Raw genomic sequence first — 72,089 nt, 5'->3', positions numbered from 1 at the left:
TCAAGAAGATGAATAGAAAGTAGCGTATGTGCATCGACTTCATCGATCTAAACAAGACCTGTCCTAAGGACAGCTATCCACTGTCTCAGATCGATCAGCTAGTAGATGCAACTTCTGGATATGAGCTCCTCAACTTCATGGATACATTCTCTGATTATAATTAGATTCGGATGGTACCTGAAGATGAGGAGAAAATAGCCTTTGTAATTGACTATGGGCTCTTTTGTTATAGGGTGATGTCCTTTGACTTGAAAAAGGATGCACAGGGATTTCATGCATGCATTTCAAAAATTTTTTAGCAGAAGAATATTAGATTAAATTATTTAATCTATAAATACATGCATAAGATCTGATCTTAAAACTCCAACAAACGAATTGATGACATGAATTTATATGTATAAAAATATAAATTTAAAATGACAAGCATGTGAACCAAAAACAGTATTTAGTAATAGATCTAATCTACCACTTCTAGGATTCCGAACCCAATACCTAAGCATAGGTAGTCAAACTCCATAATCGAGAATATAGATTTAGAAGTTTTCTCTGGTAGCTCACAATCATACAAATATCCGACCTCTACGGATGGTCCACACGAAGCCTCTCGAACTGATCAGCCCTCTACAAGAGTGCTAGCTCGCACAGTTGGCTTCTGATGGCAGATTTGACTTGATCTCCTTCTTCAATTACCTCAGACCTTTCTGATATTGAATATAGATCAGAGGAAGATGTTGGATGGTAGAGAAAAATCAGATGAAGACTTTCTTTTCTTTAATTTTTTCCTCATCCAAAAATTTAGAACAGTTCTAGGTCTCTCACCCGAGAGGAGAACGGTCTCCTCTTTTGTTCATGCTAAAAAAGAATGAAATCCATCCAAAGCTCACATCCTAAAGAAGGATTTTTGCTCCACTTTCTCTCTGATATCTCACAGTAAAAAGCTCTCTTAATTTGGTGCACCAAAATATAATTTTTTTATGATTGTCGCATAAACCAGATAAGACAAGATAAGGGCTGGAGTTTATTGCAATTCAAACCATTTTAAATTTTAATCTAACTCTAACTTTTTTCTCAACCTTATCTAACTTAAAGAGGGACTTACCAAAGAAAATTGGACATAAAAATCAATTGGTAAGACTTCTTTTTCTCATACACAATAGGCACCTTCAAAAACTACCGATGTGTGGAAGGATATGGATAAGGTTTTAAGTTGAAATTCAAATCAATTTGAATTCAAATCAAAATCAACCAATTACTATCCTTAATGGGTGATAAAAGAAGAGTTATTTTCTAGTTTTCTCATGTATAAACTAATTTTATACGATGAGTAAAGATATGAGACAATTTAGGTGGTGCAAGAGAAAGAGTCCTATTCATCTGGGACTCTTGGGTTTAACTAATTGGATTTCTTTCAAACCCAATTCAATTAGACCCAAATAAAATATGATGAATCTAATCTAATTAGGATCCTATAAATTGAATAAAATTTGATCAAATCAATAAATTAATTAAGCTATAGATCCAATCAAATTAGGATCATTTCTTTCTTACCGATTAGGTCATCTTGTAACCTAATCAGACCTGATCTAATTGAATCCAATTCAATCAAACTTGATCCAGACTTTAATACTCAATTAAATTGAGCTAATTAGTGATCTAATCCCTAATTAATCCTTCATTAATGATAGAGTCCAAGTATAGTGGGACTCTTCTCTAGAGTCCCCATCTAGTGGGACTCTTTAGCAGAGTCTCCATCCAGTGGGACTCTTCACCAGAGTCTCCATCCACTGACACTCTTCAAATTAACCATGTAATCAAAGAGAAACTTCTAATGTGTGTGACCCCATAGGTTTGAACCTAAGCCAGTAGCACTGGAACTGATTTCTGTACTAATCGGAGTAATTATTTAGCAATGGTATTCGATGTTCGGATAGGCCGAATGTATGCAAAGCAACAGTCAAGAACTTATTTGGATATAGTTATCGTATAATTTATCCCTTTGACTTTTGATGCTAGGATGACTTAGAGTTTAAACTGTCAACTCTTAATAGTACATCCATTGTGTGTCTCAACCTGATAAATTCTGTGACTCCTCACAAGAATTGCCCTGACCAAGGTCTTACTAAATTGAATCACAAAGCATTCTCTTCAATCTCTTAGAGTAGTCAATTCTATCTTGACTGACGCACCGACTTCACAAGTACTTGACTATGCCTAGAAACCTTCCAATCTTGAATTAGAAATTCAGGTAGTCCGGCACCAAAGCATAGTATGCAAGTCACTGTGGTGATCTTAGATCGAAGGGATACTTATACCCATATCTTTTTGGAAGGACTCTTAATAGCAGAGTGCTCCGAGGATGGTCACGTTTAGTGAAATGTACTCTTATATTTCACCTGCATGCCATACCAGCATTTCAATGCTCCTTGGTTAAGAGGCCAACTAACCTATATGGCACACAACGACCTACACTTGATATATCTATCATCCTAGTAATAGTATATCATTTGGTCACGAATTTTTTTAAGGACTAAATGATAAATCCTTCTTTATCGATTTAAAATAGTCCTAAGGACTTTCATCATAATACAGAAGTTCGATGTAGAAGATGTACAAGTTTATAATAAAAATTATCAAATAAATATTTTATTAATTAATTCATATACAATTCATCAAATAGCACAACTGTCAATAGGCTGATGATTAACTTTGGAACATATTTTTCAACATTTTAAAGATTAGCTCGACAATATGGAGGCATATGTAGATAACATGCTGGTCAAGAGCCAAGTTGTTCCAAACCATATTGCTAATCTTCAGAAGACTTTCAACACCCTCCATCGATTCCAAATAAGTTAAATCCAGCGAAGTGTGCCTTTGGAGTTACCATCGGTAAATTTCTCAGATTCATGATCTCGTAAAGAGATATCGAGATAAATCTCGAGAAGATTAGAGCAATTCTTGAGATGACTCCATCAAGAACTGTCGAAGAGGTGCAGTGTCTCACTGGTAGGATCACTTTGCTCAACCACTTGATCTCCAGAATGGCCGACAGATGTCTCCCATTTGTTTAGACCTTCAAGCAGTCGAAAGACTTCCAATGGACTATTGAATGCCAAAAAGTATTTGAGGAGTTGAAGCAGTACCTCAACTCTCCACCATTGCTCATGAAGCCTCAATCTAGTGATGAGCTATTACTATATCTCACCGTTTCTTCGATGGTGATTAGTCCAGTTCTTGTTCATGAAGAAAGACAAATTCAGAAGCCCATATATTACACCAGCAAAATCCTTCATGATGTCGAGACTAGATATTCAAAGCTGAAAAAATTGATTTTCGCACTGATCATCACGGTGAGGAAGCTCAGGCCCTATTTTCAAGCTCACATCATAGTACTGCTAATTGATCAGCTGATTAAGGCCATTCTCCACCATCCGAATACCTCAGGATGGATTGTAAAGTGGATCCTTGAACTTGCTGAGTTGGATGTGCAGTACCATTCGAGGCCTTCCATCAAAGTCCAAGTACTAACAGACTTCATCCTGAAATGCACCATTCCGAATGGACAAAGCTCACAAGATGGAGAAGGCTCAAAAGCTAGGAAAAGCTTGAGAAGTGAGGAGGCAGATGCAGAATCTGACCCTGAGGAGCTATGAACACTGCTTGTCGACGGTGCATCAAATGCATCAGAAGTAGGGGCCGGACTCATCTTAACCGGTCCTAAAGGAGATATGGTAGGATATGCTTTGTGCTTCGAGTTTCCGACTACTAAAAATAAGACAGAATATGAAGCTCTGATTGCTAGTTTCAGGGTTGCAAGAGAGGCAGGAGCTCAACATCTGAAGGTCTTCAGCGACTCCCAACTAATTGTGGGGCATATCAAGGGTGGATACAAGGCCAGAGAGAAAATTATGAAGAAATATCCTCAGAAAGTAAAGAATTTGATCTTATCCTTTTTGAGTTTTGACATTTAGCAGGTTTCTAAAGCAAAAAACACCAGGGCAAATGTATTATCAAACTTAGCAACCTTGTTGCTCGTCGATTTAGAAAAAGGGACATATTTCGAGTTATTAAAGATCTCGAGCTTCAAGGAGTCTCTCATTGTCCAGTAGGTTGACAAAGAATTCTGTTGGATTGATCCTCTGCTGAAGTATTTAAAGTCGGATGAGTTGCCATCTGATCGAAAAAAACTCAGAAGATAAGGAAGCAGGCCGCTCGCTATGTCCTATATGACGACAAACTGTATAAGCGATCATTCTTCCTACCTCTACTGAAGTACTTACGCCCATCCGAGGCTAATTATGCACTGTGGGAGGTCCATGAAAGAATCTGTGGAAGTTACTTAGGGGTAGATTCCTATCTTACAAGATTCTTCGGCAGGGCTACTACTGGCCCACAATGCAATAATATGCAGGCTCCTTTGTCAGGAACTGCGATAGGTGCCAAAGAAATTCTAATATTCAATATCAGTCGGTGACACTTTTGACTCCCATCAGGCCCCTTGATCATTTGCTCAATAGAGAATGGACATCCTTGGCCCTTTTTCTCTTACATCAAGTCAATATAAATTTTTTCTAGTGGCTATCAACTATTTTACCAAATGGATCAAAGTTGAGCCTCTAGCCCGCATAATCGAAGCGAGAGAAAGATTTCATCTGAAAATCCATCATTTGCTGCTATTGTCTCTCCAAAGTACTGATTATAGATAATGGCAGACAATTCAGTGGTGCTCGACTCCATAAATTCTACAGAGAACATGGAATAGAGCATCGCTTCATCTCGGTAGACCACACACAGGCCAATGGAGAGGTGAAGGTAACCAACAGGACTCTCCTATGGGACTTAAAGGTCAGGTTAAACCTGATAGGGGGGTCCTGAGTAGATGAGCTTCATCATGTGCTGTGGGCTTATCGGACCACTCAGAGGATCCCAACTAGCGAGACTCCCTTCAATCTGGTATTTGGGACTGAAGCAATCATTCCTATAGTGTTCGGACTCCCTTTCCTCAAAGTCGAGGAATACAATGAAGACATCAATTAGGTGCGGCTCCGAGCCAACCTCGACTTGATCAAAAAAAGTGGGGAGCGTGCCAACGTTAGAATGGCTGCTTATCGCCAGAGGATGGCTAGGTACTAGAATGCTCGGGTCAAAGCCAAGGAGTTTCAAACTGGCGATCTGGTACTATGACAAGCTGAAGTTTTGTAGCCCACTGAGCAGAAGAAATTATCACCTAACTGAGAAGGCCTTTATCAAGTGAATGAGGTGGTACGCCTTGAGATCTATCGACTGAAGCAACTCCTTGGGACTCCATTTTTTAGGCCATGGAATTCGACGTACCTATGTATGTATTATCAATAATATTATAACTGTTAGGATTTGATACCTCAAGATTCTATCCACACTGATCCACAGCAAGGTCCACGATGACAAACGGAGTCCAATGAGCCCAAGATCAGCCTAAATGGAGTCCGGATGAAGAAGTTACAATTGAAGAAAGTCTGCATGGAGATCAGAGCGATGGAGGCCGGCGGTGGCTGGTCAACGGAGCGAGCACGCATGGCAGTGCACAGGCCGACCGTGAGTGCACGGCCCAAGCCCAGGCGAGCGCGCATAGGCACGGCCCGCATGGGACTCTTATACGGTCCACATGTGGTGCATGGACCGACGATCCATGGGGGCCATGGTGGACTAAATGGACATTTCTCGCCCTGAATCGACAATGTTTTGGAGTTGTTTCTCACAGTCCATGATACTATTTCTTGGATCGATGCACGATCGATGGTTGAGGATGATTTTGATCATGATTGGATGGTTATCAGTGGTTATAGGGAGATCAGTGGGCATGTAGCGTGCGATGAGGCACGATCGAATGGCCCAGGGATGAGCCAATCAAGATCTAATGGTTCAGAGGCATGTTCGGATGATAATCGAAGTGCATATCCGATCAGGGCTCGAATTTAGTTATTTAAAAGGACATGTGGCAGCGAACTGAAGGCAGCACGGCATGGTGTGTTTGGCCAAAGACCCAGAGCAGTAGCAGATCGAGAGGAGCCGATAGAGAGTAGAGGTAGGGATGCTTCAGACAGACTGTCAGACAACAAATAGCAGTCGCTTCAAGAGTTTAGGGGGTCTTCCTAGAGAGAGCTTTTGTGAGGGAGAGCTTCTTATGAGAGAGAGATTGGGTATACGAGGATTGAGGGCGTGATTTTTTTTTGTAATTTTTTTTTCATAGTAAGACTTGCATGCCCCATGGAGGTGAGCCTTTTAGCTGATCCACATATTTGATTGTATTTCTGTTTTGTTTCTTCTTTTTTCCTACTGCGATGTGTGGTATCGAAAAGATCTTGTGGAGGTGGTGTCCTGACCAAACATCCCAACAAGTGGGATCAGAATGAGGCAGTACGAAGATGCAGATTACGATGGTGGTGAGCAAGATTGAAGATGGAGAAGATAGGCTCAATCAAAGTGGAGATCAATCGGTTAGATGGGAAGAGTAATTTCTCCTTATGGCAGGTGAGGGTGAAAGACATGCTCATCCAGTAAGGATTGATCGATGCTCTTTTGTACAAGGAGAAGCCGACTATCATGGAGATGCAGGATTGGAGGCGACTCTAGATACAGGCAGTGAGTACAATCTATTTGTACCTAGCCAATGAGGTGGTGATCTATGTGCTTGATGAGATTTTTTCGAAAGTACTGTGGTCGAAGCTCGAAGAGTTATATATGGCGAAGTCTCTCACCAACACTCTCTTCCTCTGGAGGCAATTCTACCAACTACAGATGACTGAGGGACAGAGCATGTAGGAGCATCTCAGTTACTTCCAGAAGATCCTTACCGACCTCCTTAGTGTAGGCATGAAAGTTGAAGAGAAGATCAGGGCGCTGGTCTTACTAGCATCACTTTTCTCTTCGTATGAGTTCTTGGTGACTGCTTTTCTAGTAGAGAAGAGCACCATCAAGATGGACGAGGTCATCACAGTGATTCTTTGAAATGAGATTCTCAGAAGGGAGAATCCAGCTTCGAACTTAGGTGGCAGCTCAGCTTTGACGGTTTCTGAAAAAGCAGGAAGTGGTAGACGGAGCGATAGGAGATTGCGATAAGGGCGGCCCAAGTTCAGGATGAGGGACTTGAGCAAGAACTGATGTTATTGGTGTGATAAGTTGGAGTATCTAGCCAGAGATTACCCTCAACTCAGAGATCGGACAAGGGTTACTGCAGCGACAGCCAGTAGTGAGTCAGAGGATGATGTTCTAGAGAATCTGATGAAGTATCTACTTCTTTTCAGTAGTAGATTTTAGATTCTGCATGCACCTATCATGTATGCTCTAGAGAGGAGCAGTTTGACCCTCTGAAGAGTAGTGAGGGTGTTGTTTATCTACCGGATGGATCGAACTATGTGATCAAAAGCATCGAAACGATCAGCTAGAGGACACATGATGGTGCAGTGAGAAGATTGAGGTAGGTCCGATACATACCCAATTTCAAGTGGAATCTTATCTCACTGAACAAACTGAATTCGAGAGGCTACAAGACGGTAGCTGATGCAAAAATCCTGAAGGTGTTGCATGACGATAGAATTATTTTAGAGAAAAAGAAGAGGATGAGAGGATATTACTACCTGATGGGGAGCACAGTGTAAGATGGAGCTTCAAAAATCAAGAGGAGTCCAAAGCGAGATGGAGCTTCAGGTGGAGGTGTATCGGGCACGAGATATGAGATTCGGGAGGATGAGAGATGATATCGTAGGGTGAGATTCCTATTGCCACAGAATGATCCTCTGAGCAGGTCTCAGATCACAAGGAACACAGTATACGATGGAGATGAGATCGAGTGGCCTAGCTCGACTCCCATATTTGTCTATCCATGATCAGCAGGTGATTGCCCCAGGGCATGGGGGTGAGGAGATTCAAAAATTTTCAAAGTTAGAAGTAGGTCGAATATCGAGTCGAGATAAAGATTGTTAGAATTTTATACCTCAAGATTCGATCCACACTGAGCCCACAGTAAGATCCGCGATGACAAACGAAATCCAATGAGCGTAAGATCAGTCTAAACAGAGTTCAAATGAAAAAGTTACGGTCGAAGAAAGTCTGCACGGAGATTGGAGTGGTGGAGGCCGGTGGATGGCTGGTGGAGCAAGCACGCACAGCAGCACACGGGCCGACCGTGAGTGCGCGGCCCAGCATGCGGATGTACGGGTGCATGCGGTGCACGGCCCAGGCTCAGGTGGGCGTGCGCACGGGCGCGGCCCAGGCCTAGGCAAGTATGCGCAGGCACAGCCCGTGCGGGACTCTCATGCGGTCCACACGCAGTGCAAGGACCGACGGTCCATGAGGACTGCGATGGATCGAACAGGTGTTCTCACCCGCTTCTCGCGGTCCATCATGACTGGCGGCATTTTGGAGCCATTTCTCATGATCTATGGTACTATTTTATGGACCAGTACATGATCGGATGATTGCAGATGATTTCGATTGCAATCGAATGATTATTGATGGTTCTAGAAAGATCAGCATGCATGTAGCATGCGATGAGGTGCGATCGAATGGCCCAGAAATGAGTCGATCAAGGTCTAGCAATTTAGAGATGTGTTCGGGTGATAATCGAAGTGTATATCCGATCAGAGCTCGGATTCAGTTCTTTAAAAGGGCCTATGGCAGCAAACAGAGGGTAGCACGGCATGGTATGTTCGATCGAGGACCTAGAATAGTAGCAGATCGAGAGAAGCCGACAGAAACTAGAGATAGAGATGCTTCAGGTAGACTATCAGGCAGCAGACAGCGGTCGCTTCAGAGATTCAGAGGGTCTTCCTAGAGAGAGAGCTTCTTATGAGGGAGAGATTGGGTGTACGATAGATGAGGGTGTGATTTTCTCTTGTAATTTTCTGTTCTTCATAGTGAAGCTTGCATGCCCCATGGAGATGAGCCTTTTGGCTGATTCACGTATTTGATTATGTTTCTATTTTATTTCTTCTTTCTTCCTGCTGCGACGCATGGTATCAAAAAGATCCTATGGAGGTGGTATCCTGGCCATACATCCCCAACAGTAACATCATGTTGTTATATATACATATGGGCTTTTACATTCATCAACTCTTGCTTGTGCATAGAAGCGACATGAAAAGCTGAAACTCTCATCCGACAGGTTTTACAAGAGTTTTTCTAATCGAAACCAACTTTCTAAGGATTCCTTCAGTTAAAATCATATTTAATGAATGAAGACTAACCTAAAAGGGCCTTCGGAGGGCTAACCAAAAAGACCCTCAGCCTATAATAACCGATCTTTGATCGGCTTTGATGTAATCAGACTTTGATCGGTCTATAACTAACAATGAGTAGAGCAAAGATGCCGCTCATACAATGAGCAGAGCAAAGATGTCGCTCGCATGAAGGGCGGAGCAAAGATGTAGCTCATCATCATCCTTGGATAATGGCCTACGATCGGCCCTGGCTCAACGGCCTTTGATTGGCCTAACTATCATCGAGGTTCTTTTGTTTAGAACCTAAGTTTTTTTTTATCAAAACTGTATTGGCTATGGTTCCTTTAGTCAGAATCAGCCTTACTGAGGCTCGTTTGCTCAGAACTAAGGTTCCTTCAATCGAAACTATTTCTATTGAAGTTCCTTTACTCAGAATAGTTTTATTCCCTACGATCTCATGAGAAAACTCAGTCTCCTAAATTGGAGCGGATTCAGCTAAATTCCTAAGGTCGAAATTGAGTCAGATCAAGGTAATTCCAAGTTTTCTAGGTCAGAACTGGCCTCCACGTGCTAAATGAAAATGTGCAAGAATGAATAAAAAAAATATAGATACTATGAAAGTAACTTCTTTTCGTTCATTCAAATATTTACAAGAAAGAAGATGGTGCCTGAAGCGCCACCTTACAAAAAAAAAAGAGAAGAGAGCAAAGTAAAATAGAAGCAAGGATGAGGAGGATCAGTCCTCATCCGACAAGGAGGTCCCCACCTCCTCATCACTATTTTTGAGCTGGAGGTCATGAAGTTCTAGGTATGGCATTATCTGCAATAGGCGGGCCTTACAATCCTTGAAACTGAGTATAAAGATGGTAGTAGCAATGTCAATAACCTCCTTCTCAAACTTCATGGAGGTCCAAAACTCCTAAATATAGCATGCACGGACATCGCGAGGAATCTGCTAAAACTAAGGGGTACGTTCACCACCAGAAGATGGTGGGGATCGAGAGGTGGAGGGCACCCTGCGAGAGGAGGATGAACAAGCACGCCTAGCCCTCTTTCAGACCGCTCTCGCAAAGGCGTTCCGTTCTTTCACTCTAGTCTTGATTGCTGCCAAAGTTGGTGTTATGGCGACAGAGAAGAGAAGAAGTTTTTGCAAAGGGGAGAAAGATGAAAGGTAGAGTTCAACTAGCCTTTGGCCCTTATTTATAGGTGCCAGTGCCCACATCAACCATCAATCAATAGCTTGAAAGAATACAGTTATCCATCGGGTAATAAATGGCATGTTTTCCCACTACCAGAAATAAATCCAAGCGATGCTTTGTGAAGTAGGGCATGACTACGTGGCTTACTCTTGCTAGCCCTATATTCTTTTCCAAGCATTATTCCATCGAAAGAGTCAATAGCTATCATTCTCCATGATAGCTCACATTAAAAAGAGTAAAGCGAAGATGCCTCTCAAACAATTGCCTCAGATTGGCATATGTGAGAAATTACCTCAGATCGGCATGTGCAAATAATTGCCTCAGATCAGCATGTATGAATAATTACCTTATATCGGTATGCGAATAAAAATGCACAATCATAGATAAAAAGATAGAAGGTACAAAGCAAAATAAATTTCATTCATCCTTTTGAAATTTTTTACAATGACCTCCAAAGGTCTGAGTACAAAAGAAAAATAAAAAGCCTAAGAGGTAGCACTTAGATCGGAGGCACATGTTGCAGGTGCATCGGTTGCAGTGGGATCTCAAACTTTGTCCAAAAAATTTAGATTTAATCCTAGATACTTGGCAGTGACCCTATCCCAGACCGATTGCTTTCCGACGTCATAGGCATCAGCAGAAAATTCAACCTTCTCATCTTGATACACCGTTGATGCTTAGAAGTTCGTAACAGTCATTGAAGCGGCCTCAGTTGTCTTCTTCTTCGCTGCCTCGATCACAGCTTTATTCTTCTCTGAGAGCTTTTTGAGCTCCTTTATTCTCGCTGCCTATGCTTTTTGGATGTCTAGCAGTCGAGAATTTTTCTCGACTGCTCCTTTTAAGGCTGCTTTAGAATCCTCAGCTCTTCTAATGATAGCATCGGCCCTCATAGAGGCTTCTCCAGCCTCCCTCTCAGCCTTGTCTCTAGTCACCTTAAGCATTTCGACATCAGCCTTGTACTTCCTTGCCTCTGTCGAAAGTTCGAGAGAGCTCTCTATGTACCCATTTAGATAATGGACGAGCTGTCAAAAAAAATCTCTTATCAGCAAGCATGACAAGCATATATTTGAAGTAAATAAGGCTATAGGAGCGTCAGCTTACCCGGATGAAGGTCTTCACAGCTGCTTTCCTCACTTCCCTACATGGCTCGGCCTGCAGCTTGCTTGCATTAGTTAGGAGGAGCATCCCAACGAATAGCTCATGCGCCAGCTTGTAATCTCCTAAAGCTGAAGCCTCGAGCTTCAGTCCAACTGGTGCAGTCCCGGAAGCCGTAGTTGCCTTTGCTGGCACCTCTTCTGGAGAAGAGTCGACGACTTGAGGGGTCGGTTGGCTCCGAATTACTTCTTCTGATTGGCTCGAAATTGCCTCTTCAGGGACTTGGTCTGTTTGGCTTCTTCGATCTCCATCAGAAGCTGAGGCAGTAGACGAACGAGATTGAACCCTCATGATTCTAAAGTCGCTGGAGTGAGGAGGTTCAGGTCCCTCCGACCCAAGAGCCCACAACATAGGAAGACTCTTAAGGCGGATGCTCTGACCGCCCATAGGCTTAGCTGTCCTCTTTCGATGGATTTTCTTTTCCAACTTCTTCGGCAGGCTCGGCTCCATCTCTGCAGCCAAGATAATCAGGTTAATGTAAAGCACAAATTATGGAACATAAGACTTTGAGATAGGAGATCCGTATGCACCTTAAGGAGCGGCTTGACTAATACCGACATTGAATAAGATCTACTTTGATAAAAGCTCTTTCAGCTTCGGGAACTTAAAGTTGCGCAAGGTCTCTAGCTCCAGCCTTAGGCACTGATCCAATGCAGACTCCTTTAGCGTAGCTTCCTGAGAGTTGCCCCATGCGACAAATCTACAATCTTCACCGAACGTCTTGGAGATGAATATGAAGTGCTCCTTCCAACTATAGACAATGGAAGAGCATCCCAAATCAATGGACGAATGTCTTTCCTCTTTCGAGATGACACATACCACCACCCTCACACTCCAAGATGCCTCTTGAGATTGAAGAAGAAACAAAAAAGTACGATACTGGGATCAATCCTAGCTAATATGCACACTGCAGTAAAACTGCATATATGCCGTCATGAATTTGGGACTACCGAATATGGCGATATCTTAAGGTATTGGAAGAGAGCAACAAAAAAGGGGTGGAGAGGAAGCCTCAGCCCAGCCTGAAAGCACTCCTCATAGGTTGATCCAGCCTAGGGGAGGTTGGCAAATCCGATCATTTGGCTATGGAATCTCCAGTTGAAATGCAGAAGGAATCTGAAACTGCTCGTGAAGCAATACCACATCCCTCTTCATCATCTTAGACTGAAATTCCAACGAGATGAAATCGGAGTCCTTAGAAGCCATTCCCCTTTTGCAAGAAAAGAAGAAAACTATAGATGCAAAAGAGGAGAAGAACCTACGATGAAAGAAAGTAGGAGTAAAGGAAGAAAAAGACAATCAAAAACCCTAAAAGCCTGTCTCATCTGGGGTTTAAATAATCCCTACTTTAAAAGATCTCTTGACGATCCTCTTTCTCATAGCATTAATGATCGGAGGCATGGCAGATGAGGTTTTAACATGTGCTTGACACGTGGTGGTCACCAGTCGAGTACAGTGCCTGCCATCGAAATGGTAGTTAATGTGAGCGATAGAAAAATCATGCTCTATGCCACTTTCGAAGAGACATGCACGGATGTGTGGAGGTACTTGCCACATGGATGCAGGTTGAATTTCAATTCCTTCTAGAACCTACACAATAGATACAAGTCATTATAGCTTGGACTATAGCTCAGATTGTGGTTCAGATTATGCCTTATGGTTCGAATCATGATTAAATTTTTAGTATAGATCAGAATTCAACCGACATGGCTTGGAATATGATTTACACTCATTCATTCGAGCACTATGAATGGTAATGACACAAAAATGAACTTTATTCATTTGCGCCAAAATGATTATATGGTTCAGGTTATAAAAAGAAAAAATACATTATTGCCTCAGAGCATCATCAAGGCGCCTAGATTTGAAGTGACTTTTCTTCATGCCAGCAGCCTCTTCTGTTTGAGTGGCTGCATCAACTTTGCTCGGTTCGACAAGATGCTGGGATGCTCTTGCGAATTTTCCTATACTCTCCGAGATCACAGCCTTCAGACTTTTATCCGAGAGACTAGGTTGCAGAAGTTCAATGCTGGTAGCAGGGAGGTGCGTTCGAGTCATTATTTTGCACCTCTCGAAGCCAGTAGAGAACGCAAATTTGCAGGCCTCATTTATAATGTTGGTTCCTTTTTTTGCCAGTCGATCTATTCTTATCTGAGCCTTTTTAGTCAGAAGCTCCTGATCCATAAGTCGGTGATAGAGGAGATCCATGCTCTCTCTTTTATCCTTCACCTTCTTCTTCAGGTGCTCCACTTTCGATAGAGCCTCCTGAAGTTCGGCCTAAGGTGCAGGCAGCTCCAGGGTCACTTTAATCCCCTTGAATGCAGAATCTTCGTCCCTCTGAGGCATCCTTTCTCTGCGGCTCGCTCTATCTTCCTCAGGCGCTCTACATCATCGAGGGCTTGATGTCAATCTCTTTCAGCCCTAGACCTTTGCCTCTCAAGGTCTTTAATCCTCTCTTTAGCTTTTTTAATCTCATCATCATGATGATCGATTGTTTCTTGGGCTTCTCGAAGGGCCTCTTCAAAAGAGTTGAGCTCTTTGGTCAGCTCGGCATCAGTCTTCTCTTCCTGCACTAAAAGATATTTCAGCTAGTCAATTTTCTCCTTTCGCTGCTGTAAAGTCTAGCATTGAAGCGTTAGAGGTGGAGTTGACAAAGTTAGTCGGATAATGCCCAACCTATACAAAGTTTATACCAAACCATAAGATACTGCAAATTACCAGAGATCAAGAGAAAAGACCCGAAAAATCCTTATCTGGACAAGAGATCTGAGGGCACCCATCATCCACTGTTGAGCACTCTGCTCGCCCAGGAACTACTTCTCAATAGGAGAAAAAAAGTTTCTCAGAAACTCCATCGCGGATTCAAGATTCTCCTTTGTGGATGGAGCGGAAGGCGCCGGTTGTGAGGGACCTACTTAGGAAATGGCCGGGGGAAGACACGGGATAAGGATCGTCTGCTCCAAAGGATTCCCGACTTCTATCACCATCACCAGAACCTTTTCTGGATGATCGACCGTCTCCATTGCCTGCATGCCCTCCACCAAAGTCTCCTTCGTTAAGACCTCCTCTGTTGGAGCTCCCACTACGGCCTTCGATGGTTGAGCTATAGATTCAATGATTAAAGGGAGATTTTCATCCTCCACAGCTGCGGGAGTTGGCTCAGTGGCTGAAACTTTGATATTGCTACTCACTGGAGCTGGAGGACCCGTAGATGGAACTTTGGCCTGCCTTTTTCAGACTGACACTAATTTGAGCTTCTTCACGAGCTCTGGATTCATCTTGCCCCAAAAGTCGCAGCAAAAGTCCGGAGTGGAAAGGCTTTACGATCGTCTTCTCTGTACACCCGAAAATTAGATTTAAAAGAGGACAAAGGTGAAGACAAAAAGCCACCGTCAGAGAAATTAAATGCTTGAGAAAACTGCCAGCTGTGTGGTCCCATCAATCGTGATCATTTGTGACAATAGCACCGAGCTGACGTCATCAACCTTAAATGTTGGGACATGTGAAGGCATGAAAATGCACATTTCCAGATCCAAGGTACAACTTTCAGAGTACTCCTTTCATCTGATTCTCAGACTCAGGAGTAAGGGATAGTATTATGGTGGTATCATGGATATCTTGAATTTGTTGTACTACCATTGATGCCTCAGATCACTGAGCTATCTTTGTGGTTGCCAATCCAAATACCGAGCTAAGGTATATAAAGCAGACCCATTTTTATCCAATCAGTTATGCGGCCTATCTGGCACGTGAGCCCCTCCGTTGCCTTGACCCATCAGTTTCCTAGCATGTGCAGCAGCTGTCTATCCTGTGGACAAGCTCGGACGTTACTAACTCTCCATGATCTCACGAGAGCAGATAGTTTGCAGGAGCAGATAAAGATTAGAATATCTCACTCATTAACAGTATGTCCAATAACCCGATAACCCCGAAACTGCATGTTCTCACGGTTATCCAACCACATCTTCTATAAATGACAAAAGTTCCGAGGACCCAAGTAAGTAGTCCCTCTCATAGAACTTGTTGTTGCTCTCTTTGTTCTCTGAAATTTGACTTGAGCATTAGAAGGTCCTCATTGAAGTGAAAACGTCCAGTTTGGACTTGTTTTACATGTCACTCAAGCACCACCGCATAAGGCCAGTTGCCCATCTTTCGACCTCAATAAAAACAAGCAACAATAGTTATTATATATGGATTGCACAAAAAGAAATATTTTTGATAATGATGTTGGGGTTCTTAATGATTATCTTTTTTTTACTAAAATATAGTTATAGTTTTGTTCTCCCACATCCCTTATCATGGTAATGAGATGTCTCAGTTGTTAGTCAAGTATGCCTTATTTCTGAATGTTTATAAAGCTTAAACTGAGCAAATCTTATCTTATCTTTGTGATATCATATCTTCAAACTACGTGGATTTATTCTTTCGTGACTCAAATGAAATTCTCTTCTGAGCAGAAAACTCCATCCTTATAATCTTAAAATAATAGCATTTTTGTGTGGACCATAACCTACCTAAGTAGTTATAAGAACTATTAGAGAAGTTAAAAACTAACGGTTAGAAAAATATAAATCATTAAGAGAAAAATAAACTATTTGAAGATTTAGCATGTTCGTTCCTTTAATTTTCTCCTCGTGGACTGGATGACCAATCCTATACTCACTGTCTTGATGTTGTTGTCATCTGTTAAATTGTGGTCTCTATTTAAATTATAATTAAAAAAATGTACCCAAGATTAAGTAGTTGAGATGGCCGAGTTGGTCTAAGGCGCCAGATTAAGGTTCTGGTCCGAAAGGGCGTGGGTTCAAATCCCACTCTCAACAACAATTAACGTTTAAACTTTAAAATTATTTTTCTCCTTTATAATTTTTCTAAAGAAAGTTTTTTTTTTTTTTTTTCTAGCATTAAATGGTATTTAAGATATCTTGAGCTTAATCCTCACGTCTAACATCAAAATATAATATTCAAAATATATCTTGTGATATCTTTTCAAAAACTAAATTATAGTTCCCCCAAAACATTTTTATATCAACATTGAAAAAGTGTTCAAAATGAATTTTGAGTCCAATCCTCAAGCCTTAACACTTTTTGCTTTTCTTTTCCGGTCAAACAAAAAAATATGTAGGAGCAAACAAATTAATAGAATAAGAACATCTAAAACCTGGGGGAAACGTAAGTTCAATAAAAAAAGTTCCACCATCAATGAATATATTTTGTAGATATACCTTTTCAAATTGATTATTTTAAACTAATATATATTTCATAAAAATGATTGTTACACTAGTAGTTAAAGGCATTTGGGTTTAATTTGGGATGAAATATCATGTGCTTGATTTTTTTAATTTTCCTTTTGGACAAACACAAAATGCTATTTAGAAGCTAAAAATGTGCTAATTTTCTCGCTAGCATTGTCCATCGATAGTCCATTAAGAGTAGGAATTAGTGTACCATCTTAAGTTTCGATTGTATGATAACTTACTCCTATCATGTAGCTTACTAAGGAGAAAAAGCAATAATTAACCAAATTCCTATATAACCTGTAAGGTCCATTTTAGATCTATTTAAGCTAATTTTGGTTACAATGGCAATATTCTTCTAATTATTAAATACTAGATCTCTATATGTGCCATATGCTTGAGTAAAAGTTATGGATGATTGTGATTAAAGACAGAAGGCATTGGTTGAGATGGGATGAATAATTGTTATTAATGAAAGAAAATAGTCTTGCACAACTATGATTGCAAAGAAGAATGCCAATTAAGATGGAATGATGGACTTCAACTCTAAGACAGTAGTAAGAATTGACTGAGATAGAATTGGAAGTTGAGTTTAAGAGTGTAGGGGATGGCAATGGTGGAATCCAAATAATAAGATCACAACTTACTAATGAACTAGTAAATTGAATCAAACTACCTACGATCAAGATATATAAGAATATAGAGAAAGAAGAAAATCAAAGAGAGCTACAAGCACAACAACACAACACAAAAAATTATATGGTTCACCTACTACCGAGCTATGTCCATGGGCATAGAGAAGATCAAAATCCACAATCAATTTGGAAGATTACAAAAGTTTAGAAAGAGATTACCACTCTATAATAATGGGCTTACTACTTTTCAATGAAAAATCCTCTTCTTATTACACCTCCTAAACACCCTTTCGATCCTGTGAAGCCCACTTCAAAATGCTTTAGGAACCCTTCCAATTAACCTTGAAAGCTTGGACAAGCAAGAAGAACAAAAGAACTCACCACCACCAAAAATCTTTCCTTACTTCTTTTCTCTACTCTAAGAAAAGAAAATACTCAAGAGAAGACCTCATCTCAGTCAATACAATAGAATCTCTCTTTTACTAACCCACCTTAGCCCAAGTAGCTAATACATCAAGTAAGTCCAATAAGTTAATTGGTGAATTTGATATCACCAAATCCAACAATTTCCACCTTGATAGCAAAGTCACCATTCTCCATATCTCTATGCCAATCATGTGCCTCTATGCTCCTTTCATCTTGAAGCCCAAAGAAAATAGATTCTATTTTAATTTCTCTACTCACATCGGGTTCGTAAGCATATCGGCTACATTCTTATGAGTGCCTACCTTCAGCATTCTCATCTTATCATCTTCAATGACCTTTCAGATGTCATAGAATACACATCAATATATTTGATCTTTTTGTGATAAATCGGATTCTTTACCAAACATATAACACTCATACTATCACATAGCAATATCATGGGAACCATCTTTATAGTAAGCTCTTTCATCAAGTCTTGAAGTTACAAACGCTTCCTTGCTTCCGTTAGTGCATGTACTCAGCCTCTATATTCGGCAAAGCAACCGTCACTTGGAGCTTAGACATCCAACTAATTGGATCATTCTCATTTTGAAATACATAATCCATTGTCAATTTTCTCTTATCAAGATCACCAATAAAATTTGCATCCACATAACCTTGTATTGAACTTGAGCTCTTGCTATAAGTAATTGTATAATCACTAGTCCCTCTTAAGTAATGAAGTACCCACTTTACTGCCTCCCAATATATCTTCTCGGGATTTGCCATAAATCAGCTAAGAACGCCAACCGCATAAGTAATATTCAACCTCGTGCACACCATAGCAAACATTAAGCTATCTACTACAATAGCATAAGGAACTCGATCTATCCATTTTTTTTCATCCTCTATCTTAGGATATTGCTCCAAAGACAACTTAAACTAAGATGCAAATGATGTCCTCACCTTTTCTTTGCTCATACTAAACTTTTCAAATAACTTCTCCACAAATCTCTTTTGTAAAAATGATAACGTGCCATTTTGCCTATCCTGCCAAACCTGCATACCAAGAATTTGACATGCCAGTCTGAGGTCTTTCACTTCAAAGGCTTGGCCCAAATCTTTCTTGAGCTCATTAATCATTGTCCTTTCTTTGCATGCTATAAGCATATCATCTACATACAATACCAATACTAGAAAGTTACCATCTTTGAAGAACTTCAAGTAGACATAATGATCATACTTCTTTAGAATTTTTGGCTTAACATGAATGTATCAAATTTCTGACACCATTGCCTTGATGCTTGTTTAAGCCTATATAACAACTTCTTGAGCTTACATACAAGATTCTCCTTATCCTTTTCTATGAAATATTAAGGTTGATGCATATAAACCTTTTCCTCTAGATCACCATACAAGAATGCCGTCTTCACATCTAATTTCTCATGTTCCAAGTCATTAATAGCAACAAGACTAAGAAGAAGCTGCATAGAATCCAACTTAACAATGGGAACAAACACATCAAGGAAATCCATATCTTCTTTGGTGCAAATCTTTTGGCAACCAACCTTGCTTTGTACCTTTGGATCATCCCATCAATTCCTCTCTTTATTTTCATAAACCCACTTACAATCAATCGCTTTCTGACCCTTTGGTAAATCCATCAAATCTCATATTTGATTTTTATGAAGTGCCATCATTCCCTTTTCCATAGCCCTTTTCCCATGGTTTGTATCGATAGCATTAACGGCCTCTTGAAATGTACATGGCTCTTCCTTCATGATTAGTGCTCGAAGTGTACTTGAATCTATAAAGTCCTTTAAATATGTAGATATGCATTGCTCTCTTGTTGAATACTGAGACATATCATATGCTTTTTCACCTTCATAAGAACTCTCCTCCTCATCAGAACCTTACTCAACTGACTCTTCATCTCATCAAACTCAACCGGTGCATTCTCTAATTCAACATTTTCATTTAGTGCATAACTTGAAAATGGAAGTTCAAAACCTTGAGTCTGATGCCTGATTTCTTCCTTCCTTTTACTTTATTTTTTCATACCTCTTCTTAACATATTTGATTCATCAAAGTGTACATCACATATTGTGATAATTTTGCAGGCCACTGGATCCCATAATTGGAATCCTTTCACATCTTTTGTATAGCCAACAAAGATTGTTGCTCCTTGAATTGATTTTGATAATTATAAAGTATTTGAGGGAGTTACTAATGATTTTGGCTTGGAAAAAGATTTATTGTATTTCAGGGGCAAAATTATAATTTTATCAAGTTCTAATTCGAAAGCCTCAAGAGCAAGAGTAGAAGATTTGTAATCTATTGGAGGCAATTTCAATATTTTTGGATGTGTATTTTGAAAGAAAATCATGTTTATAATTTTGAGTCGACCCCATGAGTCGACTCATAGTAAAAGGAGTTGAACGACACGCTGAATTCTTTAGCTGGCACACCCAATTGAGTCGACCCCATGAGTCGACCCCTATGTATGAGTCGACCTCTGTTGCTGTGCAAGCCAAAGATACAGAACTGTCAATTTCTGTTCTGCGCCACATGAGTCGTCCCCATGAGTCGACCCCTGTGCATGAGTCGACCCTATGAGTCGATCCATGCGACGAAAAAATTATGCAACGGCTAGTTTTTAGCTCGTTTTGGCTGCATTTAATGCCCATTTAATGTGCTTCAATGGCTCTATTTCAGCTTAGATTACTCTCCACCATTATTTGAAGTTATAAAAGGTACTTAAAGGAGGGAATCAATAAGAGATTTTTTTTTTGAAAAAGTTCTTCAAACATTCATTTTCGATCCCAAGCAAGAGCCCTCTTAAAAGTTCAAGAAGCTTTTATTTCTAGATCACCAACCCCTCAAGAGCTCATTCAAGTCTTCAACCACCTTGAGAGAAATCAGAAGAGCTTCGTTCTTATTGTGTAAAATATATTTAAAACTTTATTTGCTCATTAAAGGAGCTACATCTATTTTTCTATGTGATTAACTGCTATACTCTATTTTGAGTTGATATTTTATTTTGGAATGATTCCAAAACGTAGAAAGGTTGATCCGAACCTTGAATCGGATTGTATTGGGTTGGCTTGTATCCGAAAAATAAGTGTTCTAGCTTGGAATAGCTAGAGTCGGAGGTTCCGACATTGTATTCGGGTTGAATACGGTTTAGTGGATTTGAATTTTTAAGTAAGAGTTTGGAGAGTGGATATAGGTGCAAGATTGGCACCGAACCACTATAAATCTTTTTGTTTGTGTTGTGCTTACTTGCTCTCCTTTTAAATTTTTTTATCTTCTTGTATTCTTGCATCCAACTTCTACACCTTATACAAATTTCACTCTCTACATTTATCCTGCTCATTGTTAAATAATCCTCATAGTTGTAAGTTAATTTTTAAATTTTTAAAAATCCAATTCACCCCCCTCTTGGGTTGCATAGCTGGACAACAAGTGGTATCAGAGCTCGATGCTCTAGTCCTACTTTAATTTAACCATCAAAGAGCTAAAGATCTATAGCAACTCAAGTTGGCACTTCACTAGCCGAGGGGCAGTCCACAAACCGACCTTCACTTTTCAATGGATCAAATTATACCTATTGAAAAGTTCGGATGAAAATTTTTATTCAAGCACTTGACTGTGATATATGGAGTATCATAGTTAATGGATCACATACACCTACTAAAATAATTGATGGTGTGGAATCAACCAAACTCGAAAAAGAATGGGATGAGATTGATAAGAAAATAGCTCAACTAAATGCTAAAGCCATGAATATTTTGTATTGTACTCTAGATGCTAATAAATTTAATCGTATTTCAATATGCATGTCAGCTAAGAAAATATGAGATAGATTAGAAGTAACTCATGAAGGAACTAATCAAGTGAAGGAATCAAAAATCAACATGCTTGTGCAAAAATATGAACTTTTTAAAATGAAGCATGATGAATCAATAACTAAGATGTTTACTTATTTTACTGATATTATTAATGGTCTAAAAAGTCTTGGTAAGTCTTATTCTAACAGTGATCTCATAAGAAAGATTCTTAGGTCTTTACCAGGAACTTGGGAGGCCAAAGTGACCGTAATCTAAGAAGCCAAAGATCTGAATATCTTACCCTTGGAGGAGCTTCTAGGATCACTGATGACTTACGAGCTAAGCATGAAACAACACCAAGAAGAAGATATCAAAAAGAAGAGGATAATCGTCCTCAAATCCACTGCTTAACCTGATGAAGAATCCGATGATACAGAAAATGAAGAGCAGGATGAAGAAATGGCCCTCGTTACTAGAAGGTTTAAAAAGTTCTTGAAGAAAAAAAGACAAAGAATGAGGAAGAGGCAACCTACAAAAGAAAAATATAGCAAAGAGAAGGATAAAGAGCAATCCCTTATTTGTTATGAATGCAAAAAATCAGAACACTTTAAGTCTGAATGCCCACAACTGAAGAAGGGTCCCAAGAAGTACAAGAAGAAGGCCATGATGGCTACATGGAGCGGAAGTGATGAGTCAAGTTTCGAAGAAAAAGACTCAAATGAACAAGCCAACTTGTGCCTTATGGCACATAAAAATGAGGTAAATACGGAAACCCCTATTGACTTTACCTTTGAAGAACTTCGTGAAGCGTTTTATGATCTAATTGATGAACTAAAGAAGCTAGGGATAAAGAACAAAGAATTAAAATAAAAAAATTAATTTTTACTAAAAAAAATGAGAATATTTCAAATAAAAAATCAATCCTGTCTCAAAAAAATCCGAACTTAAAAATTGAGATTGCCAAGTTAAAACCAATGGTTGAGAAGTTCACTTTAAGTTCAAATAAGCTTCACATGATACTTGACAATCAAAAGGCTATTTATGATAAAGACGGTCTTAGATATAACCATTTAAAGAAACAAAAATTTTTGAAAAATATCTTTGTAAACTCATCATACAACAAGTTTTCAAATATAACTTGCTTTAAATGTGGTAAAGTAGGACACAAATCCTATTCATATTTTTTCAACAAATCTAAAAATTTTAATGTAAAGAAAATATGGGTTCCAAAAGGAACTATTATGATTAACCAAAAAGGACCCAAAAAAACTTGGGTACCTAAAGTCAAAACTTGATTCTTGTGTACAGGTGTGTCTTGCATCCCAAGGAGCAAATCAGAGATGGTATCTTGATAGCGAGTGCTCAAGACACATGACTGGTGATGAATCCTAATTTATCACACTTGATGCTAAAAATGGAGGGATGGTCACCTTTGGAGACAATGGCAAAGAAAAGATCATTGGTATAGGTAACATTGGTATCACTTCCTCCAAGTATATTGAAAATATTTTATTAGTAGATGGTTTAAAACATAATTTATTAAGCATCAGTCAATTTTGTGATAAAGGATACAAAGTCATTTTTGAATCTTCAGTTTGCATAGTAACTAATCCTATTAATGAAGGCATTAAGTTTGTTGGGTATAGACATGGTAATGTTTATATGGTAGATTTGAATGATCTTTTCAAAATAAACATGTAATGCCTAGTAGCCTTGAATGCGAAGATTAATGAGACTAGTTGGCTTTGGCATCGTAGGCTTGCACATATTAGCATGCATTCACTTTCAAAACTTATTAAAAAGGAATTGGTTATCGATTTACCCAAATTGAATTTTAAAAAAGATAGAATTTGTGATGCATGCCAAATGGGTAAACAAACACGAGTCTCATTCAAATCTAAAAATATTGTTTCAACTTCTAGGCCATTAAAACTATTGCACATGGATTTATTTAGATCCACTAGAACTACTAGTCTAAGTGGAAAACGATATGGTTTTATAATTATTGATGATTTCTCTCGTTTTACATGGGTCTTCTTTTTGGTACATAAGGATGAAACTTTTCATGTTTTCTCAAAATTTTATCGAAAAGTCACAAATGAAAAAGATTTTTCAATTCAAAATATTTGAAGTGATCATGGAACCGAATTTGAAAATCAAGATTTTGAAAAATTTTGTGATGAAAAAGGTATTGACCACAACTTTTCAGCACCTAGGACACCCCAACAAAATGGGGTAGTAAAAAAAAATAGAACTCTTAAAGAAATGGCCCGTACCATACTATGTGAAAGCAACCTTCCAAGATATTTTTAGACGGAAGCAATTAACACGGTATATTACATATTAAACCATACTTTAATTAGACCAATTTTAAAGAAAACTCCTTATGAGCTTTGGAAAGAAAGAAAATCAAATATTGCATATTTTCATATTTTTGGTTGTCAATGTTTTGTTTTGAATAATGGTAAAGAAAAACTAAGAAAATTTGATGCAAAATCCGATGAAGCGATTTTTCTTGGTTACTTCTCTTCTAGCAAAGCTTTTAGAGTTTTCAACAAAAAAACTTTAATAGTAGAGGAGTCAATACATGTTGTTTTTGATGAAACTAACGATCTTCCTTCAAGAAAGAATGAAGGTATTGATGATGCAGATCCTCTTATAGAAGGGATGAAGGAGATCACTCTAAATGACTCAACCATTCAAGATGATGAAGAACATGAAGACAAACAGGATGAGGAAGGTGAAGAACAATAAGAACAACCTCTAGGTACAAATGATCTACCTAAAAAATGGAGGTATGATCACAATCACCCCAAGAAACTAATCATTGGTGATCCTACACATAGTGTAAGTACTAGCTCTTCACTTAGAGATGCATTCAATCATTTTGCTTTTGTCTCTCATCTTGAACCTAAAACCATAGATGAAGCTGAAAAAGATTATAATTGGATAAATATAATGCAAGAAGAACTTAATCAATTTGAAAGAAATAATGTATGGACTTTAGTTTCAAGATCTAAAAATTATTCAATAATTGGCACAAAATAAATTGGATGAACATGAAAATGTGATAAGAAATAAAGTGAGATTAGTTGTAAAAGATTATAATCAAGAAGAAGAAATTGATTTTGATGAGATCTTTGCACCTGTTGCTAGATTAAAAGCAATTAGACTTCTACTTGCATATACTTGCTTTATGAATTTTAAGTTATTCTAAATGGATGTCAAAAGTACTTTTCTAAATAGATATATTGCTGAAGAAGTTTATGTAGAACAACCTCCAAGTTTTGAAAATCATGCTTTTCTTAATCATGTTTTTAAATTAAATAAAGCATTATATGGTTTGAAATAAGCACCTAAGGCTTGGTATGAAAGGCTAAGCAAATTTCTGCTTAATAATAATTTTTCAAGAGGAAATGTAGACACAACTCTTTTCATTAAAAGAAATCAAAATGATATATTAGTTATACAAATATATGTTGATGACATTATTTTTGGATCTACTAATAAAACTCTTTATCAAGATTTTGCTAAGCTCATGCAGGGGGAGTTCGAGATGAGCATGATGGGAGAACTTACATTCTTCCTCAGACTCCAAATCAAACAAACAAAGGAAGGAATCTCCATCACCCAAAGCAAGTACACAAGAGAACTACTCAAAAGATTTGGAATGGAGAACTCCAAAGTAATTGGTACACCCATGAGCCCATCATATAAGCTTAACAAGGATGAAGGAGGTAAAAATGTAGACTTAAAATTTTATAGAGGCATGATTGGTTCTCTATTATATTTAACTGCTAGTAGATCAGATATTATATTTAGTGTTTGTCTTTGTGCTCGCTTTCAATCAAATCCGAAAGAATCTCATTTGAATGCAGTTAAAAGAATCCTTAGATATTTAAATGGTACACAAACTCTAGGACTATGGTATTCTAAGGACTCATCAATTGACTTGATAGGATATTCAGATGCCGATTTTGCTGGATGTAGATTAGATAAAAAAAGTACTAGTGGAACTTGCCAATTTTTTGGAGTTAAATTAATCTCTTGGTTTAGCAAGAAGCAAAACTCGGTAGCACTGTCTACGGCCGAGGCCGAATATATTGCAACCGAAAGTTGTTGTGCTCAAATCTTGTGGATTAAGCAACAACTTGAAGATTTTGGCATCAAACTCAATAAAACTCCCATAAAATGTGATAACACCAGTGCTATAAATCTAACTAAAAATCCAATTCAGCATTCTAGATCAAAACATATTGAAATTAGGCATCATTTCATAAGAGAACATGTCCAAAATAAAGATATAATTCTTGATTATGTTTGTACTGAAAAATAATTGGCTGACATCTTTACCAAGGCCTTAAGTGAAGATAGATTTTATGAAATTAGGAGAGAACTAGAAATCCTTGATCCATCAGCTTAAGTATCTCTCTGATTTCAAATTTTTATTGCCAAAAATTCATTGAACCAAATCTATTGAGCTCAATTCTCATTTTTCTTAAGAGCTCAAAAGCTCAAAACTATCATTCACATGATCAATACTTGGGTAAACATCCTTCTCTCAGAGTTTCAAATTTTTTCGAAATTGTCCCATTATTCTTTTGAATTTTTCTATGCCATGAGTCGACCCCCAGGGTCGATCCTAGGGCAAACTTGTAATTTTGTCAAAATTCTTCGGGCGCTCTCTTCTTATTGAGAATTTTTTCTTGAGTTGACTCAGCCCTTCGTCTTCTTCCTCCCACCGAACCAAAAGCTCTCTATCTCTTCTCTCTCAAACCAAAGATTTCTCTCAAATATCTTCTCCCACTGATTTTCACTCCTCAAATCACCTGTTAAGGAACCAACTTCCTCTCCTCTCCCTTCCTCATTTGGGGCGGTTCGAGCTTGCCCTAGAATCATCCCCTCTTCTCCAAACCGATGATTTAACTCCTCAAATCATTGCCTTTTTCCTTCCAAAATCCTTTCCTCTCTGCCTCACATTTAGTCTCCTAAGCTCCTTTCAAGTCTCTCTTGACCTAATGGCTCCCAAAACGAAGCTACCACAAAGGAGGAAATCCATTCGCAGGTTGGAAAAGAGTGTGCGCAGAAAGAGATTAGCAGCCGAGCCCTCTCCTGCTCCAATCCCTGCTCCAGGTCCTGCTTCAGCTTCCATTCAGTCTCCAATCAGCCCAAGCAAGGCACCTCTCTCTGATCGCAATGTGGAACTTAGAAAAAATATCGATTTCAAATTTTTTAAAAAAGAAGGATTCTCTATTAGATTGAAGATTAAAAATCAAGGATGAAAGTTTTACTGCTCTTTAAAGAAAAATACTTATATCGATCTAGTCAGAAAATTTTACTTAAATTTGAGCTATAGCAATGGAACAGTGAAATCTACAGTAAAAGATGTTGATGTTATTCTTGATCCACTCCACTTGGGACAGATACTGCATTTGCCTTGTGAAGGCTATACCAATATAGAGCTCCCTATTAAAGAAGAAGGAATTAATGTTATCTTAGGGAGAACTTATACTAGAAGTCTAAATAAATTGGAAGCAAAAATTCTTTCTGTAGAGATGAGGCTGTTACATCACTTGATAACCAAACTGTTTGTCCCTAGGAGTGGTAGACACGACCTTCTATCTGGTAGGAACATTTGCATTATATACCATGTGATCACCCAAACCCCCCTGAACCTTCCCGCATTAATGTTTGAGGCCATGAGAGAGTCCCTGAACAGGTCCAAGGCTCATTTGCCTTTTGGTATGGCACTCACCTTAGTTTTTAGAAGGTTTGGAATCAGTTTTGTGGGGGAGACAGTTGCTAGACTATCTCATTCTGACACCATCAACTGCCACACACTGCATCACATGGGTTTCTCTAAGATCGATGGCGGTTGGACAAAGGGTGTTGTAGAGAGAGCGAAGAATAGAAAAGAGGAGAAGGGACCATCTTCACCTCTTTGTGATCACAAAGCATCCCCAGATATTCAGTTCATATCTGATCACGAGGCTGGTCCTTCAGAGTCTGTGAGGAGGCATGCTTCAATTCCACAGTCAGAGAGCAGAGCACATCCTTCAGAGTTCAGGCTAGCAGATGATCAGATTGAGATGATGTCCCAGCATGTTGCCTCCATTCTATTTCAGCAGTTTGCCACTTTAGTCTTTGCATAGAGATCGACATCCCAGGATGACTCAGACCAGACTCTAATCCCTCACATTTCTATTATTTTTCAGATGCTCACTGCTCAGTCGGTACGTATTGAGCAGCTTGAGGGATATATTTTGAGATTGACAGGCAGAGTATTAGATTTGCAGGGACAAGTATTAGCTTTAGCCCATCCCCAACCGCATGAGGATATCACAGAGGTCTCAGACCTATCTGCAAAAGTGGCTAGACTTCGAAAAGTTTTAGAGAGTGGTTTTGACTTCTTGAGGAGAGAGATCAGGGGCTCTAGTGAGAATGCTTCTACTCAGTTCAGTGCCATGATGCAGTCTGTATCGAGAGCTTTGGATCTTTTGGACACCATCAGACTTTTCCTTATTGCACAGTCCGTAGCTTCTCAGGCTCCAGGATCCTCTCACCCCTCTACTCATGCTGGTACCTCTATCCGTGGCCGAGGCAGACGTGGTCAAGGTCGTGCTCATAGACTGGATCCTACATCTCCTTACTCTATCTTTGATTCTTCAGATTCTGATCCCTCTAGCCATGACATCTATTAGATCTAGATTAGTTTGTCTCCTATGTCTAGGATCTATCTTATGGGCCTTGTATTTGTTGGCTAATTAACTCTTGAATAGTTTCTATCCATGACTTTTGTATTTTGAGTTGACTCATGTATATTGGGACACCTTTTGTATTCAGTCACTTTTGAATATATATATATATATGTGTGTGTGCGTGCGCGCGCGTGCTCGCGCGCATTTTAATGAATGTCTATGAATGTGATCAAATTGAATTATTTTAATTATGAGATATGAAAAATAACTCATATTAGTGCTAAGAAATACTATGAATTGCAATATCTTCTAGATGAACAAGTTGATATATCCTTTATGTTTGCTATGTTGAGGGGGAGTAGAGAAATAAGCAATCAAAGAAGGGGGCTAAAAAAATAAAATATGGTATCAAAAAGGGGGAGTAAAGAAAATATATCATTTTTGTCATCTTTCTTTTCTTTTCTCTATCCTTAAAATCTCTTAAGATCTTAATTGATGCTATCAAAAAGAGGGAGTAAAGAAAATTTATCCTTTCAAGATCTCTTAAAAGGAGGAGTAGAGAATCTTAATTGATGCTGTCAAAAAAGGGGAGTAGAGAATCAAAATCGAATTTGAGCAATAAGCAATAAAGAAATGCGCAATAAGTAATAAAGAAATTAGTAATAAGCAAAATTATTAAGCAAATGTATCAAAGAACCAAAATCGTCAGCTCCTTTTTTATCTAATTTTCAAAGCAAATGAACTTATAAGTAAATTACAAATTGATCTTCAAACTGCTTATGATGCATTCCGTTCAAATACTTGGGTATGATATTGAAGTGATGCATCTTCATAAATTTAAAATTTATTTTCAATGCTTTATATATGCTTTTGCTCAAGTATTTTGTCATCATCAAAAAGAGGGAGATTGTTGCTCATTGAATTGATTTTGATGATTACAAATCATTTCAGGGGGTTACTAATGATTTTGGCTTGAAAAAAGATTTATTGTATTTCAGGAGCAAAATCATAATTTTATCAAGTTCTGATTCGGAAGCCTCAAGAGCAAGAGCAGAAGATTTGTAATCTATTGAAGGCAATTTTAATATTTTTGGATGTGTATTTTGAAAGAAAATCATGTTTATAATTTTGAGTCGACCCCATGAGTCGACTCATGGTAAAAAGGGCTGAACGGCACGCTGAATTCTTCAGCTGGCACACCCAATTGAGTCAACCCCATAAGTCGATCCCTGTGCATGAGTCGACCTCTGTTGCTATGCAAGCCAAAGATACAGAACTGTCAATTTTTATTCTGCGTCACATGAGTCGACCCCATAAGTCGATCCCTGTGCATGAGTCGACCCTATGAGTCGATCCCTACGATGAAAAAATTCCGCAATGGCTAGTTTTTAGCTCATTTTGGCTGTATTTAATGCCCATTTAATGTGCTCCAACAGCTCTATTTCAGTCCAGATTACTCTCCACCATTATTTGAAGTTATAAAAGGCACTTAAAGGAGGGAATCAATAAAAGATTTTTTTTTTTGAAAAAGTTCTTCAAGCATTCATTTTCGACCCCAAGCAAGAGCCCTCTTAAAAGTTCAAGAAGCTTTAATTTCAAGATCACCAACCCCTCAAGAACTCATTCAAGTCTTCAACCATCTTGAGAAAAATCAGAAGAGCTTCGTTCTTATTGTGTAAAGTGTATTTAAAGCTTTATTTGCTCATTAAAGGAGCTACATCTGTATTTCTGTATGATTAACTGCTATACTCTATTTTGAGTTGATATTTTATTTTGGAAGGATTCCAAAACGTGAAAAGGTTGATCCGAACCTTGAATCGGATTGTATTGGATTGGCTTGTACCTAAAAAATAAATGTTCTAGCTTGGAATAGCTAGAGTCGGAGGTTCCGATATTATATTTGGATTGAATACGGTTTAGTGGATTTGAATTCCCAAGTAGGAGCTTAGGGAGTAGACGTAGGTGCAATGTTGGCATCGAACCACTATAAATCTTTTTATTTGTGTTGTGCTTACTTGCTCTCCTTTTAAATTTTCTTATCTTCTTCCATTCTTGCATCCAACTTCTACACCTTGCATAAATTTCACTCTCCACATTTATCCTGCTCATTGTTAAATAATCCTCATAGTTGTAAGTTAATTTTTAAATTTTTAAAAACCCAATTCACCCCCTTCCTCTTGGGTTGCATAGCTGGGAAACAAAGATACATTCCCTTAATTTTGGATCTAACTTTATTCTTTGACAATTAGGAACCAATGCATAAGCATGATAACCAAATATTTTTAAATTAGAATAATTACAAGGATTATCGAACCATACCTCCTCCAGTGTTTTTCCATCAAATGCCATAGAAGGTGAGCGGTTGACAAGATAACATGCCATAGATATAGCCTTGGCCCATAACTCGTGCTCCAAACCAGCATTGCTCAACATACTACGAGCCCGCTCCATCAATGTATGGTTCATCCTTTTCACAATTTTATGTTGTCATGGATTATAAGGGTTGGTGTAGTGCCTCAAGATACCATTCTCCTTACAAAAGAGTTCAAATGCTTTAGATTTGTACTCTAAACCATTATCCGATCAGAGAACTTTAATGTGATGTTCGGTGAGATTCTCTACTTCAACCATGAAATGCTTGAATGCTTCAAATGTTTCATCTTTTGGCTCGAGAAACTTAACCCAAACCTTCTGTAAGAAGTCATTAATAAATAATATGAAGTAATTGGAACCACCATATGAAGTAGTAGGAGTGTTGGATTTTTGTGCCTCGAATTCGATCCATAGCAGCTCAAGAAGAAGAAGCCCACAGCACATAGCACGAGGCTCATGTGGAGCAGCTTGCAGGCTGGCCTGTGGGCATCCAGATCCGTTGGCACCTAAGCCCCACAGGCCTACAGCATGCGCGACCTAGGCAGGGCCTGCATTGTACGTGGCCCGCAGCATGTAGGCTCGTCCAACGCATGCAGCGCACGTGGCCTAGTGCGGCCCAGGTGTGAGATGCGCAGACCATCACACAGTCCATCGCACGCCCGAGGAGGAGTCGCGGTCCATGCATAGCACGTGGACCGCCACGATCCAGAGCCGGTTTCTCGCAGCTCACGTGCACGCGGATGAACACGTGACATGTGGCGTGCACTGAGAGGGTCCGATCCACGGTCGGTTCACACCAGAGTGGTCTATGTGCGCTCCACAGAGCTATTTTACGTGATCGGGCAGCCACGAAGGCTTGCGGAACGATCGAATAGTTCAGACTAGTTTTGGAGTCCTAATAGGAGTCTAAATGTGGTTTTGACTTGGATTTAGTGCTTTATTAAGCGCTTGATGGCCTGTGGAACAGAGGAGGTAGCCTGAGGGTCTTGGTGAGCGACAAAGAATTTTCTTAAAGGTTTTTGTGAGAGCTTTATAAGGGTTGAATGTTTCTTATTGAGAGAGAGATTTATAAGAGTTGAGAGTACATGATTTTTTTTTGTATTTATTTTCTCTCATAGTGAAGCTTGCATATCCCATGGAGGTAAGCCTTAGGCTGATCCATGTATTTGAGTGTGTCCTTTTTATTTCTCTTCTTCTTTCTTATTGTGGTATCGACATCGTCACCTGAGTTAAAGGGTCTTGGGTGGGGGATCCGTATTCTGTACTTATAAGAGATCCTTTCCAACAAATGGTATTAGAATACGTGGTTATCTAGATTGTGACAATGTTGATTGAGGTTGAAGAAGATGGAGAAGATAGGCTTAATCAAGATAGAGATCAACCGATATGATGGAAAGAGCAATTTCTCCCTACGACAAGCGAAGGTGAAGGATATGCTCATCCAACAAGGATTGATTGATGCTCTCTTGTATGAGGAGAAATCGACTACCATGGAGGAGAAGGATTGAAGGCGGCTCTAGATGTAGACGGTGAGTACAATTCGCTTATACTTGATGGATGATATAATGATCCATGTGCTTAGCATGATTTTTTCGACGATGATGTGGATGAAGCTGAAGGAGATGTACATGACGAGTCACTCACCAATGCTCTCTTCCTCTAGAAGCAGTTCTACCTGCTGCGGATGAGCGAAGGGCAGAGCGTACAGGAGCATCTCAGCAACTTTCAAAAAATTCTCACTGATCTCCTCAGCGTTGGTGAGAAGATTGAGGAGAAGACTAGGGCATTGATCTTGCTTTCATCGTTTTCTCCTTCTTTTGAGTCTTTGATGACTGCTCTTCTTGTGGCAACGAGCACCATTAAAATAGATGAAGTTACTTCTGCACTTCTTCAGAACAAGATTCTTAGGTGGGAGAATCGAGCTTCGAGTTTAGGTAACGACTCGACTATGACGGTGACTGAAGATGGTGGTGGTAAAAGATGAAGGGGCAAAAGATTGTAAGGTGGGCTGTCTAGGTCCAAGTCGAAAAACTACAGCAAGATTAGATATTACAAGTGTAATGAATTGGAGCATCGAGTCAGAGATTATCTACAACTCAAAGATCAGATAAAGGCTACTGCGACAGCGGTCCAAGATAGCGATACAGAAGAAAGTGATGATGCTTCCGGTATCTGATGAGATATCTACTTCTTTTCCATAGTGAATTTTAAATTCTGTATATTCACATTATATTTATTGTAAAGAGGAGCTATTTGACTCTCTAGAAAGCAGTGAGGGTGCTATTCATCTATTGAATGGATCGAGCTGTGTGATCAGAGACATTGAAACTGTCTGCTTACGGACTCATGATGGAGCAGTGAAGAAATTGGATGAGGTCCGATACATATCCAACTTCAAGAGAAATTTAACTTCACTGAGCAGACTAGATTTAAGCAGCTATAAATGGAGAACTAAAGATGGAATCTTGAAGGTTTTTTGCAGCAGTAAGATTGTGATGAAGGAGAAGAGGTATGGAGGATATTACCTCTTGGCAAGGAGCTTAGTATGAAGTGGAGCTTCAGGAGCCAGTGAGAGCTCAAAGCGAAGTGGAGCTCCAGTTATAGGTAGATTGGGCATGAGACGAGAGATTAGGGAGGATGACAAATGACGTCGCAGGATGAAATTTTTATTGCCACAAAAGGCTACCCCGAATAGGTCTCTGATCAGACAGATCACAGTATATGACAGAGATGAGATCGAGCAATCTAGCTCAACTCTCATATTTGTCCATCCATTAGTAGTCAGGTATTTACCCCAAGATAAGGAAGCGAGATCATCTAGAAGCTCTCAAAGTTAGATTGAGGTCGAATGTCAAGTCAAAATGGAGATTGTTGGATTTTGACGCCTCGAATTAGACCCATAGTAGCCCAAGACGGAGAAGCCAACAGCATGCAACGCGAGACTCATGACGGAGCGGCCCGCAAGCCCACTGGCACCCGTGGCCCGAGCAGGGCCTGCAGCACGTGCCGCCCATGGAGGGCCTGCAGTGCACAGCCCGCAGCGCGTAGGCTTGCCCAGTGCATGCAGCATGCAAGGCCCAAGCACAGGATGTGCGGACCACCGCATGGTCCACAGCACACTCGAGGAGTCGCAGTCCATGCGTCGCTCATGGACCACCGTGGTCCAAAGCTGGTTTCTCATGGCTCACGTGCACATGGATGAGCGTGCGACATGCGGCGCATGCGAAGAAGGTCCAATCCATGGCTGGTTCATGCGGGAGTGATCTATATGCGGTCCATGAAGCTATTTTACGTGTCGAGCAGCCATGGAGGCTTGCGGGCGTGATCGGATTGTTCAAACTGGTTTTGGAGTCCTAATAGGAGTCTAAATGTGATTTTGACTCGGATTTAGGGCTTTATTAAGTGCCTGACGTCTTGTGGAACAGAGGAGGTAGCCTAAGGGTCTACGTGAGCGACAAAGGATTTTCTTAAGGATTTTTATGAGAGCTTTGTAAGAGTTGAGTATTTTTTGTTGAGAAAGAGAGATTTATGAGAGTTAAGAGTATGTGATCTCTTTTTGTATTTATTTTCTCTCATAGTGAAGCTGGCATGTCTCGTGGAGATAAGCCTTAAGCTGACCCATGTATTTAATTGTATCCTTTTTATTTCTTTTCTTCCTTCCCGTTGTAGTATCGACATCATCAGTTGGGTTAGCGGTCTTGGGTGGGAGATCCGTATTTCGTACTCATAAGGGATCCTTCCCAATAAGGAGAACTCCATACATCCATATAAATGTAATCAAGTATACCTTTCCTTAAGTGAGATCTAGCTTTGTAGCTTCATTTATGATACTTCCCATAAACATAATGCTCGCAAAATTTGGAATCACCAAAAATAATACTTAGAATAAACTTCCTCTCTACTAGAATCTTTATACCCTTCTCACTCATGTGACCTAACCTCCTATGCTATAATCGAAGGGGAAGGTCATCATTCTCGTTGCATAAGCTTCATTTATCGTCATGCTCCCCAATAATTTATACAAATTTCCAACTTGGATACCCTTTATAGCAACCATTGTACCTTTAGAAACTCTAAAAACACCTTGCCCGATGAATTTGTAGCTTTTCTTGTCTAATTCGGAAAGAGAAAGTAAGCTTTTCCTCAAATTTGAAACATGGCATACATTTTTGAGTACCCAAACCATTCCATCAAATATCCGTAAGTGCACCATATCAACTCCAACCGTCCTGCTATTTGAGTTATTTCTCATCAAAACTTTATCACCTTTACAAGCCTGATATGCAGTAAACCATAAATGATGTGGACATATATGATAGGTTACATCGTTATTAAGAATCCAATTTTGATGAAATGCCGAACTTGAACCCACCATCAAGATTTCATCATCAACAACACCTGATGTCAATTTTTCTACTTAATGTATTTTATTTTTCAATTCGAAGCCATTCTTTCCACTACTTGATTCACCAACATACTTTTCGAAATTTGAAACTTGTCAATTTCTATAATCCTTCTTAAAGTGTCCGATCTTACTATACAACCAACAAACCCCTTTATCATTTTGGCCTTTAGATTTCGATCTATACATATAGACTTGCTCTTTGAGAGATTTCTTGATATGCTTTCACATTCTCCTTAACGATCTCTCATCAAGAGTATCCATTTTACTTTCTTAACTCCCCAAAATTGCCTTTCTTCGGAGCTCATCAGCTAACAAAGCACTAAAAACAGTATCCATATTCAAAGAATCTTTTTTGGTGCAACTTAGACTTATAATTAGTGTATCATAGAAATTCGATAATGTACCTAGTAAAAATATAGCATTATCCTCATCTTTCATCTTCTCTTCAATACTTTCAAGCTCACAAATAATGTTGTTGAAAATATTCAAGTGCTCGAAGATTTTGGTACTTTCTTTTATTCGAAGATTTTGATATTTTCTTTCATTCTCAAAGAGTACAACATTCTTTTCACGAAAATTCGATTGGTGATTGACTTTTTTTTGATACAAGCTCTCTAACTTTATCTATAAGCCTAAAGCTACCTTCTCTCTAATATATTAAAGAGAATTTTATTGGCCAAACACATGCACATAGTAGTTAAGACTTTCAAATCCATCTCATCCCATCATCATTTGACATCAACTCCAACTTCTTATCCTTTCCAAGTAGAGCTTGTGATATCCTTGTTGTACTAGCAAATCATGAACTTTCAACTTTCAAAGCTCAAAATTTCTTTTCCCCTCAAATTTCTCCACTTCCAACTGACTTGTAGCCATTGAGATAATTCGTCAAACATCTTACACTCACAACTTAAAGCTCTGATACCAATTATAGGAGATGGCAATAACGAAACAAGATCACAACTTACTAATAAACACGTGAATTAGATCAAATCACCTACCATCAAGATAAGTAAATATTTAGAGAAATAAGAAAACCAAAGAGAATGCCACAAGCACAACAATGCAACATAAAAAATTACATCGTTCATCTTATTGGATTACATCCACAAGCACGAAAAAGATTAAAATCCACTGTCAACTTAAGAAATTACAAAAATTTAAGAAGAGATTACCACTCAATAACAATGGACTTACTACCTTCCAATGTAAAACTCTTTTTTTGTTATACCTTCTAAGCACCTTTCCAATCCCATGAAATCCACTTCAGAATGCTCTAAAAACTCCTCCAATCAATTTAGCTTAAACAAACAAGAAAACTTACCACTACCAAAATCTTCTCCTCACCTCTCTTCTCCACTCCAAGAAAAGAGAAATTCTCAAGAGAGAGCCTCACCTCACTCCATACAATAGAAGCTCTTTTTTACTAATCCACCTTAACTCAACTAGCTAATGTATCAAGTAAATCCAATAAATTAATTGATGAATTTGATATCACCAAACCTAACAAAGAATTTCTAAGTTTTTTAAAAATTAGAGTTCAATTAGGATTTCGAGTCTCAAAGGTGATCTGTCTCTCTCAAAAGAGTGGGTCTTGCACTTCTCTCCTTTTGCAGATGGAAGAGTATGAGATTTGTTTTTTCTTTTATTGAACCGGCCTCGAAGCCTTTCTCACTACATGCATAAGATATTCAATAATATACAATTGTTGTCTTAGAAAAATATTCAGTCTCTATGCAGGGATCAGGTTGTATCTTTCACACGAAAGAAGGATTCACCTTCCTTCATGGGAATCCACCATTGGACTACCATACACAGATCTGAAAGCGTTCAGAACTCCATCATTCATCCATGGGCACATATCTCAAAGCAATCAGCCAGGTTGTATCTTTCACACAAAAAAAGAATCCAACTTCCTTTGCATGAAATCACCATTAGATCACCATACACAGACTGCAAAGTTCTGAGAACTCCATCTTTGATCCATGGACATAGATCTCAAAGCAAGTAGCTAATGATCCCATGGTGGATCCCCGAAAAGGAAGGTGAATCCTTCTTCAGCACAAAAGATAATAGTAATAGCAACAATAACTACTACATAAATAGATAGATTAATGATCACACCAGGAATAATAACTTTTCAGTCAGGCAAGTTCACAGTAAATGATGCTCTCTTTTTTTCTTGAGGGTGTAAAATGATGCACTGTAATTTAGTTGCCCTACAGTGGATTCTACGTATAGGTGATACAATGAAAACTATCAAGGACTGAACATAGGTAAAACTCATTTGCCTATGAAAGACAGCATTGTTAGTGAGGCTGATGCTGGTACACGCAGAGTTCTGACACCATCTTAATTGGTTACTCTGCCCACCAAGAAAGAAGGCCCAAACCATCTCCATATATATCTCCCTGACACAAAAAAAAAAAAAACAAAATTGTTTGATCAGTGATCTCATCTACTTTGCCCACTAACAAGGAAGGCCCAAAACTTCAACTTTGGAAAAAATTAATTGGCAAACACAGTTCAATATGGTAACATGTTGGGGTCATGCAAGATAACTATCTCATACCACATCAACAACTCATTTTATTGTAAAATCTTATCAAATTCCAGTAAATTCATGTGGAACATGTCATTTATGAAAACAAAATATCACTTTGTCAAAATTTATGATATCTATCTAACTGCTTACAGAACAGAAAAGCATTTCAATATCACTAATCAACACTACCTGAGCACGTTTGTCCTTGACAGCAACAAAAATACCTACTAATACCATATATCTCAACCAAATTTCTAAAGTCACACACTGATATTTTGCATTTCTCATATATGTACGTATACATATGTATATATATACATGTAGATGTATGTGTATGTATACACATATGTAGATGTGTGTGCGTGTGTATATGTATGTATGTATACGTATATCAATCTATCAATCAATCTATGTATCTATGTATGTAGGTCAAAACTCTATAATAAGGGTCCTACATCAATGATCCAAGTCATTGAATATGATCTACTATCTCAATACTGCTTGCACACCAAAAATTATATGATTTGCAGACCCCTAGTCTATGCATCAAGTAGTCAAAAATTGGACCGTCTAAATAAAATTGAATTAGATGTATTTTTTGATTATTTAATACATAGGCTAGAGGCCTTCAAATCATATAATTTTTAGTATGTAAGCAATTTTGAAGTAGTAGATCACATCCAACGGTTTGGATCATACATATATGACTCCCATTGTCCAATTTTGATCTGATCGGATCTGAGCCTAAATCCGATCGACCTTATCCAAATCTCTCCCCCCCACACGCACACATATATATACACACACACACACATACATATATGTGTACACATATATGTATAGATACATGTATATGTATGTGTGTGTACACACACATACATATACATGTATGGAAACACACACATACATATACATGTATCTATACATATATGTGTACACATATATGTATAGATACATGTATATGTGTGTGTGTGTACATATATGTGTAGATATATGTGTGTGTACATATATATATATATATATGTATATATATGTATATGTATATATGTATACGTGTATATATATATATATATATATATATGTATATGTATATATGTATGTATATGTATATATATGTACACACACACACATGCATGCATATATGAAATGCTATCTATATTGTTAGCAAAGGCGTCAGTGTTCAGGCATTAGGAAGTGGTTGACACTCACCTGTAAAGATCTGAGATGATAATACCTTCATACACTTCAAAAATGATGACACGCACACATATACATATGGATATATGTACATATATATATATATATATATGTATATGTATATATGTATGTATATGTATATATATGTACACACACACACATGCATGCATATATGAAATGCTATCTATATTGTTAGCAAAGGCGTCAGTGTTCAGGCATTAGGAAGTGGTTGACACTCACCTGTAAAGATCTGAGATGATAATACCTTCATACACTTCAAAAATGATGACACGCACACATATACATATGGATATATGTGCATGTATTTGGATGTGGGGAGAGAGAGAGAGAGAGGGGGGGAAAGGGACATCAGGGATTTAAAATGCACCAGAAGATAGCTCATAAGCTAAAACACATTATGGGCATGTATTTTGAGAGTCTAAAAGGTCGATCTTGGTATAGACATCTTAAAACACTTCCAAATCAGAGCACGATATGCATGAGCATTAAATCAGTGGTACATCCCTTCCAAGCAAAAGGTCGGGAAATGAGTCTTGAAGTGGAGTTATCCCTTGAGAACTTCAAGCCCACCTTGTCTGGGGATTTTTCTGAAGCAAAAGACGTGGTCTCAGGAGAAATAAAAAGACTGCATAGGCAACAAGAAGGGTAGTAATGAGGTGGCTCTCACCTCCCCAATCTCACTGTCAAAAAATTTTTTATTGCAACATTGCCAAAGAAGTGATAATCTGGATGGCCACCCCTCCTCAAGGCAATCCAAGATAATATGGATTACCACCCAAAAAGCATGCCAAATACAGTAATCCAAATTACTATGTTAAATTGCTAGCAATCTGAATAGATTGCTAGCTACCAAATGCATCCTAAAGCATATTCAATGATTGAAAACAATTAAAAAGAATTCAAAAATATATTGCAGTCTGTAAAATTTACGCTAAACTAATTACTAAGCATGGTAGATGTGCTAAAGTTTACCATTGCTGTTTTCAAGCGCATGTTGGAGATTGCCAAACTTCCACTATTGTCCATCTCATTGGAGGTTGGAGACAAGGTTTAAAAGAGCAACTATGGTATATGAGCGGTCAAGGTAAGGCACAGTGCCTAAGCAGTATGCAGTTGCTCAGTTGGCACCGAAGCATTTCATATTTAGAAAAAATAAAAGATAAATATATTCATAATAATAGATCAAAGAATAGAAGTTTTAGAGGAAGCTTGATAAAGATTTCTAAAATTAAGAAAAACCTTGAGAACATGGTGAGCCACACATCCGGGGCTCGGGCATATATGGGCCATTAGGCAAGCTATACAACCCATCTACATATAAAGGTAAGCTACACCCATGCAGTGTGGTTAGGAGGCAACATATGAACACGGAGCCATAGGTGACTGCATAGATCATTTTTAAAACAATGCTTAGAGTTTTGATCCAGAGCAAAACATTTCATATGTTACGTCTTCAGCACATAAGCTTACATTAGTTTTCATTTTAACATAATTTACTTTTTTCCATAGGACTCTAATCAAACATGTCTCATACACTTACTAGCACTAATGTCTCATTTATAAAAGAAAGTATAGAAAATTACTTATCTGTAATTAAATACATACTTCTATATAATTAAATACATAAAATTACTTACATATTAGCAAATATATGTACATCTGTGTATGCATGTGAACATCTGAATATGCATATAGGCATATATCTACAGATGTCGGAATTTTTGTGTTTCTTACATTCTTACACATAATGTATGCCTATGAATATATTTTTATGTATTCGATAGCTATGCGTACAGTGGTAGCAATTTCTAACCCGATTCCGCTAACTGCCCAAATTCACTTGACATTAAAGGGTTTCAGTTGGTTTTTGGTGAACGCATGGGTTGAACAAATCCTTCAAATCCACTACCATACAGTTAGAGTAGCCTTAGTAATGTTCCAGGTTATGGCCTAGTCAAGGATTGTTTGGGTTACATATATTCACAATAAGCATTTAGACATAATAGATCTCATCCAAAGATTTGGATCATCGCAATGGGCCCCAATAATTTGGTCAGGACAAACCTCTTTTGGACTGTTCTAGGTACCCATATATTATCTCTCTCCATCTTCCATCTAGACCTGAATAGATCTGAGTCAAGATTCGCTCAAATGTCGTCAAATCAAACTCATACATATAGATGTATGTGTATATACATATTCTTGTTCTCATTTTCTTTTCTTGGAGTCAGTCATAGAACGTAAGTCCACAAGTTACTAAAAGTTCCCCAGTCTTGAAAACTTCTCTTGAAAAAATACTTATTTCTAGGAAATCACAAATCTCCAAGAACACCATTGACACACTAAGCTGTGTCTGAACCTCCTGCATGCATCATCTTTCCATCCAATGTTAATTCAGCATGCCCATGCATACAAATTAATTCACAAAGTTTACAATGGAAGCATTTTCCATCAATCGATGCACTATGTCCCAAATGACCAACAACAAGGCCATAATCAAGATCCGAAAGCCAGGAATGGGGTAGAAGTTGATGATATAGTATAAGGTGTGGCATAAAAATTATTCAAATAGGGCATGTTAAAAAAGAAGCATGACTCACAATAATTTCCATGGGAGCAAATGGTTCTGCATCTTCCTTCTGCTCAATTGGGATGGAAGGATATTTAATATCAGCCACTCTAAAGTGTACCTGCAAGATAACTTTTAAGAAGATGAGTGGAAGGGCCAGCACAAATTTAACACCTGTTTGTCAAAATATCAAGTTGAACAGGAAAAAAAAATTAAACACCTCTTCATTTAGATCTAGAGTCAATTCTCCACATTCATGTTGCCATATCCATATATTATCTGGTCCCCTATCATCAAAATGTAAGGAGAAAAGAGATTATATAGTATAGATTATGTAGTCTCCCTTCTCCAATACGAACAAATGGCATAGAAGGATTCATGAAGAATCTCAAGTGATGTTGGTTAACCATGGGTGTAGTAGGAAAATTCAATTGCAAACATAAAGACCTTACAATTTGCATGGCTGTTGCAGCAGATGAACAGGAACATATATGTCATTAAAAAACCCAAGAGACACTGCAACACAGGTTAACCACCAATTATGATCGTAAGCCTATAGAGTAATAGTTGCTGATATGGTTCAACAGGCCAGTTTTGGAATGATAAACATGTAAAATTAACAAAATAATTAAAATAAAAAAACAAAATAAGTTTCTCTATAATGAGTGATACGATGGTTGCACAGAAAGTACAAGTGACCATAAATGGTTGCAATAAGTCAGAGACACCCTCCCAGATATAAAGAAGCACACGTTAGTACTACCAGTTGTGCTCCCAATCTTATATGGAGAAGTGGAGGATTATTCATTTACCCATAAAGAAAAATGCAAACATGTAAACTGATGGAAATAAACAAACAAAAAAATCAAAACACTATGTCTATAATGAGAGGTAGGATATTGGCATAGAAAGCACAATCATGCGACTAGAAGTGGGTGGTGATCACTTAGACACAGCCATCCAGACACAACAAGAAGGGATGACTAAAGTTTTAGTCATCAACAACAAAAATCCATTTGACATGGTCATACTTTAAATTCAAGAAGAGTACACATAATTACCGCCATTTATGGTCCCAGGATGATATGTAGAAGTGAAGGATTATATTTGCCTATAAAGAAAAATGAAAAGAATCCACACTGCCAATCACATATAACCAAGAAGACTTGTTTTCCCTTTTCCTTTTCTGTTCTTCTTCAGACAAAGGAAGGGAAGCCCCATCCAAGGTAAATAATCAAGGTCCAAATCAGAACCTCCCCCAAGGGAAGGGGGTGTGACCACTAAGGCATTGCCCAGTTCACGTAAGAGTACCTGTTTACCATAGGTAATGTGTTTCATGCCCATACATGGTGTATGATTATTCTGCTGAAATCCAGAAGACCCTGAAATCACCACTGATTTGTAGCAGTTGTTACTTGTGATAACATAGAACTGCAAAAATGGTTTTTCCTTAGAAGTGTATATTCTTTATAAAGTTCTCTATGTTAAGGAGATCAAGTACATTTTCTCAACAAACAAGTCTGGCCCTGATATGTAATACCATCCACAACATAAAATTATTGATTTGGTGCTTTAAAAGCAAAGCGCAAAAAAAAGGATCATTACAATTACAAGTTATGGGCTTGTCAAATTATATCTAAATTTTATCCAATTAGATCATGAGTTCAACATAGTCAGGACTTCACATCAACTTACCTAAGGATACCATAACTGGCCTAAACAAATCTTTATAAACCCTGAAATAACTTCACAGCAACATATGACTAGACATTTTAATTTTATATCTATTTAGAGATTTTTGATTCCTAAATCTTTTAAATCATGAGTTTGTAAGAAGTCACAAACTCACAAACTCCATTCCATCATAAACTTCTTAAAACAATCTAAATCCCAAATTCTACCATGAAATAGGGTATGTTACAAGGAACCTATTCAAATTATCATCGAACTCTAATTTTAAAGTAAAACCATTCCAAAAATTTATGAGGAGAATGTAAGAGTTGGATGAACTCATTCAAAGCATGAATCATCTTTGTGGAGCTTGTATTTCATCCAAGATTAACACTTGCAAAACTCCATAGTTTATACCTTAAGTTGGAGAAAGAAGTTATGTACCGATCAATGAACAAATCCTAATTAAACACTACATCTAAACTCTTCCAAGTTCCAACAAGATAAAAGGGCATCAGCATGAAATGTTTCACAGTTTATCACAGAATGTGCCTAAGAAAGTATGAATCATCACCAGAATGAGGAAAACCTGATGACCATTAAACACAGACTTCTTTCACCCAAGATTATCAAGGAAGCTATCATAAGTCCTTAGGCCTTGAACACTACCATAAGAACCTGATTAGTAAATGTTGTCCGAAGTGTCTTGAAACTTGAACTTAGCCTAGAATTAAACCCATGAAAATTTGATTTTGCAATAGCTTCCTTACAATTTTCACCCAAAACTCCACTTAAAAGAAGCAAATAAAGGACCTACACCATTAGTTGATGGGATAATTTAACCACCATCTACCCTCTACATCATGACAGAAATATGCTTTTGGCAAAAGATCCATTACTTTTAAATAGAATACAAGGAGAAGCAGATAAAATAAATAATAGTGTACTATTTATTATTTGTTCGCATGCTTCCAGTATCAACACTTTGAAAGCCTGTAGAACAAACTATCTTCCATATGACCATGACCATGAAAATATGTTTAGTGCTTAACAAGTAATTTCTTACTTACAGCGCAAGCCATCTGCACTAGATTTTTCAATCCTTCCACCGAGAATCTCCCCAACAAATGGCCGAAACATAACTAATCTGAAAACAACCTATCAAAAGAAGAATAGTTGATTAGTTGCATAACTAGTGACAAAAGAAAGCACATAAACCAACATATATGTACCTTATTTTGATCGGATGAAATGGCTGTTATCATGAAACAATATTATCATTTGTAATTGCATATTATTTTTTCGAAGTGCAAATTTGGAAGCAATAACCAATTTATGACTTAAACATAAATTTTAAGGTAGCAAGAAAAAAGGATGAAAAGAAACAAAGGGTTAAATACCAAAGGTTAACAAAACTGGAATAAAATGGAAAAGGAAAGAAAGAAGGAAAAAAAATATGTTATTTTTGTCTCAACTGGATCCAGAATTAAGAAAATACATGGAAGAAGATAAAGAAGAGAATAAAGGGAAGTGGAAAGGAAAAATATCTATAACAAAGTAATGAACCAGTGCAATAAGAAGAAAAAAAACATTTGGTCCAAAAAAGCTAAAAAGCGAAAAAAGGAAGAAAGGACAATAGAAAAGAGGAAAACAATAACAGGAAAGGGATGGAGAAGAACAAAGGAAAACAGAGGAATGATAGGGAAGAATAAAGAAAGAAACATAACAAAGAGGAACAGAATGCAATATTAATGGGTAAACATAAGTTTGGTGGTTGGTGGGAAGATCATCCACAATCCATGACATTTACGTAGACCTTCTTAACTTCCTCCCATGAACAAAGAAAATAGCTATTTAACAAGTACACATACCAGGGGGGTTTCTAGAAGGTGTCTTGCTTATTGATATGTCTATAAATAATTTATTAGTTATTATGATCTAAAATTTCCAACTCATTAATTAGTGAATATTTAACAAACAGCATAGTTCATATGCAATAGGCCATCAAGTAGCATATATTAACTGACATGAGTTGTATACCATTTTTGCTCGGTGTGCTATGCGGCTGCCTAGGTTCTGGATGGTACTAAGCAGGAACTTGAAACTCTAGGCAGCCACTTTGCATGGGTGACTATAATCTAGGAAGTAGAACTGAGCTAAGTACTGAAGCAGCTGCCTATCAATAATACCTTTAAGCAAACTTTCAAAATTTATGCAATTGAAACTCCATAAGTCAAAAATGAAGAAAAAGATATGCACCTTATATGTTGAAGAGCCATCTCCTGGAAAGATGAAACCACCTTCTATGGATTGGATGTCATAGACAGAGACACAAAGCCCCAAACTTGAGATAACCTAGTAGACACCAAATATATGCATAAATAAATGGAAGAGATGTACATAAAATTAACAACACTATTACTAGTCCCACCTTGTCCAAGAACAGCCTCTCAAGTTCTTCCTTGACTGCATCAAGTAGAGGACGGCTGAGTAAGTGAGGAGGCACTGGCAAATTATGCTCAATTAGGCTAAGATAAAACATGGTACCTAGAACATTGAGATATCATAAACAGCCTGTTAGCTCTGTAAGCAAGATTTTTTTTTAAAAAAAAAAAGCAAAATAAATTGGGTCTTTTTCATGCATATTCTCAAAAATATTACGTTTGATATTTGCTCTCTGAAGTTGCAAAAACCATATATACCCTCTATTTATTTTATTTGCTATTGTGTCCTTTAGGTTCCATTGTCACAATTGAACAATGTTGGTTAGAAGCTACAATACAGAATTAATGATGCAAGATCAATTGGGAATGGCCTAGTTATACATTTCTGGAACTAAAGGGTTAGGGGTCCAAGATGTGGGTGGTAACTCTATAGAAAATCACAATGCAAACATGGAATTATATAGTGTCGATATGGGATATTGAAATTGATTATACATAAAGCACTTCAAATGCCAACCTCATGCAGAGTATGCAAATGCTACAATTTGATAAACAAATGATAGACAAATAATGGCACAATGTGAAAAAATTGACATAATGAATAAGTAAATTGTGTTTATTTATTCAAACTAAATAACTGTGACAAATAAATGGTTCATGAAATAAAAGTTTGGCTCACCTTTACTTCTTCTATACATGTTGAAACTCTTTGCATACACAGCTCCTGGTACTAAATTTCTTTGAAACCATTACAATACATAGGTCCAAACACTAAAACTCATCACGAATACATGTCCATGAACTGGTGACTCCATTTCAGTGCAAAGAATGTATTTTAAGCAAAATTACAATTACTATATTGAGATAGGCCCACAATACAAGGGCATTGATAATATTCAAAGCTTTATCCAAGAATAACAAAAGCAATCTCAAAAATATAGTGATACAATTTGAATAGTTTTTTATCATCTAACTATAGCAAGGTTATACCCCTAGACCATTCTCTTTTTCCTCTTCTCTCTCTCTCTCTCTCTCTCTCTCTCTCTCTCTCGATATTATGTTTAATGATGGTCTCTATCTCAATTCTTAACACAGCCCCTAGTATTTGATTCTAAACCCCTAGCTTTTAGCACTCCATCTCATATTATGATAGCTCTCTGCAATTATTAAGACACATGATAAAAAAATAGAACTTTATAGCCATGTTTGGCCTCTAGAAAGTTACCACATATGGATAAGTTGTGAGTGGTGGGGAAACTCTCTCTAACCCTCCGTTTGGTACGAAGGATGGTTGAAAGAGGATGGATGGAGGAGGAAGGACCATCCATCCTCTCATATGTTTGGTGAAACATGGAAGGTGGGAGGAAATGATTCCCTCCCCCATTTAGTATAGGAAGAATGAGAGGAAGGATGGATGACACTTGTATAATATTTTTACTAAATTATCTTTTGATAAAAAATATTATTATTATCAATTTATAACACTTATTTATACTAAAGAAGTAAACAATGTATAAACTTATAATCTTATAATCTATAATTATACAAAAAATATATAAATATTTAATTTTACATAATTTTATAAATTAATTATGAATAAATTAATTATATAAATAACTAATTAATTTATAATTTAGTTTATATAGTTAATTAATATTATACAAATAGTTAATTCAAAAAAGTAAATATAAATAGAGAAATAGAAGATAATCTAATTATTTAATTATAATTAAGAAAATAATATACTAAATTAAAATAATGACTAATAAAATTTAATAGTATATATAAAAATATATATAAATAATATGAATGAAAAATGAAGAAGCATCATAGTTTTATCAAAAAAATTAATGAGGGATAATTTTGTCAATGCAAAAGTCTATTTTTCAATGCTCCATCCTTTCTTCCTTCATCCTTCCAATTTTGGAGGATGCTAATTGGTGGGCCAAGGTAAATGGGCAATCCTTCTTTTTTCATTCATTCTTTCCCTAACTTTTTGAGCCAAACGGTAGATGAAGGCCATCCATCCTTCTAATCCCATCCATCCATCCTCTTACGACCCCAGTCAAACATGGGATAAAGGTCAAGAAAGAAAGTTGATGAGAAAATTGACCAAATTGCTAGTCTCATCTCATTCCTTATTGTTTGGGATAACAGGATCTATCTCCAAGGTGATTTATGATATTCCAAAAAAAAAAATTCAGGTCTGTGTATCCCTAGACTGCTTTCCATCTCCTTCCCCTCACCTCTCTACATTGTATCTCCAACCAGTCACAATTTATCCATGAATTGTGGCTTCAGCAATCCAAAGATATATCCTATCTGATATCTGCTACAACCTGATCATTTCTTCAACTTATTGCCCAAATACTGAGGCCTCCAAATATATATTGTTGGTGCAGAATTCCATCGAAGCCGGAGAAGCTGGAGCTGGGATCACCGCGACCGCCGCTGGGACCTGCAAGGAAAGTCTAAACCGGAGTTGAAGGTGCTCTGGCAAGACCCTCTGACGCTCAAGTTAGTACTCTGCTTCAACAGAAATGGAGTGCTCAAGTGAAAATTTTAGCAGAGTTTCGAGACAGAGTTTAAAGCTTAGAGAAGAACGTATCTGGGGGTCTCTTTTTATAGGCGGAGAGCGTAACTAATTGACAGCAACGTCTGTAACCGCTTGGTAGTGGGCCGTTTAGAGCCACGCGGAGTTTGTTACGGAGAGTAGTGGCGTCAGGGGCCGTTCAGGGCCACGTGGAGTTTGTTACGAAGAGTGGAGTGGTGTCCGTTGTCGCGACTTGCCAGAGAGTGGTGGAGCCACGCGGAATCCGTTGCAGTGAGTGGAGTAGGATAGTGGCCATTATCGTGACTTGCCAGAGAGTTCGGATCTGTCGGCTGAAGCTCGGCTGGGATGTCTGATGGAGCGGAATGGCTCTCTATCTCGTCGATCTAGGAGAAGCTCGGATGTTTTCGAGGTTACTGACGAGTCTACTGTTGTCGGATGCCTTGGACGTTGATACTACAAGCGGGAGTCATCTGCTGTAGAAGCTCGGATGGAGACTTTCTGTTGGTGAAATCCGGTAGGAGTCCGATTGCTAGAGAAGTCCGTCTGGGATTTGCCTGATGTGGAAGCTCGTCTGAAGATTATCCGCCGGAGAAGTCTGGTTTCATGAAGAATCTAACAGAGGGTCGGCCGGCGGTGGACTTCGGATGGCGTTGGGGAGGCTCATCCGCTGGAGGAGTCTGGGGATCCTGTGGAAGTTTGGATGGCGTTGTGAAAGTCCGACTGACGCTATTGAAGGCTGATGGCTGGAGAGGTTCGGCAGACACCGGAGGCGATCGATCGTTGTAGAAATTCAGCTGCTGGAGCCCGTCTGTTGTAGAAGCTCGTCCGGAATCCATCCGCTGTGGAAGTTCGGACAGAGTCCGGTTCTTGCAGAAGGCTGAAAGGAGGCCACTTATTGTAGAAGCTCGGTCGAAGATCGGTTGTCGTGAAAGCTCGGAGTAGTGACCTGGCCGGTGGAGCCTGTCCCGTTGTAGAAGCTCGTCTGAGATCCGGAGTAGATATCCGAAGTAGACTACCTGTAGTAAGAGTTCGGAGTAGACTGCTTGCTGTAAAAATTCGACTCTCGCAGGAGCTCGGGTGGAATCCGGAAGACGGTCGACCGTCGTAGAAACTTGGATAGAGTCTGGTTACTGTAGAAATCGCATCGTCGGAGAAGCTTGGATATTGACGAAGTTCGAAAGAAGTTCGGAATAGGGTCGTCCGCGGTCGGAAGGAGTCTGGGAGAGATTCGGAGAATAGTTGATCACAGTAGAAGGTCAACTGATAGTGAAGCCCAGAGGGCGTTTGGAGCAGTCCGATAGATGAATGGGAAAGCTCATTGTCGGAGAAGTCCGGATGATCGAGGGAGTTCAGAAAGACGTCACACAAGGTCGAAAGCCGGAAAAATCCTGGAAGGGTCGGTCTTTTATAAACTTCGGCTGGGGGTATTTTATACCCAACACCAGTCCCCCTACTTCCGAGTTTGGATTCCGAATGAAGGAAATACAGAGAAATTCTCACAGCCGAAGTTGCCCCCCTCGATTTTCGCACTCGATGGTTGTCAGATATTTTGGCATTTGGCGCGCTGGTGCCGTAGTCTTTTCAAATCAAAGCGATCCGAAAAAATTTTTTCGGACTTCCCGCTGGGGCGTAGCTCTAGGTATGACGCAATAATGATTTTGTCAGCTGTCAGCCATTTTCAGCCGCCTGCCACGGTGAATGGGACACGCGGCGAGTGCAGGTCGGCCAGAGAAGATCCACAATCATTATTGCGTCGGACCCCGAGGTCTATTTAAACACGTCCTCCTTCAGGGGTTTCACTTTGCCTGAGAAAATCCCTCGGTCCCCCTCATCTTCCCTGAGAGCTCCAGCTTCCCTCTAGCATCCTTCTCGGCCTTAGGCGTCCTCCGGGTCGACTTCCATCGTCCCTGCCGTCTTCCTGCACTTCTTTAAGAACAAGGATACTACGAAGACACAGTGCCCTTCCTCTAGCGCCAATTCTGTTGGTGTAGAATTCCACCGAAGCCGGAGAAGCTGGAGCTGGGATCACCGCGACCGCCGCCGGAACCTACAAGGGAAGTCTAAACCGGAGTTGGGGGTGCTCCGGCAAGACCCTCCGACGCTCAAGTCAGTACTCTGCTTCAACAGAAATGGAGTGCTCAAGTAAAAATTTTAGCAGAGTTTCGAGACAGAGTTTAGAGCTTAGAGAAGAACGTATCTGGGGGTCCCTTTTTATAGGCGAAGAGCGTAACTGATTGACAGCGACGTCTGTAACCGCCTGGTAATGGGCCATTCAGAGCCACGTGGAGTTTGTTACGGAGAGTAGTGGCGTCAGGGACCATTCAGGACCACGTGGAGTTTGTTACGAAGAGTGGAGTGGTGTCCATTGTTGCGACTTGCCAGAGAGTGGTGGAGCCATGCGGAATCAGTTGCAGTAAGTGGAGTAGGGTAGTGGCCATTATCGTGACTTGCCAGAGAGTTCGGATCTATCGGCTGAAGCTCGACTGGGATGTTTGATGGAGCGGAATGGCTCTCTATCTCGTCGATCTAGGAGAAGCTCGGATGTTTTCAAGGTTGCTGACGAGTCTACTGTTGTCAGATGCCTTGGATGCTGATACTATAGGCGGGAGTCATCTGCTGTAGAAGCTCGGATGGAGACTTTCTGTTGGTGAAGTCCGGTAGGAGTCCGATTGCTAAAGAAGCCCGTCTGGAATTTGCCTGATGTGGAAGTTCGTCTGAAGAATATCCACCGGAGAAGTCCGATTTCATGAAGAATCTAGCGGAGGGTCGGCCGACGGTGGACTTCGGATGGCGTTGGGGAGGCTCGTCCGCTGGAGGAGTCTGGGGATCCTGTGGAAGTCTGGATGGTGTTGTGGAAGTCCGGCTGACGCTATTGAAGGCTGATGGCTGGGGAGGTTCGGCAGACACCGGAGGCGATCGGCCGTTGTAGAAATCCAGCTGCTGGAGCCCGTCTGTTGTAGAAGCTCGTCCGGAATCCATCCGCTGTGGAAGTTCGGACGGAGTTCGATTCTTGCAAAAAACAGAAAGGAGGCCACTAATTGTAGAAGCTCGGTCGAAGATCGATTGTCGTGGAAGCTCGGAGTAGTGACCTGGCCGATGGAGCCTATCCCGTTGTAGAAGCTCGTCTGGGATCCGGAGTAGATATCCGAAGTAGACCGCCTGCAGTAGGAGTTCGGAGTAGATTGCTTGCTGTAGAAATTCGACTCTCGCAGGAGCTCGAATGGAATCCGAAAGGCGGTCGACCGTCGTAGAAACTTGGATGGAGTCTGATTACTGTAGAAATTGCATCGTCGGAGAAGCTCGGATATTGATGAAGTTCGAAAGAAGTTCGGAATAGGGTCGTCCGCGGTCGGAAAGAGTCTGGAAGGGATTCGGAGAATAGTTGATCACTGTAGAAGGTCGGCTGATAATGAAGCCCAGAGGGCGTTTGGAGCAGTCCGATAGATGAATGGGAAAGCTCATTGTCGGAGAAGTCCGGATGGTCGAGGGAGTTCAGAAAGACGTCACACAAGGTCGGAAGCCGGAAAAGTCCTGGAAGGGTCGGTCTTTTACAAACTTCAGCTGGTGGTATTTTATACCCAACATATATAAATATAAATCAAGATTTATAATGCTTATAAGGGAAGGCTTTCTCTTTACCTGAGAAATGATGAACTATAGATTTCGCCAGGCAAAGAAGATTTTAATAGTTACACATCTAGGGCCACTTGTACTAGGTATTTATTTGTGAACAATCAAAGAATCAGGTTTTCATGCAGCAAAAAAAACAAACAAATTGGCCCCAAAGCCAAGAAACAATTATCGAATCTCTCTAGCATTAGACAAGAGTAAGGATGGCAATTTTAGCCAATCCATTAGGTATCTGACCCAATCCGATTTGAATGGGGTTAAAAAACCTAAAGTAGGTTCAGATCAAGTACGAATAATGGTATATCCCACCCCAAACTCAATCCGATATAACCTTAATCTAACTCCTCCTTTCCAAAATATAATTATTTTACAATGTTTGCAATGATGAGTTCCTTATCCGACCCGACCCGATCCGACCGTCTTATCTATCCAACCCAACCCAAACTATCTTATCTACCTGACTTGACACAATCGGACTCGATGCCAATATGGGTATGGGGTTCTTAACTGACCCATACCCAACCCATTGCCATCCCTAGGCAAGAGATACAACTAAACTAAGTCAAATTCTATACAATTGATCAAAGAAGTGGTTTCATGTTGTAACTCACTGACAGAGAAGCGAGATATAACTATAACTTTTTCTCTCCATATGATTGACCCATAATCCATAAAAACCCAAGGTTTAAATCTCGTGAGACGGAAATATCCTGATTTTTTCATGGAACAAGATGCACCACTGTCCCACCCATTCCAACACTTAGGATAGAATAATGGCAGGATAGTCCTATACCAACACTTGAGATGGTACCCAATCCTAACGTCCTATGAAACGTCCATCGAGACTTGAGTCCTTGCATAAAATCGACTACCAGAAGTCCTTCATGACACGAAATGTATCAATGGAAGGAGAGATGAAAGTGTGAAACTGCCAAATTTCCAAAAGGGCACCAAGAAAGCAGAGCACTTAAAAGCCAAGAGATTTGGGGGCTTTAGCTAGACGAACAAGCTAGTGGTGGTTGGCCACTTAAAGAAATGAGGTGAAGGGTACAAAGGGGGTTTGGGCTTCAGATAATAAGGGTAAGGAGGGGGCTAGAAGCAATGTACTGAAGGCTGGCTAGGCACTGAACCAAGAGGGAAAACAGGGGGGAGTTTGAAAAAGCAAGAAAGAAGGGTAGTTAGTCTAGGCTCATTACCAGGTCAGCCCTTGACTCGACCCAAAACTAAAATTCTGAAGGTTGATGCAACACAACCCAAGTGTTGGTCAAGTCAACCAACCCCCGACTCGATATGTCTCTGAAGCCAACCTAACAAACCAACTTGACCTGAGTCTAGAATTTGAACTGCTTCTATATTTCTAAGTGAAACTAGGAGCCAATAAAAAGGAATAAAATCATTGATTAATAAAGTTTTGCATCAGCAATTCATATATCTTAAGTAACAACTCCAATAATTAAAACAGAATAGTTCCAAAATTCTTTTTCTTCGAATCTAAAATGCAGAAAGTCATCATGTTTCTTAGAATCTGAATATAACATGACACAATGTAACCAGCACTGAGTAATACAAGAGGAAGAAGAATCATTGTTTATGGTATCACAATTTTTGGCGGGCTTACGTTGTCCACTTAGCAAAATAAAAAAGAATCAAAGAAAAAAACTTCCATGAGTCAGTATTTTTCCAATTTGATACACCTATGATGACTTAGTAATTATGCAAATCTCGAAATATGCCGAGAACTGAAATAACATTACAGAACGGGCTCATAAAAGATAAAAAAGAAGTTAGGGCAAGTTATTGAATTGATTTCTCCGCAAATCCCAAAGAAACAAATCAACGCATGCTAAGAAACATCTCAGATTCTAAAATTCCGAGTAAAATCAGTATTTCAGAAATCCCAAAGAAACAAAGCAACACATAACAAAGAAACATCTCAGGTTCTAAAATCTCGAGAAAACTTGGCATCTCAGATCGTAAACCTCGTCCCTTGGGTTTGTTTTCTGTTTATCATCACAAAGTTTCTAAGGTTACAGCCTCTAAAACGATTCGGATTACAAACCCTAGGCTCAATAAATTAGCACATCAAGACGAACAAAAACAGATTTTTAATTCAGGAAGGAAAATAACCGAATTTTAATTCAAGAAGGGAAATTAAAAAAAAAAAAAAAAGTAGAGAAGCCTCGAATTACCTCTCACACCCTCTCTTCCCTTCAGAAGTGGGCCATAATGGGTGCTGACCGATGGGAGCATTACGATACATACGAAGATGTGCCAGAGAGGCGGGGGTGAGCGGCAATGTCGAACAGTCAGATGTGCCACCCTTATGGCGAGGCATCTTGCGCAGCCAACCAAAAATTGCCAGGTAAGGAAGGACTGATACCTATAATGGATAATATAATAGGGGAGGTATTTGGTTGGGGGGAGTGGAGTTTGAAATCGGAATCGAAATTAGAATGGATGACTCTCATTTCATCCATTTGATTGGGAGAAATCTCATTCCGATTCTGGAGTGGAATGGAAATGGCTCAATCTGTATAGAACTCAATCCTTACTGTCCTCTATGAATTCAAATTTCTATTCTGATTCTGATTCCGAGCGCTTCGAGGGATTTGGCCATTCTGATTTCGATTTCAAGCCATTCTGATTTCCATTCCGATTCCGATCACGAACCAAACACTCTCTAGATTCAAAGTTGCTTTGTGATTTGATCATGACCTAATTCAACATAGGTCTACGCAAGCATTGCTAAGAATGACAATTTTACTTCTACATGGGTAACCGATTCGAATGAGGAATACCCTTAGTTGCACTGATTTGCTTTCTCTTCTCTATTTGGACAATGATTTTCCATGTGATTAGTTTCATTCCTACTTCCTCCAGCCAAATACTTTGTGCACAATTTACATGTACCTACCAACTTTCCATTAGGCCATATAAACTTCTTAAGATCCCTAGACTTTGGGGATCCACTTTCTTCCTCACTCATCTCCATGTAATCACCTTATCTTTGAGTAGGTTCAAACATTTCACTCAAAATGAAGCAAAACATTGAAAAAAGTTACAACAATATTCAAAGCATCATATTGGTATAGATGGAACAACAATAAAATAAAGAGGCCCATGAGCTCAAAGTAATATCATTACATTGAAAGTTATTAACTAAAAGTTACTTCTGCAATATTCCTTGAAAAGATAGCCGCAAAGCTATGTAGCAAGACCAAAAGAATGTGTTGATTACATCTACCATGATGGCATACTTCCTCTCCAACTCTCTAAAAGGTATGGTCCTCCTGTCCCATTTACAAAAGCATATCCCAAATTGTTAGTAGATCAACTTCTTCATTCCATTTAAAGAAAAATATGACAGCGTCTCCCTGTGATTCTCAGAGATCACAAACAGGACTAGTTAAAACATACCATCAGTTATGATCCATTTGCTATCAATGTCATGTTCCCTATATACACAGACAACAACAGGAATTTTCTTGAAATGGCTAAAGCAATTGAGAGACCAATACAAGGAATTGGGGACTGTATCCTAAACTATCAACTTGGATAATTCAAAAATCATCTACCATAGTCATGGCCCTCAACTTTTGAACCAGGCACCTAACTTTTAAGCAGTGATCCCTGAATGGGAAATCCAAGGTAAGATGTATGCGTGCACCAATGAGTGAACATTATCAAAAATAAATTCAATGCAAATACACATTAATAATTTGCAAGCTGAAAAATAAGAACCTACATTGTTTTTTGTTATAGCTGACATTGCATACAAGCAGTTGAATATAACCTCGTCCAAAATATATGCAACAAAGTTCCATTGCAATTAACAACTAAATGTAGAAGCATGAATATGCATTAAGGAAATCAACTTAAGCAATAACAAAGTCCACATTTAACCTACCTTGTTGGTTACACAGTTCAAGCTCTTGCAAACAACTCTCGAAAATCTATGATATTTAATCCTTAAAGATTTTACATTATCATGGAAAGAAATAATTCCAAACAAAAATAGATGGTTTTTCAAAATTGATTGTTGCCAGCAATAAGAATAACAATGTTGACAAGCACTCTGAAAAATGCCACAATTTGTAGAAATATGCTAACAAAGGTGATAAATTCACAATTAATTATCACCTCTTTTATCAATGAGATAAAATGACAATTTACTCCTTTTAAGGATGTTTCATCGTGACTCTTCACATCACTGAACTCCCTGTACCTAGAAATATACAACACTAACTCTCTCTTACACACTACTAACAATTAACTACTCTAAAGTCCAGCATCTCGTGTTACCAAGTTCACCATCACCCAAGAAGAAACAAACAAGTACATACTTCACTCCAGATGGTTAACCTACTAGTGCAGATATGCACATAGATCCGCAAATGCAAACCTGCAGTCCATTCCACAACATCAAGTACAATAGAGACCCCAAAACATGCACTCCTTGGACTAACAAGAACATGATCACGAACATAATATTTCACGTAGCTCTATGAGTTCATGTATTCCTAAAAGTACTCATTGGAAGACTTATTTATAATTGAAGAGAACCGATGTTAATGGAAATACATATACATTTGTGCACAGATAGATGAAAGACAGGAGATGAGAGATAGAGAGCAGGATTAGAGGACTAATTTAAAATCCTCAAGTCCTAGTTCTTTTTTACATGCATTGCACATGCCAAGAAATATTGCAATTAAATTGGCCTAATAGTCTAGTCCATCTTATTAGTAGGGTAAAAGAAGGTTCATCCATGTCAATGCACAAGGCCACTTCATCACATTCTAAGGAGACCACAGATGATGAGCCTTTAAAAATCAGATGGACTTCCTAGAAATAATACAAGTTGCTCGCACATGCTGCATTGAATCTAACCTAGACAATCAATACAATCCATATTATACATTTTGTTTACAAATTTGACCTATATCACAAGGCACCATGAGAATCATAGCATCCTTATCAAAACAAACTTCAAATCTTTTGGGAGCATATTAATTTAATCACCATTCTAATTAAAGCTGGTCATACAAGCATACTGATCACAAAAATCACAATGCACTGAGAGAAGAAGAACACGAGAAAGAGGAGAAAAAGTGGGCAAGTGTCACATCCCGACCCCAAAATCATAATTCGAGAGCATGACAAGCACCACATACTCATAGGGTTGACCTTATAAGCCTGAAAGACATTCTACCTGTCTATGAATTCAACAATATTTGGTAACAATCTAATTCATACATAGGCAATAGTGATAATCAGAACAACGGAACTATTATAAAAACTACCATAAATTTTCATACACACCACCACAAGTCATAAACAGGGTTCTTCCAAATTTTACAACTCAAAACTTCTATTATTTAAGTTATTTATACATAATCCACAAACAACTCTTTGATATACACAAACTAATTAAAACTAGATCTACTAACTATGAAGTTGGCCTTGCCTCTATATACTCGCCCAAAAGCCAATACTAACCTAGTATTTGGTCCATGGATGTGAAAATAATAGGTGAAGATTATGAACTTTGTAACTCAGTAAGTAACAAACCTATTTTATAGAATCGGATCAAGCCACATCAAGTAATTTAGCCCTATTAAATTATACAAAATATGATACATCGGTACAAATAAAGTTTATAACATTTACTTTCAATAATAACCACATATTGAAACAATACATTTTATCTTTTCAATAATGTCCACTTGATGAATCGATACATGCAATAAGAGTAGGGTAGAAGTAGCACATCCGAATTTCATAATCCAATATACTTACATTCATACACTTGTATCCAGGTAACAAGTTCCAATACATTTAGTTCTACAGCCCTAACTACAGCCTCACTGATACTTTTATTGCTCAAGTATCACTGTAATTGCCTCCTATCATGAGATCACCATATTTATATCCCTGTGGCTAAGTATCACCACAATTACCCCCATGGTGGGGTGCCACTTTTATACCCCATGACTAGTATCACCATGATTATGCCCATAGTGGGACGCCATACTTTGTGGTAGGGTATCACCATGATTACCCTTGTGGTGAGGTCACATCATAATCAAGTCGAGGCTCATCTCATAGTTAGGTTGAGAGTCAAAAAATACACATATATATAATAAATCAAATCTATTTTTATTTTACAATACCTCTTCAAATTTTACAACTAAACATGCAAGATATATAATTTTACATGCAGATCTATGTTTCGAATTATGCTGTTAGTTAACAGAAATGCAATGATAAATCAAATTTCATGAAATTTCAAACTTTCATATGTAATTTATTTTGAAATTAGGTCAACAATTTGCACAATTAATCTTAGATAAGCACTATCTAGTATAAAATGTTACTTACCACGCAGATGTCAACAACTAGGTAGGTTAGTCACTTCACAGGAATCCTTCAAAAACTAATAATCCAAAAACCACACGTATAGTGAATCAGTACTATGCTAGTATTTTAAAATAATTCCTACAACTGTCCAAAATTCCAAATCCTAGATTCTTAACCATCATTTTAACAGGGGAAATGGGACACTAACCTTGCCCTATTTCCTTCGCAGGGCGAAAGACAGGAAGCGGCACAGTGGAGGCCTTTCTAGGGTTAGATCATCGAGGAGATAGACTAATTGTGAAGGAAAATGAGAGAGGGCCGGTGCGAGGGGTGGAAGAGGGCACAGTAGCCCTTCACCCTCGAACACACTCGCGCGCGCGCGCTCTCGAAGGGAGCGGGAATGATGGGTGAGAGAGGGAGAGAGGGAATAAGCGGAGAAAGACTGTGGGATGAGCAAGAGGAGAACAGAAAAAGGAAGAGAGGCGGAAGGCTGAGGTGGCGAGCGGGATGGAGAGAACGGCGGACAAATGGTGGAGGTGAGAAGTTGACAGTGAGAATGCAAGAGGCAGTGGTGTTGGAGGTCTGCAGGAGGTAGAAGAGCGATGCGGAATGCGCCAAGGGCTTGGTCGCACACGAGAGGGGATGAAGGCACGCCGGCTCTGGGTGGAAAAGAGAGGAGACGCAAGAGTGGCAGCGGGACAGAGGCGCGCGAGGGTAAAGCCCAAGGAACGGGAGCCGCAAGAGCGATGGAAGAGACGACGGTGGAGGAGGTTGTCGCCGGCGACGGATGGTGGTTGTCAGAAAAGCTGGGAGGCGGATGTGGGGGACTGGGATAATATTAGGGGAGAATTCTCCCCTCAAACCCTTGGTCGACATAATTATTATTCTTTTTTTTTTTTTTACGTACATACCTCCTGCACATCAAAATTTACACGAAGATCCTTGCAAATTTCACGTTTAAATATATACCCTCGTAAATATTTATTTTATATATATATCTTTTTATTTTTTTTTTTTTTTTACACATCTACTCATGCCATTTTACATTATTAAAAAATTAACAGTTTTAAAATTAAAATGATTAAAATATTTTTAATAGGTATATATATATAAAAAATATTTATAAGGATATGCATGCAAATAGCAATTTTGTAAGTATTCATGTAATTTCATATGCTTTAGAGGGTATACATACCAAAAAAATTATTAGATTTTTTATGTGAATATCCTCTTAATTATTTAATTTACGTGAATATCCTTTCAAAATTAATATTTGCATTCATATGCCTATAAAATATTATTTTTGTATGAATGTCTTTAATAAAATAGTTCAGCTGTTATTCTTAATCAAAATCATATTTATGTCAATAAAAATTAATTAAATTATAAAATTATTCTTTTAAGTTAAAAGTGGGTAATAGATTAATAGTCTCGTTGGAAACCTATCAAATCAATTGAACTTCTCCTTTTCTCAATTGTTGAATCGATCTTTTTTCAAATAATATTTTTATAGAAAATATTGATGAGCAGACATTAGACAAGTCTGAGTGTTAAAACAAGTTGAAATACATAAAAATTGAATTATATTGGTGCAGAATTCCACCGACGCTGGAGAAGCTGAAGTTGAGGAGATCGCGTCCGCCACCGGGACCTGCAAGAGAAGTCTAAACCGGAATTGGGGGTGCTCCGACAAGACCCTCCGACGCTCAAGTCAGTACTCTGCCTCAACAGAAATAGAGCACTCAAATAGAATTTTAGCAGAGTTTCGAGATAGAGTTTTTAGCTTAAAAAAGAACGTATCTGGGGATTCTTTTTTATAGATGGAGAGCGTAACTGATTGACAGCGATGTCTGTAACTGCCTGGTAGTGGGCCGTTCGGGGCCACGCGGAGTTTGTTACGGAGAGTAGTGGCGTCAGGGGGCCGTTCATGGCCACGTAGAGTTTGTTATGGAGAGTGGAGTAGTGTCCGTTGTCGTGACTTGCCGGAGAGTTCGGGCCTGACGGCTAAAGCTCAGCTGGGACGTCTGGTGGAGCGGAATGGCTCTCTGTCTCAGTAATCTAAGAGAAGCTCGGATGTTTTCGAGGTTGCTGACGAGTCCACTATTGTCGGGTGCCTTGGGCGCTAATGCTGTAGGCGGAAGTCATCTGCTGTAGAAGCTCGGACGGAGACTTTCTGTTGGAGAAGTCCAGTAGGAGTCCGATTGCTAGAGAAGTCCGTCTGGGATTTGCCCGATGTGGAAGCTCGTTTGAAGATTGTCAGCTGGAGAGGTTTGGTTTCATGAGGAATCCGACAGAGAGTCATCCGGCAGTGGAGTTTGGATGGCGCTAGGGAGGCTCGTCCGCTGGAGGAGTCTTGAGGACACTGGGGAAGGTCGAACATTGGAGGAGTCCAGAATTCAATTCTGTTGTAGAAGTTCGGACGGAGCCTGGCTCCTGTAGGAGTCTGAAAGGAGGTCGCTTATTGTAGAAGCTCGGACGAAGATCGATTGCCGTGGAAGCTCGGATGGAGACTTCTTATTGTAGAAGTCCCGCTGCTGGAGAAGCTCGATCACTGATGAAGTCCGAAAGAAGTTTGGAATAGAAATCTGACTGGTGGAGCCCATCCATTGTGGAAGTTCATTTGGGATCCATCCTCTGTAGAAGTTCGGACGGAGTCCGACTCTTGTAGGAGCTCGGATAAAGATCGGTTGCCGTAGAAGCTCAGATGAAGATCGCTTACTGTAGAAGCTCGGATAGAGACTTCTTGCAGTAGAAGTTTGGAATAGAGTCGATCGTGGCTGGAAGAAGTCTGGAAGAGATTCGGAGAGTAGTCGATTACTGTAGAAAATCGGCTGGTAGTGAAGCTCGGAGAGCATTTGGAGCAGTCCGGTAGATGAATGGAGGAGCTCATCATTGGAGAAGTCCAGATGGTATTATGGAAGCTCGGACGGTCGAAAAAGTTCAGAAAGATGCCTCACAAGATCGGAAGCCGGAAGAGTCCTAGGAGGGTTGGTCTCTTACAAACTTCGACTGGGATTATTTTATACCCAACACCAGTCCCCCTATTTTCGAGTTTGGATTCCGAATGAAGGAAGTACAGAAAAATTTTCACAGCCGAAGTTGCTCCTTTTGATTTAAAAATTTAGCTGACCTATGAGCAACAGGTGGTCAAGGATGCAGAAGCGGAGTCCGAAGTTCTGAGGAAGAGGCTTTGGAAATTGAAGGGCGAAAGCCGACGGTTTCACCAAATATATCGGGAGATGCTGTTAAGAAAGAAGGAACTAGAAGAAGAAGTTGAGAACTCAAGGCAATCCCTGATAATGGCTGGAACCAAGAGTTCGAAGTCAGAAGAAGTCGAGCTTCCTTAAAGCTTCTTTTACCTTTTGTTCTTCCATGTATTCTTTTCTTTTCTTGTCGTTTTTCTTTTTTAGCCTTCAAAGGCTTTGTAATGCACACTTTACTAATGAAATGAAAAGAAATTTTCTCATTATCTTGTCTATTCTTGCTTTGAGTTGTTGTTTACCGAGCTTCTTTCGTATTTTGTCTTGTTTGATGTTGACGTTATTTGAAGATTCCTGATCGTCGTCATGTTGATTTGTCCTTTTTGTTCATGACCGAAGGTCTTTTCGAGGCCACTCGAGTTTGACGCTTCCTCTCGGTGCTCGAGCTTGGGGGCCCGAACTTCTCGTTACCTTGAGGAAGTCGATTTTCTCCTGTCATTATTGGGTTCCCTCTTAGAGACTGAGGGTTTTTGATGAGAGTCTCCTTCCTCGTTGAGACGAGGTTCCTTGTGTCTTTGATGTAGTTTATTTTTTTCTTATCACTGGCGTGGCTCGTCGCTTTCCCCTTTTCTCTCCCCCTTTTTTTTATGTTCGAGTGAGGGTTTTTCCTCTGCTTTTAACGGGGTTATAGGGGTGTAGAGGAGCCGCTGAGGAGGCTTTCCTCCTCATCCGATCTTGAACGATCAGGTCTTCATTTGTGTCAAGATGAAGTTCTCCTCCTGTTTCCAACACAGTCAATTTCAGCTCATGTTAGGACAAGGTTCTCCTTCTGTTCCTAACATGGCTGTGGGGGCACGTAAGGGCTGTTGCATGGGTCTCTCCCCCCATCCGATCTCTAAATAATCGGGCCTTCGATCTTGCTCATGTTAGGACGAGGTTCTCCTCCTATTCCTAACATGACTATGGGAGCGCATAAGGGCCGTTGCGAGGGCCTCTTCCCCCATTCGATCTCTTAATAACCAGACATTCGACTTTGATTATGTTAGGACGAGATTCTCCTTCTGTTCCTAACATGGCTGTGGGGGCACATAAGGGCCATTACGAGGGCTTCTCCCTCCATCCGGTCTCTTAATAATCGGGCCTTCGACTTTGCTCATGTTAGGATGAGGTTCTCCTCCTGTTCCTAACATGGCTGTGGGGGCACATAAGGACCGTTGCGAGGGCCTCTCCCTCCATTCGATCTCTTAATAACCAGGCCTTCGACTTTGCTCATGTTAGGACGAGGTTCTCCTCCTATTCCTAACATGGCTGTGGGGGCACATAAGGGTCGTTGCGAGGGCCTCTCCCTCCATTCGGTCTCTTAATAACCGGGCCTTCGACTTTGCTCATGTTAGGACGAGGTTCTCCTCTTGTTCCTAACATGGCTGTGGGGGCACATAAGGACCGTTGTGAGGGCCTCTCCCCCCATCCGGTCTCTTAATAACCGGATCTTCGTTTGTATCGGGACGAGGTTCTCCTCTTGTTCCTGACATGCTTAGTTTCGATTGTCTGAAGGAGCTACTCCCTGTCATTATAAGCTCATGCCAAAAGAAAAGATATGCAAATATAAAACTTTCATTTAAGGCAAAGTTACCGGTAATACATTCATAGATTTTTCGAGTTCCACAGTCGCAGAAGGTCTGCTCCTCCAAGCTCTTTTAGATAGTATGTTCCAGGCCGGACTGCCTCCTTAACTTCATACGGGCCTTCCCAGTTCGGGGCAAGTTTTTCTTGGTTCTGTGGTTGTGAAATAGCGGTTTACCGAAGTACTAAGTCTCCCGCTCTGAAGGCTTTGCTCTTGACCCAGGAGTTGTAGTAGCGGGCTACTTTCTGCTTGTAGACTGCCATCTGAACTTAAGCTGTCTCTCGCTTTTCTTCTAACAAGTCGAGATTGGCCTTGAGATCCTGTGAGTTGTGCTGCTCGTCGAATGCCATGACTCGCACCGACGAAAGTTTGAGTTCGATCGGGATCACGGCTTCTGTTTCAAAGGCTAAGGCAAAGGGGGTCTCCCCCGTGAGCAGTCTCTGGGTAGTTCGGTATGCCCACAACACATGATAAAGCCCATCCACCCAAGTTCTCTTTGCTTTTTCAAATCTTGCCTTGATTTCTTGCAGCAGAGTCCTGTTAGTAACCTCGGCTTCACCGTTTGCTTGCGGATGGACTACTGACATGAAGTTATGGGAGATGTTTAAGTCCTCATAAAATTCAACAAACCTTGTCCCAGCAAATTATCGCCCATTATTAGTAATGAGAGTTCTGGATAGGCCGAACCTACAAACAATTGACCTCCAAACGAAGTCCTGCACCTTAGCTTCTGTAATTTTCGCCAAAGGTTCAGCTTCAACCCACTTGGTGAAGTAGTCAATTGCCACCAGGGGGAACTTCCACTGCCCGAAAGCCATGGAAAAAGATTCAGCTCTGGTATTTTCAGCTCTTGAAATCTGCTTGATGTCAAAGCTATCGAAGGTAGGGACGATCTCTTTTATCTTTTCGAAATACTTGGTCATACTGTCCTCTCAAGCTTCATAGTTTTCGCTGACTTGTCCCACCACCAATTGGGAGTCACTGTAGACTTGGAGCCGATCTACTTCTAACTCTTTGACGATCCTCAGTCCTGCAATCAGAGCTTCATATTCTGCTCCGATATTCGTCGCAGAAAATTCGAAGCGCAGTGCATACTCTGCAATAATTCCTTCTAGATTGACTAAGATCAGGCCCGCGCCTGCACCTGACATGTTGGAGGAACCGTCCATGTAGAGGGCCCAAAAATCATCAGGGAGATCTGTTCTTTCTTTATGGAAATTCGATTGGAGCCCTAAGTTGTCGGCTTCATCTCGTTCAAGTTCGGCCTCTTTCGGAATAGTGCACTCCACTATGAAGTCTGCTAATATCTGAACTTTAATCGTCGGTCGAGATTGATAGTTGATGTCGAATTTCGTGAGCTCGACTGTCCATTTTGCTATCCTTCCGAAAGCATTCGTTCGATGCAGAACCGCCTTGATCGGCTGGTCGGTGAGCAGTGTTATGGTGTGCCCTTGAAAGTAAGGTCGGAGCCTCCGAGCTACAATCAACAAGGCGTAAGTTAGTTTCTTTAACTTAGTGTACCTGATTTCGGCATCTTTCAATACTCGACTAATGTAGTAGATCGGCCATTGAATTTTTGCTTCTTCCTTAACCAGAACTGTTGCGAGAGCCACAGAGGAGACCGCCAGGTACAAGAACAACTCCTCTTCGGATTTGGACTTTGCCAATAACGGAGGTGAGCCAAGGTAGCTCTTTAGTTTTTCGAATGCTTGCTGGCATTCAGTGATCCAATAGAAGTTCTTCGGCTGCTTGAGGGTTTGAAAGAAAAGTAGGCATCGTTCGGCCAACCTTGAGATGAGGCGATTCAGGGCTGCTACTCTCCCAGTAAGGCACTGAACTGCCTTTATTGACTTCGAGGCGGTCATTTTCTGGATGGCACGAATCTTTTTCGGATTTATTTCGATCCCGCATCCCGACACCATGAAGCCCAAGAATTTTTTTGAGGTTACTCCAAAAGCGCACTTGACCGGGTTTAGCTTCATCTTATATTTTCGGAGGGCGCCGAAGGTCTCCTCAAGGTCGGCGACGTGGTTCTTTGTGGATTTATTTTTTACAAGCATATCGTCCACATAGACCTTCATGTTGCGGCCGATCTACTCTTTGAAGATCTTGTTCACCAGCCGTTGATAGGTCATCCCTGTATTTTTGGGGCCAAAAGGTATGACCCTGTAACAATAAAGACCACAGTTAGTAATAAAAGCAGTTTTTTCTTCGTCCTCCGGTGCCATCCTAATTTGATTGTAGCCGAAAAATATATCCATGAAAGTGAGAAGCTCGTGGCCCGGGGTCGCATCCACTAATTGGTCAATTCTGGACGGAGGGTAACTGTCCTTCGGATAGGCTTTGTTCAGCTTTTTGAAGTCTATATACATCCTCCACTTGCGTTTGCCTTCTTGACGAGAACCACATTGGAGATCCAGTTCGGATAGTTGACTTCTCTGATGAACCCAGCTTTCAGGAGTTTATCAACTTCCTCAGCTATTGCCACTTGCCTTTTCGGTGCATGACCTCGGATTTTTTTCTTCATCGATCGATGTTTGGGATCAACGCGTAGCTGTGGAATCTTCCTGGGGGAGAGCTCCGCCGAACCCTATGGTCCGGGCCCCTCTGCCTACGAGCTCGAGGGGAGTTCGGACATGCTTGTGTCCGGGGAGAGTTCGAGAATGTGGGCGAGTGAGAGTTCGAGAATGTGGCCGAGCTTCACTCGCCCCTTTTTTGACTGCGGGCTTGCTGGAGTCACCCGTCTGTCGCTCCTTCACGGCCTCCTCATCTTTCATCTTGAAGGCTTCCTCTGCTCGGGCATATCCTTCGGCCTGAGCCAGCAAATCAGCGAAGTCTCTGGGATACTTCTTTTACAGGGAGAATAGAAAATCGTTCTTTTGAAGACCGCTCTTCAAGGCGTCCATTGCAACTGATTGGTCTAGATTCTGGACCTCCAACGCGGCGACGTTAAAATGGTTGACGTAAGTTCGGATGGATTCTTCTTCTTTTTGCTTGATGTTGATGAGAGACTCCGAACCTCTTCGGGGACGCCGGCTGCTAACGAAATGAGCCACAAACTGGTGGCTCATCTGATCAAAGGAGAAGATGGTACCCGACTTCAGTGTCGAGTACCAATTTCTTGCTACTCCCTTCAAGGTAGACGAAAAAGCTCGACACAGGATGGCGTCTGGCGTGCCATGGAGCAGCATCATTGTCCGAAAAGCCTCCAGATGGTCAACCGGATCCGAGATCCCATCGTAGCTTTCAAATTGGGGGAGCTTGAAGTTCGACGGGATTGGTTCCTGCATGATCATTTGAGAGAAAGGAGGGTTAGTACAGATATCCTTACCGTAAGCAATGGGAGCATGACGGAGCTCTTCGATCTGCTGGTTCATCTCCTGGAATCTTTGATCTAGGAGGTCCTCTCGATTGTGAGTCTCGAGGGTCTTCTGGTGGAACAGAGGTAGGGACCCTCCGGGGGTGGAATCGTGATTAGACGGAGGGCTCTCCGCCTTCTGCTTCCCCTTTCCAAAGAAAATAGGGCGACTGGCCCAAGTGGCCCACCCGGTCGCTAGATTCTGGAACTCCGACGATGCTCTTTCCAGCCGCACTGATGCCTGCGGCTGTTGCTGCATGGCCTGCACTGCTTCGGTGAGGCTCCTGACCTGCTGAACCAGCAAGTCGAACTGCTCTATGCCGACTGTCGTTGCCGGAGGAGGAGGAACTTGAAAAACTGGAGACGAGGCCAGAGCTTACGGGTCTCGCTGAGATCTGGCCGTAGAGGCCGTGGATCGCCTGATGGATGCCTTTTGAGGAGGCATCAAGTGAAGATCTGACGAGAGAAGAAAGAGAAAATATCAAAAAAGATGACCGAAGACAATCCCGCTGAGTACTCCTTTAAAAATAAGGATACTGCGAAGACACAGCGTCCTCCTTCTAGCGCCAATTTTGTTGGTGCAGAATTCTGCCGACGTCGGAGAAGATGGAGTTGAGGAGATCGCGTCCACCATCGGGACCTGCAAGAGAAGTCTAAATCAGAGTTGGGGGTGCTCCGGCAAGACCCTCCGACGCTCAAGTCAGTACTCTGCCTCAACAGAAATGGAACACTCAAATGAAATTTTAGCAGAGTTTCGAGATAGAGTTTTTAGCTTAAAAAAGAACGGATTTGGGGGTCCCTTTTTATAGATAGAGAGTGTAACTGATTGACAGCAATATTTGTAACTGCTTGGTAGTGGGTCGTTCGGGGCCACACGGAGTTTGTTACGGAGAGTAGTAGCGTCAGGGGGTTGTTCAGGGCCACGTGGAATTTGTTATGGGGAGTGGAGTAGTGTCCGTTGTCGCGACTTACCGGAGAGTTCGGGCCTGACGGCTGAAGCTCGGCTGGGACGTCTGGTGGAGCAGAATGGCTCTCTATCTCAGTAATCTAAGAGAAGCTTGGATGTTTTCGAGGTTGCTGATGAGTCCACTGTTGTCGGGTGCCTTGGACGCTGATGCTGCAGGCGGAAGTCATCTACTGTAGAAGCTCGGATGGGGACTTTCTGTTGGAGAAGTCCGATAAGAGTCCGATTGCTAGAGAAGTCTGTTTGGGATTTGCCCGATGTGGAAGCTCGTCTGAAGATTGTCCGTCGGAGAGGTCCGATTTCATGAGGAATCTGACAGAGAGTTATCCGGCAGTGGAGTTCGGATGGCGCTAGGGAGGCTCGTCCGCTGGAGGAGTTTTGAGGAAACTAGGGAAGGTCGAACGTTGGAGGAGTCCGAAATTCAATTCTGTTGTAGAAGTTTGGACGGAGCCTGGCTCCTGTAGGAGTCTGAAATGAGGCCGCTTATTGTAAAAGCTCGGACGAAGATCGGTTGCCGTGGAAGCTCGGATGGAGACTTCTTATTATAGAAGTCTTGCTGCTGGAGAAGCTCGGTCACTGATGAAGTCCGAAAGAAGTTTGGAATAGAAATCTGACTGGTGGAGCCCGTCTATTGTAAAAGTTCGTTTGGGATCCATCCTCTGTAGAAGTTCGGACGGAGTCTGGCTCTTGTAGGAGCTCGAATGAAGATCGATTGTCGTGGAAGCCCAGATGAAGACCGCTTACTGTAGAAGCTCGGATGGAGACTTCTTGCAATAGAAGTTCAGAGTAGAGTCGATCGTGGCTGGAAGAAGTCTGGAAGAGATTCGGAGAGTAGTCGATCACTGTAGAAAATCGGCTGGTAGTGAAGCCCGGAGAGCATTTGGAGCAGTCCGGTAGATGAATGGAGGAGCTCATCATTGGAGAAGTCCGGATGGTATTATGGAAGCTCGGACGGTCGGGGAAGTTCAGAAAGACACCTCACAAGGTCGGAAGCCGGAAGAGTCCTAGGAGGGTTGGCCTCTTACAAACTTCGGCTGGGGTTATTTTATACCTAACAAATTATTTTTTTTACATGTATACCCTCATAAATATATTAAATTGCATATCCTCATAAAGTTACCATTTACATCTATACCTTTATAAATGTTTCTTTTAGAGTATCTATCTATTAAGATATTTTAGTCATTTCAATTTTAAACCACTAATTTATTAACGGTGTTAGATGGCATAGGTATAAATATATAAAAAGAGAAAAAATAAGGGCATACATGTAAAATAAGTATTTTTGAGGGATACATATAAATAATAATTTTAGGAGAGTATTCATATAAATTATAATATTTGAGAGGGTATGTACTTAAAAAGAGTTAATAAAAAAAATATTATCTAAATCAACCCAATCTGACTGTTGATAGGCCCATGGTTAGAGTTTGGCATGGGGTATGAGAATTTTGTCTAGGTTAGTTTCAGGTTGGCTTAGTTTGATAAGTATTATTTACATTATATTTCCAACCAAAAAAATCTATATAAAATAGAAGCAACTATGGTGCTCTTTTAAGATTTTTTATAAAAAAGTATAAAAGATCTTAACCATTCATTAGATACAAATAGTTACAAAATTTCATGAAGAAACCGGTTGCCACCCTTCTTATTTTAATTTTATTGTTTTTAAAAAAATTTGATTTGGTTGAGGTTTCCTCATCTCCAACTCTTGTTCTATCCTCGTTGTATCCCAATATCATTTGCTTCCCTGCACTACTCGCCTACTTGCATTAGTTGTCTCCACTCCTCCAATCCCTATTTTCTCCCATGATTTAGCCCTACTGCTAAATAAGATAACCCACATTGCCTGCCTCCCCATGTGGTCCATCTCCCTATGCTGGTTACTTCCACCTCCTCCAAATCTCATTTTCTTCCCGAAGCTATTGCAACACTGGCTGCATGCCCAAGCTGCCCATGTCCCTACCCCGAACAAAAGCACCTTCTCCAAACCCTATTTTCTCTCCTAATCTGTCCCAACACTGGTTGCCTTCTCACCGGCACCCGCTTCCCCATGCCTCCCACCTCCCCACTGCCACACCCATCCATAATGCTGCTTATCTCCTTACTATTTCATCTCCCTTTATGACAAAATTATGAGCATTTTCTATGATGCTTTCAAAGAGTAGAATCATCATCTAACTATAAAAGAAATGGTCATCCGATTTAGTAAGAATGTTCAAGATCTATCTACTTGCAACTACCCACAGGCGATTACAATCATGTTTTCAAACTCCAAGGTTGTTTTATGGTTGTTAATCCCAAGAAATAATTTTGATGATCACAAAATATTGGAGCATAAAAATGATCTAATAACTTCAAAGTTTGCCTTGAGATTGATGTAGGATGTTGATGCCTTTGACAAGCCTTAAAGTCTCTTGAAAGAAGTTTGAACCAAGAAAAATCAGTTTAGAGATGGATTCCTTAAGAAAAGCAAATTTAAGGAGTTCGAGTCAACTCATGGTCTCAACCGAATCAACTCTAGCATAATCTGTGTGTAGCACGTAAATCTGGCACACAAGCGAGCCAACTTGAGGATGCCCCGAGCCGACTCTCTCAAGAAAAATAAAAAGCCGATTTTTGTAGACCTGAAATCGAGCCAACTCAAGAGATGCTCGAGCTGACTCTTGAACACAAGCAAGCCAACTCTTATTCTATGAGGCGACTCTCTTAGGAGAAATAGAAAGTCAAATTTTGTAGATCTGAGAGAGCCAACTCAGGAGGTATTCGAGTTGACTCATGGATACCGGTGAGCCAACTCAAAATTATTTCAAGCCGACTCAGCTTCTGACAGAGATAATGGCTAGTTATGCAGGATGTCTAGTTTTGTTCAAAATTCTTTCAATGGGTATATGTCACCTCCAACGATCAATAATGGCTAGAAATGGGTTCAAAATGCATCAAACTTGGAGGGAATGAGAGGAGATATAAGAGAAACTAAGGAATAAATAAGAAATATACTTTTCAAGAAAAAAGGCCAAGAACTTCAGCATTTACTGCATTCAAGAGTATTCAACTACTTTCAACTAATTTTCTCTTGAGATTTGTGAGGGCATTCAAGGAGAAGTCAGTGAACATTAAGAGAAAGCATTTAAGCCTTCTCCGAGCAAGCTACATCGACAACAATCTACTATTTTAAGGAGCTTTTTTTGAGTTTTTCATTTCTAATTTTCTACAACAAGTTTTAGAGGGACTAAAACTAGAGGAAAGGTTTTATCCAAACCTATTAATTGGATTGGGAGCCTTGGGTTAAGACTTGTAAAGATTTGATTGGTTGTCCTAATAAAATCAATTGGGTTGTTTGTGATCTCGATAAAATAAATGGTTGTATTCTTGTGAATATAGTGAAATTCTGAAGTAGGTACTTGGGGAGTCGATATAGGTGCTTTGAGTACACCGAACCACTATAAAAATTACTTATGTTTGTGTGTGTAATTGACTCTCTTCTTGAGCATTGCATTTAATTTGCTATTCACTGTACTTTACTTAGTTACATTTGCCAAATGGCACATACTTGCCTAAAATTTTAAGAAACCCCATTAATCCTCCCCCCTCTTAGGTTGTCTAGCTGGGTAACAACGGTGGAAGGAAATAGTTATTGTGGTGAAATTTTAAAACTTTAGGGGCAATTTTGAAAGGGCTTTCTCCTCCATTTATACAATTTTTTCTCTAGCAATAGAGTAAGATTTTCTCCACCTCTATAGTCCCTTCATGCTTCAATGAAGGCAGATAGCATCCCATTTCCATACACCAAAGAATCTAATCAATTGGCTGTGAACGATGAGATTATGGCATTCCTCAATTGGTGTCGTTCGTGGCATGCAGTGGCTGCACAATGTTGTGTCTCTGCTGGATTGGTCTTCTCCACTAGAGCATATCTTTCCCCCACTTAGAGCATTATTTTGGTCAACAGATCACTCAAGGAGAACTCTTGTTTCCCATCGGCCACCCATTCAACAAAATTCTGAGCCAATTTCCAACCCCACCATTTTCCTGAAATCCAAAACCTTGATCAAATGGGTAATGTTAATGTTATGCTTTTACTAGCATCTTAGATTTTATTCACATATCCATCACTCCCTTAGATTTTATTCACTGAAAAATCTTGTTCAACTTGCTATAGCCAAAACGAAGTCCAAGATTCCTCAGTACAAGCAATGATAGTAGCTTCTTTCCCCGCCCATGCCTAATCCTAACTCTGAAAAAGAGATAAATCCTCCTTTTGTTGGTAGAAGGCTAGTGATTAAAGATAATACAATAAGATTACATCAAGCTAAGAAATCCAAAGTATGCAAATGTTAATACGTAGCTTACATATTGGAATTTGTAAGCTACAAACATAATAACAATCTATGCTTGGTCAAGCATAGCATATGCACCTCTCTATATTGTTATATGACACAATCAAATTAATACCTTCAAGCATAAGGGAATATTGGGTGGGTCACTTTGTATTACATTTACAACGACATCACATGCTTATTTCTTACCAAAAGGGGGAAAAAATAAAATAACTACAATGGCGAACCTTAATTGTTGTATTAACTCCTAAATACCCATTATTGCTTCATAGTGCCAGAAGGAGGTAAAGTAGGGGAAAGTCATTGCTCAAATAGTCATCCAATAGCCCTTCTTCCCACATATCACAAACAAAAATAGTCATGTGCATGCTAACTTGACCAGACTTAGAAAGATGGAACTTGCAAGAGGCCAAGTTTCTATGAACATCCCATGCTCACATGCACAAATACAAACAAAAACAGATTGTTGATATGGAAC

The 72,089-nt window shown here is 39.7% G+C and overlaps 1 protein-coding gene and 1 non-coding gene across 5 annotated transcripts; one reads left to right on the top strand and one right to left on the bottom strand.

The window, feature by feature from the left end:
- The first annotated feature begins 16,293 nt into the window (after nucleotides 1–16,293).
- TRNAL-AAG (transfer RNA leucine (anticodon AAG)) lies at nucleotides 16,294–16,374 on the top strand. The gene has a single exon. It is a non-coding gene; the product is annotated as a tRNA-Leu (tRNA).
- A 20,913-nt stretch (nucleotides 16,375–37,287) lies between these two features.
- Nucleotides 37,288–58,989, bottom strand: LOC105042463 (uncharacterized). Of its 4 annotated transcripts, XM_010919691.4 has the most exons (9): nucleotides 58,334–58,988; nucleotides 58,147–58,201; nucleotides 45,569–45,684; nucleotides 45,397–45,492; nucleotides 44,208–44,295; nucleotides 41,919–41,982; nucleotides 41,687–41,753; nucleotides 41,498–41,587; nucleotides 37,288–37,545 (listed from the first exon to the last, which is right to left on the bottom strand). In XM_010919691.4, exons 3-9 carry the CDS (start codon nucleotides 45,677–45,679, stop codon nucleotides 37,495–37,497), a joined length of 567 nt encoding a protein of 188 aa, XP_010917993.1. In that variant the 5' UTR covers nucleotides 45,680–45,684; nucleotides 58,147–58,201; nucleotides 58,334–58,988; the 3' UTR covers nucleotides 37,288–37,494. The 4 variants fall into 4 exon arrangements, with proteins under 4 accessions (XP_010917993.1, XP_010917994.1, XP_010917991.1 ...); XM_010919692.4 differs by lacking the exon at nucleotides 58,147–58,201 and having other exon boundaries at nucleotides 58,334–58,989; XM_010919689.4 differs by lacking the exons at nucleotides 58,147–58,201; nucleotides 58,334–58,988 and adding an exon at nucleotides 53,955–55,055.
- Nucleotides 58,990–72,089: the final 13,100 nt, after the last annotated feature.

The sequence above is a fragment of the Elaeis guineensis genome, chromosome 4, assembly GCF_000442705.2.
Source record: "Elaeis guineensis isolate ETL-2024a chromosome 4, EG11, whole genome shotgun sequence".
Lineage (NCBI taxonomy): Eukaryota > Viridiplantae > Streptophyta > Magnoliopsida > Arecales > Arecaceae > Elaeis > Elaeis guineensis.
Note: the sequence above shows the minus strand (reverse complement) of the source record. Positions and strands in the feature narration are given on the sequence as shown.

What these genes read in the sequence shown, in the direction of transcription:
- LOC105042463 (XM_010919689.4), bottom strand. Translation starts at nt 54,015, where the DNA reads ATGCTCCCATCGGTCAGCACCCATTATGGCCCACTTCTGAAGGGAAGA. An exon ending in AGAGGCTGTTCTTGGACAAG is followed by an intron (nt 45,493 to 45,568) that starts GTGGGACTAGTA and finishes GGTGTCTACTAG; the next exon opens with GTTATCTCAAGTTTGGGGCT. An exon ending in TAGTGCAGATGGCTTGCGCT is followed by an intron (nt 41,983 to 44,207) that starts GTAAGTAAGAAA and finishes CCTGTGTTGCAG; the next exon opens with TGTCTCTTGGGTTTTTTAAT.